The sequence below is a fragment of the Rhipicephalus sanguineus genome, chromosome 9 (genome assembly GCF_013339695.2).
Source record: "Rhipicephalus sanguineus isolate Rsan-2018 chromosome 9, BIME_Rsan_1.4, whole genome shotgun sequence".
Classification (NCBI taxonomy): domain Eukaryota; kingdom Metazoa; phylum Arthropoda; class Arachnida; order Ixodida; family Ixodidae; genus Rhipicephalus; species Rhipicephalus sanguineus.
Genome location: NC_051184.2, coordinates 2,980,869 through 3,051,497, shown reverse-complemented (window position 1 = coordinate 3,051,497; position 70,629 = coordinate 2,980,869). Strand labels below are relative to the sequence as shown.

At 48.3% G+C, this 70,629-nt stretch overlaps 5 protein-coding genes across 5 annotated transcripts; 4 read left to right on the top strand and 1 right to left on the bottom strand.

Annotated features, from left to right (window-relative positions):
• The first annotated feature begins 16,006 nt into the window (after positions 1–16,006).
• On the top strand, positions 16,007–22,526 carry LOC119404296 (acetylcholinesterase). Its single transcript, XM_049419336.1, has 6 exons — positions 16,007–16,294; positions 17,031–17,273; positions 18,969–19,288; positions 20,254–20,340; positions 21,363–21,618; positions 22,247–22,526. The coding sequence occupies exons 1-6, from the start codon at positions 16,007–16,009 to the stop codon at positions 22,490–22,492; spliced, it is 1,440 nt and encodes a 479-aa protein (XP_049275293.1). The 3' UTR covers positions 22,493–22,526.
• An 8,579-nt stretch (positions 22,527–31,105) lies between these two features.
• Positions 31,106–35,094, top strand: LOC119404295 (carboxylesterase 4A-like). Its single transcript, XM_037670851.1, has 4 exons — positions 31,106–31,275; positions 32,714–32,913; positions 33,703–33,903; positions 34,745–35,094. The coding sequence occupies exons 1-4, from the start codon at positions 31,106–31,108 to the stop codon at positions 35,092–35,094; spliced, it is 921 nt and encodes a 306-aa protein (XP_037526779.1).
• A 2,114-nt stretch (positions 35,095–37,208) lies between these two features.
• On the top strand, positions 37,209–39,814 carry LOC119404059 (uncharacterized). Its single transcript, XM_049419335.1, has 3 exons — positions 37,209–37,426; positions 39,546–39,694; positions 39,774–39,814. Exons 1-3 carry the CDS (start codon positions 37,227–37,229, stop codon positions 39,812–39,814), a joined length of 390 nt encoding a protein of 129 aa, XP_049275292.1. The 5' UTR covers positions 37,209–37,226.
• A 1,147-nt stretch (positions 39,815–40,961) lies between these two features.
• Positions 40,962–42,624, top strand: LOC125759778 (uncharacterized). Its single transcript, XM_049418868.1, has 2 exons — positions 40,962–41,197; positions 42,333–42,624. The coding sequence occupies exons 1-2, from the start codon at positions 40,980–40,982 to the stop codon at positions 42,490–42,492; spliced, it is 378 nt and encodes a 125-aa protein (XP_049274825.1). The 5' UTR covers positions 40,962–40,979; the 3' UTR covers positions 42,493–42,624.
• Positions 42,625–48,192: 5,568 nt separating this feature from the next.
• LOC119404293 (zinc finger protein 239) lies at positions 48,193–49,152 on the bottom strand. Its single transcript, XM_037670850.1, has one exon. It carries the CDS (start codon positions 49,150–49,152, stop codon positions 48,193–48,195), a length of 960 nt encoding a protein of 319 aa, XP_037526778.1.
• Between the last annotated feature and the right edge of the window lie 21,477 nt (positions 49,153–70,629).

Sequence of the window (70,629 nt, the reverse complement as noted above, 5' to 3'; positions counted from 1 at the left end):
TTCTCGAAAGACGTAACCAGTAATTGAGAAAGCTTTAAGAAATCGCCGGAAGAAACCCACTGGTAAACACAGTGGCCGCACGTTTCAGCTTCGTTGAAGCATCCATACAGAGTGCATCAGCGGTACGTACAACGAGAGCATACTCGGGAACGGGAAAGGCAACGGCGGCTGCGAGAAGACTCCGAAGCGATGGAAGCCCTACGCAAACGACGACGTGCCCGTAGCTCTATGGGAGGTGCGAACGGTCGGTTTCAGCGCGAGTTTCTGTCTGTCTCTGGAGTTTGGACATCCTTGTCCTGTCTGTGACTGTCTGTGGTTTAACTCGAACCTCTCTACGCTGAGAAGCAACCTAGAAAAAACCTAGCATCACCTATAGCTAAAGCCTTAATTGCAAGAACGTAGGAGCAACCAAAGTAGACTTCAGAATTGTCCAGCTTCGCAGTTTCAAGCCTTGCGCGACGTAATGGTGCTGCGACGTAAAGATTGCCGTTGCGAATGCTCCATGCCGCTTGAGCTACGTCGGCGAAAAGCTGGTGGAGATACAAAATTTCAAAAAAAAATATTTCTCAAGTTAAAAAAATAATACCCTTTTGTAACTTTCCCTATGTTCAGCTATAATACATAGAGCTTTCAAATGAAGTATGGTGCATATTTTTAGTCCGACCACCAAGGCAAGTTTTTTGACGCTGAATACAGAGCTTTTCTAAAAAAAAAGTGATATTCGGAATCTTTTTTTCAGACGATCTGCAACACCAGCGACTAAATTATTTTTCTTTTGTAGTATGTTGAACAGGCCACCAGTGTATAATTCATTTCTACCCTTTGAGTTTGCCTTGTTTCTGGAAAAAAATATTAAACATTCCAACTTTATTCAATTTTGCTCGTGCGAAAAGTTCTCAAAGAATCGATATACATAAATAAGTCATTATTTTTACGGTTACATCACTTCATTAGCTTGCCGGAAATACCATTTTATCGAATGCATCCCATAAATGTCCTTTGAAAAAAATTGTTGTTTGATTCCCTTTAGCTCAGTCGCCGCAAAACTAGACTCTCACAAATAGGCGGGAAAATTTTTGGCAACAGAAATAAACGAGCAGAACGAGTTTCGAACTTCAAGAAAAACGTGAAAATTTTTTCAGCCATATCTGTGATGGTCGGAAAAACACTGGACGATTTGGCATGGAATGACCCCTATGCCCAAAAGCTTATCGGCAGCCTTAACTGGGCGTACTATAGGACTGTTACGCAGTATAGGCAGTATAGGACTGTTTTACAACAGCAGTCCTACACTGCCTACCTGTGATGGTCCCAAAATATGCTTGCAAGATTAACGCAGTTCGTGGCGTGTACCCACCGGCTTCAATGGCGCGAATCAGCTTCTCGATCGCGGCGACCGTGGCTGCCTCGGCCTCAGACACAGCAGCCTGGCCGTGTCTTTCACCACCAGCCGGGGGTAGATTGCTTTGCGCTGTCACGAACGAGTCCTGGTCGTCGGCCTGGTTGATCATGGCTGCGTGGGCGTCTGACAACCAATTCGCCGCCCTCGAGCAATTCGCCGCTTCTTCTGCTTCTTCTTCGATTGGTCGTTTCTGTCTTGCGCGCGTCCACAATGCCGAGTGTAGAGTGGAGTAGAACATTGAAACCGTGGCACACACCCGCGCTCGGGGATTGGCCAAGAACCGGGTTGTTTCAAAAGAAAACTTGAACAGCGATGCTGTTTTCCAGGATGCTGTTTAGCACAATCCATTCCGTTGTTTGAGTCGATCGCAGAAAGAAACTATCATCTTAATGGGTATGTGCCCCTGTGCGGCTTACCTTGCGAACGAGTAGACAGGAAGAAAGAAAGAAAAGAAAGATAAGGAAAGAAAGACGAAGAAAGATAAAGAAAGAAAGCGAAGAAAGAAAACGAAAGAAGGAAAAACAAGCAAACAAACAAATGGAGAGACGGAAAGAAAAATATAAAGAAAAAGAAAACTTCTTGCCGAAAAACATTCTTCACGAGGCGGATTCGAACCGCGTGCCCTCGATCTGAAGGCGAGCGTGCTATCTAGTCGACTATCCGGGGCATGCTAGCAGAGCATAGCATAGCCTCCTTGTAGAGTATAGGGGGTGGGGAAGGGGGTGGAAAAGGGGAGTGAGCGTGAGGAGGCTAGATGTGATGGTGAGAGGAGGGAAAGGAGGAGGGGAGAGAGCAAAGCGTAGCACAGAAAGAATGAAGGGAAATAGAAAGACAAAGAGAGACAGAGAGAACATCGAGGAAAGAGAGAGAAAGAAGTAGAGAGAGGGAAAGATAGTAAGAAAGAGGAAGCGACCATCGCGTCGTCTAGCGACCAGACACTGCACCATCTGGCGAGGCCGCGCATGCGCAGTAGCTAAGCCATGTCCACTGACGGAGACATCGCGCGCAGTAAAGTCCCTCTATCTAACATAGAGGGACCTTTCCTTGGCGTTATTGTCTGTTCTCATTAATATAGGGACCTTATAGTGCATAGCCTGGCTGCACAATCCCGAGGAGGAAGCCGTGCATCTCGAAGCTAGACGTGTCGGTCGACGGGAAGTACGAGCGGCGACGGGTCCGTGCTTCGCTGTGCCAAGATATATATACGTGACTTAGTGCAAACTGCCCGCAATTTTTCCTTAATTATCAGTTTGATTTTATCTATGTAAAGGTGAAAGTGGTAAAAATAGAACAAAAATTGAAAATATTATGAGACGACGCCCAGTTCGGTAATCGAAAGGTTATATTTCAATGTCCCAAAGCGGCGCAGCCCGCGTGACAAACGAAGATGATGATTACAATGGTTTCTGTACAGATGAAGATGAACTATATAGTCAGCGCTCACACTATTTTCCCCCTTCGCGAAAGCGGGCGGCAGGTTAAGGGTAGGAACGCCGAATATATGGTTTCAGGCGAGAGACATGAGCGATCTCGGTACTGCGGCGACGACGATCAGTAGCCGCGCTGGCTGGAAGCGACGCGATAGTTCACGGCAGATGTCCTTTCCAGCACGGTGTATGGACCGAGATATCTATGAAGAAATTTTTTCACAGAGCCCAGGGGTACGAACAGGTGTCCACAGGAGGACTTCGTCGCCTGGACGGAACGAAACAACTCGACGTTTCGCGTCAAAACGGACTTTCCTCTTGTCCTGAATGGTAGCAGTGTTGGCGCGGGCAATTTCACGGCAGCGGGCGACGCGAGCAGCGAACTCTTCTGGAAGGGACGAAGATGGAACAGAGGGCGTGGATAAAAATGTGGTGTCCAGAAGAAAGTCGGTTCACGGCCCAACACGAGGAAAAACGGGCGTAATTCGTCGTGCGTTGTGTGGCAGTATTATATGCAAACGTGAACGAAGGGAGTACAGTGTCCCAGTTTTTTGTGATCTGGCTGAACATACATGGATATCATGTCGGACAAAGTTCGGTGAAAACGCTCTGTAAGACCATTTGGTTGCGGATGATATGCTGATGTGGTCTTATGTACGGTGTTAGAGGCCTGGAGGACTTCAGCAAGAACATGGGAAGAAATGTCTTGCCACGGTCACTAAGGAGAACACGAGGGGCACCGTGGCGCAAAATAATGGCGCGCAGGACACAATCGGCTACTTCCGAGGTAGCACCAGAGGGAAGAGCTGCCGTCTCCGCGTAGGCGGGTAGGTGGTCCCACGGCAGTAACAATCCAGCGGTGACCGGCTGGCGTAAGCGGGAGGGGTCCGTATAAGTCGATGCCCACGAATGTCAAAGGGAGCGGACGGGCACGGCAGAGGTTGTAAAGGGGCTGCGGGAAGAGATGTGGTACGTTTTCGGTGTTGGCATGACGGCAGGAACCGACGTACTTCGCCACACTTGTTGAGAGGCCAGGCCAAAAGCACCGAGTTTTGATGCGCTCGTAAGTCTTGTGAAAACCCAAGTGGCCAGCTGTCGGGTCGTCGTGCAGGGCTTGTAAAACCTGGAGACGAAGTGAACGAGGGACGACTGGAACCCATTGGTTACCGAGAGGGTGGTAAATGTGCCTACATAACGTTCCATCTCGAAGTTTAAAACGTTCAAGCTGTCGTCTTAAGCGGCTGTTGGGGGCACGGGATAAGCCTGTAAGCCGATCGATGATTGTGCGGCAGTATGTATCTGCATGTTGGAGCGAGGTGAGATCTGTGGATGAAAGAATGTCCACTGAGGCAACGGACTCTTTCGGACTACCGGCCGTCTGCTTGGTCACTTGGCTGGTTGGTGATGAACAGATTGAAGGCGACACTTGGGCGCTTGGCGAGAGCGGGCACCGCGACAAAACGTCAGCATCTTGGTGTTGCCGACCCGACCTATATGTGACACTGTAGTCATACTCTTGCAAACGCAGTACCCAACGGCCAAGGCGTCCCGACAAATTCTTGAGAGACGATAACCAACACAGAGCATGATGGTCAGTGACGATTGTGAAATGCCGGTCGTATAAATAAGGGCGAAACTTTTGTACGGACCACACGACGGCGAGGCATTCTTGTTCGGTGATGCTGTAATTTCGCTCAGCAGGAGAAAGAGTGCGGCTCGCGTAGGCCACGACTTGTTCTTCGGAAGCGTGGTTCCGCTGCAGCAGGACGGCACCGATGCCATGTCCACTTGCGTCAGTGTGTAGGACAGTAGACGCTGCAGGGTCGAAATGCCGAAGCACTGGCCGCGATGTGAGGCATCGCTTGAGAGTGTGAAAAGCGGCTGCGCATTCATCCGACCAGACAAAAGGTGCGCTCGCGGTCAAAAGCTTGTGCAAAGGAGCTGCAATAGTGGCGAAATCACGCACAAAGCGGCGGAAGTACGACGCTAAGCCGAGGAAGCTGCGAAGGTCTTTAGGTGTGGTTGGTGTAGGAAAGTGCAGTACTGCAGCAACTTTGTCAGGATCGGGCTCAATGCCATGCCTGCTGACAACGTGACCTAATACCTTGATGCTGCGGCTGGCAAACCGACACTTCTTAGTGTTTAGCTGGAGACCGGCCTTAGCTAGACAGGTCAGAACTTCGTCTAGCCGTTCCAGGTGCTGTGAGAAGCTGGATGAAAAGATGACGATGTCGTCCAGGTAGCAAAGGCAGGTCTTCCATTTTAATCCACGCAGTACCGTATCTATCATTCGTTCGAATGTGGCTGGGGCATTGCAGAGGCCAAAAGGCATTACATTGAATTCAAAGAGTCCATCAGGTGTGGCAAATGCAGTCTTCTCTTTATCGGACTCGTGCATCGGGATCTGCCAATAACCAGAGCGCAAGTCGAGGCTCGAAAAGTACTCGGCACCTTGTAAAGTATCAAGAGCGTCGTCGATCCGAGGCATAGGATAGACGTCCTTACGAGTAATATTGTTCAGCGCTCTATAATCAACGCAAAATCGCACCGAGCCATCCTTTTTTTTAAAGAGCACAACAGGAGAAGACCACGGGCTTGCCGAAGGCCTGATAATGTTGCGTACGAGCATATCGTTGTCAGCAGGCATGGCATTGAGCCCGATCCTGACAAAGTTGCTGCAGTACTGCACTTTCCTACAATATTAAGAATAGATGAATAGGAATGTACGGATATAGGTAATGATGCGGAGAAATTGAACAAACGAAAAAGTAAAGCGATTCGGAAAGTAATAGTAATTGTTGGGGTTTAACGTCCCAAAACCACGATTTGATTATGAGAGACGCCGTAGTGGAGGGCTCCGGAAATTTTGACCCCTCGGGGTTCTTTAACGTGCACCTATATCTAAGTACACGGGCCTCTAGCATTTTGGCCTCCTTCGAAAATGCGGCCGCCGCGGCCAGGATTCGATCCCGCGACCTGGGGGTCAGTAGTCGAGCACCTTAACTAAAAAACCACCCTGTAGAGTGCAATTTGCAAAAGCAGAAAACCAGGGCAAGTCCCACTACTTACCACTGGTCTACTAAAAATGAAGGGAACACACAGGTGGCAAACAGCAATCAATATTTCTGAACAGACATTTCGGGTTTCGTTCCAGGCTGTGTGATCGGCTATGGGGCTTGAAATTCTGTGTCAGCTCTGTGTTGTGGACTAAACAGCTTCGTTGGTCGTCCATCTTTGCAGAGTGGAATGACTCCTGAATTTTTCATTTATTTATTTTTTTGCTTGGCCTGGAATTCGCACCTCTCCATATAATGCTTCAGTATTAGGAGCGTCTGTTGATACCATTCTCACCTCTCCTTACTTTGCCTCCGATACTCGACAATTGCCTCCGATTTAGGCGCACGTGTCTATACGTTTCGACGCATTGTCATCGTCATCGTCCATACACGAGCTCACGGCAGTCCACGGTCCGTTCCAGAGATCGCCGAGCGAAATCGCCGGTGAGCTGCAGCCTGCCATGAAGAAGGGTGACTCTCGAGAGATGTCGACGACGACGAGTTCGTACGAGACCGCGCTCACTACAGTGTCCAGGAACCGCGACAAGGAGTCTACCAAAGGTAATTACCGTCGTGCCGCGCCCGAGCTGGCCAATGGCTAGGCCTAGCGGCCGCGGGTGCTCCCGCCGCCATGGGAATGGAGGCAACTGGAACGGAGTGTTCCTGGAAATTTCTCGTCATGGAGGAAGGCAAAAAAGTTAGGAGGGAGCATTGCGCAGTTGGATTGAAGCCTATATATACTGTGTCTGCCCGACAACCTGAGGAAAATGTCAGGGCACGCGGTAAGGTTTAGTACACCTGGTTATGTTCTGCTGTCGAACATCTTCCTTGAGCCGGCCTAACAGCACCGAACCAGCGGGCTTCGATTAAAAACTGCCGGGCACCATGCCTCGAAGTCTCGGAAGAAATCGACGCAAAAAGTCGCGTATTGCGCCTACGCTGCTGGCTTTATTCACGGAGCGTTCATCTACCATAGCTGGTTGCTTGACGTAACGCTCCGTCCTAGCTTTTCCTTCCTCCAGGTGCTGTCATTTCGGATATCACGCTTAAAATTCGATTGCGAATGCCTCGAAATACGTGCAACTTCCGTCATTTCTAAGTGACAGGTATGCCATAAATTGGCACGCACTACAACTTTCTAATATAAAAGACTGCCCTCAGGGCAATAATTATAAAGTTAATTAACGAGATTTTGTTAATTAGTCGCGTCAATGCCATGTCTGTTGCGATAAAGTATTTCCGACTCGACATAGAGTTCGTGTGTGAAAACGACAGGACTCTGACTGTCATAGATTTTTATTTAAGAAATCTGTGTTGTCTAAAAAAAGGAGACACCCTGCATAGATCTTGTATGGCAGAAGGTGCTTGGGACGTGACGCCAAGCCGTTGGCACCACTATTCGCCTGCGTGCAGAACAAGCCAGTGGCCGCGGGTCCTTTCCTTCGTCAGTATTGGCTCCAGTCACCGAAACTGTGCCCGAAGTACTCGAGTCGTCGGACTCCGGCATTAACCAGTCGGGGAAGGCTAGCGCGTCCATCAACTGCTCGCCTGTCGTCAGAATGCCGAGTGACCAATGGCTACAGCGCCACCTGTCGCAACTGGGAATACCGTACGTCCCGCGAACGGTACAGAATGCGTCCGCGATATCTGCTCATAAATCCTCCAAGGCGATATCTGAAGATTTGAAGGGATCTAACAAACGTTCGCCGAAACCATCTCAGGGACCTTCTGACGAACCTACCGCGGTGATTTCTAAAGAAACTCTTAAGAAACCACATGGCGGGCGTACCAAAGAACCTCCGAGGCAGTCTTCCAGGGAACATTCCAAAGGACCATCTGGAGGACATTCCAACGAAACCACACAAGACTTTCAGACGATTTTCAAAGAACTGTGCGAAGTACCACGAAGGGACATTTGGGAGGGAGCTTCCAAGGAACCTTCCCAAAAACCTTTAGAAGAAGCTTCGACAAGGTCTTCCCAGCAAGCTTCGAAGGAATCTGGCAAAAATTCATACGATGAACTGTTCAAGAGGCCATGCGCGAGACCTACAAAGGCAGCTACCGCGGACTTTCCCAGAAAACTTCCAGAATCATCGACGCGGCCTGCCGCACAGCCCTCCAGAGAACGAACAGGTAATTATGCTAAATTTGTACATTTTGACGCCATCGTTGCCGCCCAGTATGGTACAGTTAGTATGCAGAAACTTGGAGGATGGCTTTCTAATTCGCTTCACTTGTTTCGCTCCTCGATGGAGACCTCAATTGTGCCATGAGGGAAGGAACGTCTGTGCGCGCGACGCATGGCTATTTAATCCTAGGGCGCCTACTGCAGGTACAGTTGCGAAGTACCGACGATGCCTAATTCACCATTTTGCGAATTGGCGAAGTATCCACAACGCGTCTGAAAGTCAATACACGCACCTACGTTATAGGTGCATGCACAATTTGCTGATGATGTGGCTGGGATGATGATGAATTATGCCTGAGCCTTTGCAATGGATGGGCCGCTTTAAAGGGGCCCTGCAACGCTTTTCAAAGTAATCGTCTAATGGATTCATTAAAAGAGCTGATTACCTCGCGAATCGACTGCCGCAAAAATTTTCAGAATCTCTCAAGTACGAGCGGAGTTGCAGGGATTTGCCGTACTCTTTTAGCACTTTCTCTCTCCTTTCGTGCCAGCAAGCGCGCTGAAAGCTACGCAAGGAGGGGGATGACAAGGGGGCAAGAAGATGAGTCCCTTCGTAAGCGCGCCTCATGACTTTGAGCACTTTCTTTCCATCTTCGAAGCGCGGCTTACTTTCAGTGTGATCCCGAGCTCACGCTCGGGCACGTGGCGGCATCCCGCGGCGGCCACGGTAACTATGCAGCTCACGATGCTCAGATCAGCCAACGGCCGTGGACTTTGGGTATATGGCTCAGTAATTTGGGTGTATCGCATCATTTGTAGAAAGAAGAGAGAGCCATTTGTAGGTGACTTTCAGAATTAATTGTAAGTTCCAGGCAGCGTGAGGCGCTTAATGTTTGGCTTGCGCGTTCTCAAGAGCCTCGACTACCGATCGGCAGCGTTTTCTGACCATGCAGAAAAAGTGTTGCAGGGCCCCTTTAAACCACCCGTTCGTTACTGAATTCACGGGTGTGACGTCTGGTGCGATTCTACGATTCTACCGAGCAAACTTGTACAGACGGCCGAGTCCACTGTCTCTTGCGGTACAGTGAGAATGAATTTCATATGAACCTAGAACTCTTGGTGTGTTTTCCAAGAGTAAGTCATTAAAGAGAACACTTGCGTGCAGGGCATGTTTGGATTTCGCTCTCTTGCAAAAACATAGTGGCTTAGATTTGCGTAAGACTTCTGGTGGTTGACAGTTCTGCCTCTTTTTGGCAGACTCGTTCAGTGCATGAACAATGCTTCCCTGTCCATTTGCTGTTAGAGGGCCAGCAAAATAAAAGGTGCTCATTGGAGTGTTCCCTTTAACAATGGACCGTACCAGGGGCGTAGCCAGGGAGGGGGGGTTGGGGGGGTTCAAACCCCCCCCCCCCCCGAAATTTTTCAATTTTGCTTGCGTATATAGGCACGCACACATACAAACGCACGCACGAAGATACATAAAGTATGGTTGAACCCCCCCCCCCCCCCCCGAAAAAATTTCTCGCTACGCCCCTGGACCGTACTGTACATAATCACGTGACTCCTCGCCCGACATGACGCCTGTATGTATCGTTTTAGGAAACGGTTTTAAGCACTAGCTTTTCTTTGTGGTATACTGCTTGTCTGCCACGTGGAATGCTTGGGATCGGTTCCAGCTCACACCCTGATGTTTCAAGCGAAGCTTGTTACGAGTTACAGATTTCAATGGTGGAGAAATCTGTTTCGCGGAAACAGATACCCTAATGCCGCCCTCGAAGATGCGCCGGTGACGTGCATATTTGTGCGCGTCGTTTTCCAATAACTGATGCTCACTCGGTCGTGGGCTCGTCGGCGATCAGCCGTTTCTGATACGGCAGCCTGATCTTTTATTGAGATCACTTGGCATTTCAGGTTGCCGTATTTCATTATTGCCTGGATATGAGTGCGTGACCGTCGTTGTTGCGTGTAGCAACTGAAGTGTTGCGCGGATAAGCGCGTGGATGAAGGTCCAATTCCCGGCATGGAGGAAGAAAACAATTAGGAGGGAGGATTGCGCAATGTGAAACAAAGAGAGTATAGTAGGTCAGGCACGCCAAACCTGGCTTGCCCTTATTTTCTCGACAGGGGAAGGGCTACTAATTTTTTGCTTTCCTTTCAGCCGCTCAGACGGTGGCGTTGACAGAGGGCAGTGAAAGCTCGGACACTCGGGTGGGTCATCCCTCTTCCAAGGAAACAGCGAGCGAACTAAGCGCCTCGGCTTCCAAGCTTAAGGAGCGCGCCGACAAAGGGATCGCCCCGAGTAAGATCACCGAAAAGGACGCCGCGCACAGGTCAGTGTGCTTCGCTCGCCGACACCGATTGATTGATTGATTGATTGATTGATTGATTGATTGATTGATTGATTGATTGATTGATTGATTGATTGATTGATTGATTGATTGATTGATTGATTGATTGATTGATTGATTTTCATATTGCGATGTATTACAGGAGTTATGTGAGACGTTGAGTGGGGGCTCCGAATTATTAAGGCGAAAGCCTTAGTATGCCTCATGAAAAGCGAAAAGTGACTGTCGTTCTATGCGCGTGATCATAGATTACGTCATATCTATGGCGTAATCTATGGCGTAACCGACGACGTCGCATATCATCGAAATTTGTGACGTCTTCTCAATGACATCGTCGCTTGGCTTCGGGGAGAGAAGGGGGTGTGGGGCGACGATACAATCGATTGAGAGTGACGTCAAGGAAATTTGATGCGTGTCTCTTACACTGCGCCTGGTTAGGTTTTGCAAGAAATCTCGTCCTCGATTGTATCGCTTAATGCATTACCAAGCGAGTCGCAGGCTTTTGCCTTCGAGCATCACCGAGACTGTAACATGCTGCCCACTTTTGTTGCCCACCTCAGGCTCATTGACAAGCAGCTTAAACGGACCTGGAAACAGTTTCGACGATTGGTGTACAAACACGCAGAGCCGCTTCGGCTCTGCGTGTAAGACTTTCGCTTCGTAAGACTTTCATATCACTAACTAAAATATTCGTTTTTTTTTTATAATTGATACACTTGTGGCACTATTAGTTTCATATTCGATTCGGCCTCAAAATTCACTGTTCGCACTCTCCGACCTGACGTCGCCATTTTTCCCCAGTTAAATTAGGAAAGAACGAAGTTTTTTTTTTTTTTTAAGCGAAGCTTGTTTCAGTGACGGTGGTGGCGGCAGAGTTCGCAAAAAACCCGCGGCCGGCGAGTGTACAGAAATGCGGGTGCACACAAATGCCGCCTTCGAAGGTGCGCCGTTCACACGTGTACTTGTAAGGGCCGTTTTCCAATAATTGACGCTCCCTCGATCGTGGGCTAGTGGGCCATCATCCGTTTTTGATATGGCTATCTGATCTTTTATGGAGGTCACTTGTCAATTCCCGTGGGCACATTTCATTGTTACCTGGATATAAACGCATGACCGTCGTCGCTTGTAGCAACTGATGTGTCGCGCTGCTAAGAATGTGGAGAAAGGTCCAATTGCCGGCTTGAAAGAGAGAAGCAGTTGGGAGGGAACATTGCGCAATGCGATGGAAAGAAAGAGAGTGAGTGAGTGAAAACTTTATTGAAGATGCCTGGCGGTATTGGGCGGAGTGTGGCCACAAGCACTCCGGCGTATGGGACGGCCTCGAGCCCTTGGACGCCCCGCCACGGTGGTCTAGTGGTTATGGCGCTCGACTGCTGACCATCGAAGGCCGCGGGATCGAATCCCGGCCGCGGCGGCTGCATTTTCGATGGAGGCGAAAATGTTTGAGGCCCGTCTACTTGGATTTAAGCGCACGTCAAAGAACCACAGGTTGTCGAAATTTCCGGAGCCCTCCACTACGGCGTTCCTCATAATCCAATCGTGGTTTTGGGACGTTAAACCCCGGATATTATTATTTTCGAGCTCTTGGCTCGGCACGCTTTACACTTGTCGGAGGGATAAATATCTGGGTAGCAGAGGCGAATGATCGCCGGATTCGGATACGGGTGCCTGTAGCTGTCTTCAGGCAACCTCCTGTTCTTGCTTGTATCCTTTGGCGTGGGTCGGTGGATATTTGCATCTGTTCAATCTGCAGTGTCACGTGACGTCTCTGAAAGTGGCCAGAAAGATAACAAAATAGCAGGTCAGGCAGGCAGACGCCAAGTTTCGTCTGCCCCCATTTTCCCGGTCTGGGAAGGGCTCCTGAATTGTTCTTTTTTTTTTCTTTCACGAACCCGAATGACAGCCAGGCCACTATAAGGCCGCTTCGAGGGACGGAAGCCGTGCGATCTACGAACATGCTGTCAGGAACCACGTCGCCATTCACGGTGAACAGCGCTGTGTCCACGGGGAAGCCGTCATTCGAAGACGCTGCGACCGAGGCTAAGAATAAGGAACGCAAGGTTGAGCCCAAGACACAGCCCGAGTTCGGCGCCGTCGATGTCGGGGACAAGCCGAAGATTCTTGCGCAACCCAGCTTTGAGCGCAGGGTGTTCGCACCGTCGCATCCGCAGCAGTCGCCGCCTGGACGCGGGAACCAGCAACCTCGCATGAAGAGTGGCCGTATGGACAGGCCCAAGGCTAAACGGCAAGCATGCGCTCCTTTTTTTTTTTTATGGCGCTAGCTTACGCATTGTCCCTTGCTCGGCCACTTCCGGTCCGCTTCTTATCAACCCGAAGTTGAGATTTCTAGCTGTGTCCGTAAACCCCGAAACTCATAAAAATGGAGGTAATGGTCCAAGTTAAGATACATATGCCATCAGAGCATAAGTTTACTTGGTGTTAAGGCAATTAACTGTCAGGATAATTAAAGGTAATTAATTGATCAAGTTCAAACAGCCGACGGTTTTCTTGTGAGCACCTGAGATCGTTGCGGTAACTGGCGAAGCAGATCTTAAGCGCGCCCTTCTTTTTACGTTGCCTCTGCGATCCGTGGCCTCTTCGCTTCTCGTGGCCTCTGCAATCGACTCCAACAGCGCGAAGGCGTGCTGCCGGAGTTGATCGCAGAGGCCACGCAGAGGGATCCGTGAAGCACAGCTATAAAGACGTCATTAACAGACAGGAGTATATTGAAGCTTGCGAAGTCGACCGCCAAAAGTTAACGTAAAGTCTACCGGGCCAACTCGACCAAAACTCACCAAAAGCTATGGACTAGCGCCATTAAAGGCTTTTCAGTGGAACATTGAGGTCGCGTAAGCATTCTTTTCAGCATTCGTCCATGGAGTACACGTCGAAAACTGATTATATGACTGGGCTTAGATGTAGATCTTAAAGGATACTTATTGTGGAGATAGGTGGTGTAATAATAATTTATAGGGTTTTACGTGCCGAGACCACAGTACCATTACGAGGCACACAGTAGTCGAAGGCTCCCTAAATTATTACCATGTGGTGTTTTTTTAACGTGCACTGACATCGCACATTACACGCCCCTAATTATGCAGCTACTAGCTGTGATGACCGATGTAGCGCACACTGAACGAGCCGAGCGTTGCTGTCACGTGTGTTACTACCACGTGATAACCTTCTGGGTCGTGACATCACGACAGAGTACAACTCCGCGAAAGAAACTGAGACTGGATTATATAAGCTGTTGGTCATTAAATTATACAGGGCCGTCTGACGCTTGGCAACATTTGTTCTATGAACTTGAGGTCCCGGACCTTCATTGAACGTTGAAAATGAAAAGCCGAAAAAAAGACGTCATATCAGTGGCGTAAATCCAGGTACCACAAGGGGGTCACAAATCTTGCCATGATTGCCATTTTGTTTTTATAAATGTAGTGTAGGCACAAATACTACACATACTATCAGTAGGTTTTATTTTTAATTATAGAAAAGGTAAAATCATGCTTTAAAAAAAAAACAAGTATCGTATTCACACCTCACGTAATTTTATTGTGCTGCTGAGTCTTCTCGGAAACCGGTCGAACGACATTTGCTATTTCAATAGTCTTACACAGCCGAGTGGTATTGGACAACGTTTATGAAGTATCTATAAACGTTGGTATTGGACGCAGTGTTATGATCGGCCTGCCTGGCTTGGCGCCGCTTTGACGCATGAGACGTTGCGGCTAAGACTACCCTGATTTCTTCCGGGTCAGCGGTTCCAGAGATGCACCAAGAGCGGCGACAACACGAAAGTCGTTCGTCTAATTATCTCAGGTGGTCTGCGCCCCTCGTAAAATCCTTTGGGCACGCCTGACCGACTGACAGATTAGGAAGAGTTGTTGGCCGTCGAGGCGGCTTACTTTGTCGTCAAGGTGCCCCGGACAAAGGGCCCAGCGTCTGGGAACCGTCTGCGGATGCATTTCCCACGTTCTCCGTGGCGCCTTGGTGCCGCTGTTTCCACAATTCGTGGTCTGCCTGGCGCCGCATACCCATCACTGCAACAGACTACGAAATTGACTTCCACGTAAGACTCAACGTCTTCGTGCTGTGCCGTGTAGTGCGCGGTGGGCAGTGTTTTTCCGTCGCCATGAGACGAACTGGACGTGCCTCTTTCTCCTTTCGTGGGTTGGGAAGGAGGCGGCGTTTCACCTTCCCCTTTTGGGGGCGGAGGTGAAGATGGAAATTTTCATTGGACTGTCCTGGCCTCCATTGTTTTTTCCCATAGGGAACCCTGGGAAGGCCAGGACATAAAATGCGAGCGCCGATGCGCTCCCGACAAGCTCTCACAAGTTCTCTCAAGCTCTCACAAGCTCCGAGAAGCTCCCAGAAGCTCGAGAGCTTCCATGATGCTAACCCCATCATGTAGCAACACGCTACCTGTAAATAAACGTTGCTGTTAACATCTCCGGGCTCCTCTCCTCGACATCTCCCCGGGACTCTGGCTGGCTCCGGTCCTCTGGGCAGAACCCAGATTACATCAGCAGGTACCGCTACAAAATAAGCAGGCGTCAGAAAATATATGAGTAATGACCACATAGGACTAGCATTCGACTAGCATAGTCATCGGGATACGTTATATGGTGTTTGAAACATTAATTTCAAGGGGGTACACTTGGGAGGGGAATTCCCCTAGCCTGAACGCAATGGGGGTCAGTACCCCCCTGACCCCCTCATGACTTACGCCACTGTCACATACTCCTTGTCAGACATTAGAATCTACCCTAACTTTGAGGAGAGCTATAAGTTGGGCTAGTTGTTGTTGTTTCATATTCAAAAGTGCGCTTTGTTAACGCAGACACAGGGCGAAAAGAAAATACAGGGTATAAGGCAGCGAGCGCAAACTACCAACTGGTTGTTGTCTGTGAAAAAAGCGTGGCCCCGAGAAAGGGGTGTGTCAAACGAGCATGCGCAGATGCTCAAAGACTGACGGGGCATGGCGAGAGTGCGCAGAGAAAAAAAGGAAAAGAAAAGTAGTAGCCCGCTCCGAAGAAAAAACGGTCCGAGTAATTTTAGACATTGAACATTATAGAAGAAGGCGAGGATGCTTGTGTTATATATATAGTGCTCCTTCTGTCGTCCTAACGGCGGCTGATGTAGATTTGCAAAAACTACAAGCTAATTTTGACTCGATATCTTGCTTCTGCGAATCGCGGCCTCTCCTTACCTCACCTTTTTCTTTGTTCCTTTCTTTCTCACTCCCTTCTGTGCATTCTCGCCCTGCATTTATGAGCATCTGCGCATGCAGTCTTTTTTATGAGCATCTGCGCATTCTCGTTTGACAAACCCCTTTCTCGGCGCCACGTTTTTTTTTTTTTTTTTTTTTTTTTTTTTTTTTTTTCACGGATAACAACCAGTTGGTAGTTTTCGCTCGTTGCCTTACGTCCTGTATTTCTTTCGTCCTGTGTCTGTGTTAACAAAGCGCACTTTTTAAAATGAAACTACCCCAACTTGTTGAACTTGCCGTATTTCTGTTATATCACGATCGTTGCGAACAATGGGGCTCTGTTGGGCAGTGGTTTCGATGAGGTCACAAACTTACCTACGCTTACGACTAGTCGACAAGCTTGACAGAGCATACGCTATACGTTTAACCACAAATGACCTCGAATCGTAGGTCTCTCGTCAACAGACTCTTCGCCTTCGGCCTCTTTGTCCTGCTGGCGCTCGCCGTGGCACTGTTCAGTGTAGCTATGCTGGAACACTGGTGGAACCATGGCCGACCCACCGTCAAGGGCTTGTTCGGCACTGTCCGTGGGGAGAAGATCACGGTCGGTGACCATGTACACGAGTGGACCGTACACGCTTTCCTGGGCGTCCCGTTCGCCAAGGCGCCTCGAGGACCTCTGCGCTTCAAGCCTCCACAGCAACTGGACTCTCCACTGGCGGTCGGTGTGCTATGCGGTGCATGCATGTGTTCGTGTATGTGCGATGTGTATGTATATTACGGCGAAACTGCTTAAGAGGACCCTGTGTCGTCGGCATCTTTGGCGTGGTCACGCTAGATAGGGTCACGTGATCAGGGCGGAGAGTAGGAGGTCTAATGTGAGGAGGATAGGAAAATGAGGTCACGTGATGAAGCTTACGTAAGGAGTGTGACTCAAACAGTGGATTGAGAGGTCACGTGATTAAGCTTACGTAAGGCGGGTGATTCAAAGTGTGGTCTGAAATGGGGGTCACGTGAACAAGCTCACCTAAAGCGGGCGATGCAAAGAGTGGTCAGAAATGGGAATCACGTGAACAAGCTTACGTAATGCTGAAGGAGTGTGAGTGTAAAGAAATGGGGATCACGTGTATGATGGATGATGAGTGGTGGCGTGAGTGTGACGTAGGTTAGGTTCAGCCAATCAGGATGCAGCTAGTAGTATACGAGGAGTGCCTTATACTTACGACTTAGAAGTAACAGGGCAAAACGAAAGAAGATACTTGAAGGGACCGAATGAAGGGGGCAACAGCTTCGCCATCACACGGATTTCATGGCGTGGAAGTGGCTAGGTTCTTTTGTTTGTTTGTTTTTTTACGTACAAACTAAACATTTCGGGAGCGGAATTCGAGCAGCCCGAACCCGCTCCCTCTTGCCTGCGCCTATGACAGGCACGCGTGGCGTTTATCATGGTTATGCAGAAGGGCATCAGTGGCGGGACATTGGGAAGTCTTGACAAGCGGCCGCCCTGCCCGCAGCAGGACTACTTCCTCGGTCAGCAGTTGGTCAACACGGCCAACGGTAGCGAAGACTGCCTGCACCTCAACATCTGGGCGCCCGCTAGAAACTGCTCGCCCGATGCGGAGCATGGCTCGTGCCAAGGGAAGACCGTGCTCTTCTTTCTCTACGGGGCGTCCTTCCAAAATGGCGGGAACAGCTTCGAGGTACGCGCTTCCAGAAACAACACGCTAAAATGAAAGAGTTTATTAAGGCGAAAGCCTTACATGCCTCATCAAACGCGAAAATTGACCGGCGCCCCGCGTCGGCGTCTTCATGAGTGATGCAAAAAATCATCACGTGATGACGTCACCAAATTACGTCAACATGACGCCACAGATAGCCAAAACTTGACTAGCTTCCCTTCCTACAGGCGCTATCACCTCCGCCCCACTTATTTCTTCATAAAACACATGGGCAGTGTCAGCACTAAGCGTTGAGGCTATCAGGATTTTGCGCTTTTCTGCTATCGTTATCTATCTCACGTGCCTTTTGCTTGCGTTAATCTCTGCACGCTCGGTACTTCGAGGTCACGAACGGCGGGCGAGCTATCAGCGTGACAGCATTCCTGATAGGAAAATGGCGAGCACTGAATGTTACAGAGATACACAAACCAGCCGGTTGACGATTATTGTTGTGAGACAAATACTGCCCAAAGAGAGCGAAAATCTTTTAGAGTGAAGGTGACCGGTGGCTTTGACACTTTGGTGAAGTTTGCTGGACATCGGACTGTGATACGTTGTGTAGTTTTCTCGGCAGCCCATTTCGCATGCATGGTAACAACGAGAACTGAGAGCTGTGCGAAATGAGGACAGGAATGTAAGTACAGTCCAAACGTCGCCTGCACGACCGAAATTTATATTTATATTTTTTTTATCTACCCAGAATATACCAAATGACTCGAGTGGGGAATCTGCAGGTTAGTGGCACACCACCCACGAGAAGGTGGATACGCTCCGCGGAGCGTCGAGGCAGCCAAAGTAGCAAGCTTGTGCAGATGCAGCGATTCCCGGAGGGTATAGCTTTGTATCAGACGTTACTCCCGCGCGCTTCTATAGACCGCCCATGGCGTCGCCTGCTGATTCGTGCTAGCTTTGGCCGATTCAATTAGGGTAACTTATGTTTGGAATTAAGGCTAAAGAGAACAAACTCTCGACGCATCTTACATTGAGGTTAACAGTTAGGCGCGTCTGTCTGTTAGAACGACTAAAGAGCAAAACTCAGAGTCCCTTATGCATTAGACTAAGGCGCTCGAAGGCGAGTCATCTTTTTCTTTTTTCTTTTTCGTCGACGTATTCATCCTTCCCCGACCCCATCCGAATGTTTCCTGCACCTAACGTGGTTTTCCACTGCCTCCAGGATCGGAGGCATTGCAACCTTTCTGCACCTCGCCTGGTTTTGCACTGACTCCGTTATCGGTTCATCTTTGACCAGGCGACGATGCCATGGGATTACATCATCATGTGCCGTCACAAACTTTGGCTATCTGTGACGACGCCTATTTTCGATGTTCGCGTTTGATGAGACATCTGAGGCTTTCGCCGTAATAAAGTTGCTGGGAATTATAATTAGTCTTCGTGTCCGGGTTAGACCATTTCAGTTGGACGTAGGCCTTTTGCGTTGTCCTTTTTTTTTCCTTCTTGTGTCCGCGTTTGTATACTTTTCTGTTAGCTATAACTAGCGTAGCGAAGGAGACAAGGATTCAAGTAAGGCACAGTTGACGGAAATGGAGATTAGACGGCGCGATGGCGTGAGGACATTCGACTTAGCAAGTAGTGTTTGAACAGCACCAAAAGTAACTCCGATATCTCCGTGAAACTGCCCTTGTCGTGAGAGATATGAGCTGCCGATTCCGCTTGCAGCTCTACGACGGCCGCTACCTGTCCGCCCTCGGTGACCTGGTGGTGGTCGTGCCGAACTACCGTGTCGGAACTATGGGTTTCCTTAGCGGGCCGTCGCCCAACACGTTGTCAGGCAACGTGGGTCTGCACGACCAGCGTCTGGCCCTCTCGTGGACGCTGTCCAACATCGAGTGCTTCGGCGGCAACGCGTCCCGCCTGGTGCTGGCCGGACACGACGCCGGAGCGACGTCCCTGGGTTATCACCTGTTCGGCGAGGACTCCGGCTTCTGGACGCGCAAAGCGGCTCGGTTCATCCTGCAGAGCGGGGGACCCTTCCACAGGTACCCGTAGATGTGGATCAATGGCTGTGGTGACAAGATGTCTGCATCGGTGGTACAGTGGTGTCTCGGCTGCTGACCCGCATAGGTCGCGTGTTCGAGGCCTGCCGCGACGATCGCATTTCGATAGAGGAGGCCTGTGTACTGTGCGATGTCAGTGCACGTTAAAGAACACCAGACGGTTAAAAATTTCCGGGGCCCTCTACTACGGCGTGCCTCATACTCATGTCGTGGTTTTGGCACGTAAAACCCCAGATATTATTTATTTCGCTACAAGATAACAAATCAGGTTGTTTCATTAACGAGCAGGGCTAACTGAAAGGGCGGCGCCAGGATTTTTCTGCCGTAGTAACCAGGCCCTTAGCCAGGAATTTCTTTCGGGGAGGGGGGGGGGGGGGGGGCACTCGCTGAAAGCCTTGACTGTTTGGGAAAAACGCCTACTTTCAAGGAAATAGCTATAAGTTCGGGCTTTCCCTGTAGGGGGAAGGGGGCAGAAGCGTCAGTTAAGGGTGACGGGGTTCCCATCGCCCCCGGGCCGCGTGCCATAGCAGTTCCAATCACAGGATTTAGCTTGTTTCATATACAAGCACTGGTGTGGTGAGCATTGCGTAATTAGACTTCCAAATTTTGGTTACATCAATGCCCTACTTTAATGCATACCTTCAACAAACAGCGCAGGAGCGGACAAAAACAAGCTCTTTGAATTTGTCCGCGGTCCGCTCCTGCGCGGTTTGTTGAAGATGGATTGCCACCTAGCCCAGTCTCAAACCTTGCTCGAATATGCAGTTCGGCTCGCAAACCACCTACCCCCCCCCCCCTCCCCGGCACACGCTAGGGGATGACATCTGGCTCCAACACCTCCCCCCCCCCCCCCCCCCCCAGATAAAACTGCAAACGTATAGGCCTCTAGTACCAGGTGTATCGTCGCTGCACTACATAGGCTGCTGCTCTTTGCTGTTTTATGCCAGGTACGAGGGAGACGGTACCGAAGGCGCCATTCGCCTGGCGACCAGCCTGCAGTGCCCCGCAGACTTGGTGACCGAGGCGTCGCTCCGGTGCCTGCAGAATGCGTCCGCGGACGCTGTGGCCCGCAGCAAGATGGCGCCCAGATTCGTGCCTGTTTTAAAGAGGCCGCCGCTTTCCAGGCCGCAATCCCGACAAGCGCTGGAGACGCCAGCCTCAAATGTACGGATTGGTTATATGTATAACTTGTTGTAGAGCAGTGGTTCTCAAGTGGGGGTCCGCGAAGCCATTTCTAGGGGTCCGCGAAACCCATCCTCGAAAAAAAGAAAAACGCATTTTTTTTTTTTTAAGGCACGCTACGTCAAGCGACAGCGGCCCCTTCTGATTTTTAGTATGCTTCGCCGCGTAACATTTCTGCATTGCAGCGGAGCTTACTTATGTTTCCCTTCTCCATGAGATGGCTGTTGAGCTTTTGTTTCAGTTTTCTACGGCATATGCACGCGAGCATACTTTTCCCAGGTTTGCATAATTGAAGAGTAAACATAGCTAGAAACAGGTTCAATGTGGCTGCAGACCGCGCAACTTGTTGTCAAGCTGTTGAGATCGAATTGGCGCGGCACTTTGGTTTGCCCATTTTTTGCCAGCGAGAAATAAAATGCACCTATTTCACGATTTATGGTGTGTTAATTTATGACACCGCCTTTTCTCTCACTGAGAGGGGTCCCTCATCACTTCCACTGGTCCACAAGGGGTCCCCGAAATATCCATGGCTGAGAAGCACAGTTGTAGAGGTTCAAGAGCGTGGGCAAGGCTTTACCGAACGCGACTGAATAGTTGTGACCTGGGAAATTTCCGTTGTTATTTCCTACGAGAATAAATGTGTGACGAAGGCGGCAGCTGTCGCTTTGGGCGCTCGTAGTGCGACAAAAGCATTAACCGAAAGCGCCCGTGGTGTTCGGCTCTGTGTTTGTTTTTAGTTTCCATTGCAGTCTGGCTTCATTTAAGCGTTAGCTTACCGCCGTGGTAGTTTCAGTTACGCCCGTGCAAGCCACTTATTGTCGAATCACTCTGTTCGGCCGGGCTCGCGACGATCTTGAAAACGCACGACGTCGAGATTAAACGCGCTGTTGCGCGCACGCGCACAGACGCCGGGACCCCAGGGCAAGCAGTTCCTACTGGGCCGAGTGCAGAACGAAGGCGCCTACCCATGGTTCGTGGAGCAGCAACGTACCGGCTCCAGCGATCCCCAACAGCTCGCCGCGCGTCTGATCGGCCACGACAACCTCGATCGCTGGCAGAACGCCACGGGAGTCGTACTCGACCCGACCGCCGACGACGAGTCGTATCAGGAGGCCGTGGGAGACGTCCTGGTGAGAACGATCACGGGCAGCTGCTGTATTGTATTCTCCATTTTGGGTCGCGCACGCTTTGGATATAGCGAATAAAGTTCGCTTAACACTTTTTTAAATAGATTTGCAACGCAAGCGCGCAAGTGCTGAAAGAAGAGCGACGCAGTGAAGTATAAGGAAGCCAAAGAGTAACGCACACGTGGAGTGAAACAGTGACTGTGTCGCGTCACTGTTTAGCTTTCACTGTTTCACTGTGTTGCTTTTCTTTCAGCACTTACGTGCTTGCGTTGCAAGTATCTTTAAAATGTACGTTAAACAACTAGCCCACATCGCCGTTCTTCTTCGAGCCTAATACACAGTGAGGCGTTTGAAGCATGCGGCAGATACCCGTCACGGTGGTCTAGTGATTATGGTGCTTGACTGCGGATCCCGCAGGTCGCGGGATCGAAACCCTACCGCCTCGGCCGAATTTTCGATGGAGGCGAAAATGACTCGTAACATTATGAAACGGAGTATAGAGGTGGAGAGGCAAGCCTCCAAGATCTGGGCATGTGTGGTCAGTCTCGGAGACCTTTGCGGTTAAAGATAGTATACCTGGAAAACTTCTGTCGTAACGCGTGTAGTCCGTGCGTCCGTCTTGCGTGTACAGGAGGCGTGTCCGATGTCCCAACTGGCTGAACAGCTGCACGCGTCGAAGAACCGCGTGTACGCCTACGTGCTGGGCTACCGTCCCATGTACTCCAGCTGGACGGACGAGACTGAAGCCGTCCACTTCGACGACATGGAGCTGGTGTTCGGCGTGCCGCTCAGGCCGGGCTCGCCGTCCAGCCAGCTGGACAAGCAGTGGTCCCGGACTATGATACACGTGTGGTCCACATTCGCGCGCACGGGGTGAGCTACATGCATACGTTGTCCTCTACCTCTGTTAACCCGAAACAATAGGAATTGCGGTTAGCGGCGTCCGGCATTTCGGTCATTCTTCACCCCGCGTCCCCTTCAAGACACATTTTGTCCACGGTAGAACCTCGTTGTAAGGAAGTGGCATGAGGACCATAAGTTAGTTCGTTATATCCGATATTCGTTGTCATAGGCGTGCGTAGCGTTCTGCTTCTCCATTAGGGAGAGGGGCTAAGTTTCACCGCAGCGCTTCCCCCTCTGCTGGTCGAGTCCGAAAGGAAACAAGCTCCGTAATGCATGCAAAAATGAAAATGAAGCGATGGCGTTCTTCTCGCAGCGACCTGTCATTGGTCCCCGGCTTGTCGGGGTTAAAGGTGGTAATAGTTAGAATATACATTAAGGGTCGTCGGTGGCCATTATCGTAAAAAAAAAAAACATGCTTTGCCATAATCCTACAAAAAAAAAAGATGTGAACGGTCCGACTGAGTAAAGGTATATGGGACATAATTGGCGCCCCCATTTAGATGAATAGGGGGGCCCCCTACGACTTTTTTTTTTTTCAATTTTGTACGTGTACATATATGCACGCACACAAACACACGCACGAGCATTCATAAAGAGTAGAAAGGTTGAAAGACGGGATAGTTGGTATAGGTTCATACTGGAATATTGGCAGCGCGAACTAACGGGACACAGAAGGAGCTTGTCTGTGTTCTCTTTCTGTGTCTCGTTAGTCTGCGCTACCAATATTCCAGTATGATCATAAAGAGTAGTTGAACTGCCCCAGCTCTCCCCCGAAAAAAATGTCTGGCTGCGCCCTTGGCTCGCGTGGAGATTTTCCTTTAGTGTAATGGATTTTATTCAATACAAGTCGCCATTGGTCGCGGTGGTCTAGTGGTTATGGTGCTCGCGACTGCTGACCCGAAGGTCGTGGGTTCGAATCCCGGTTGTGGCGGCCGCATTTCGATGAAGGCGAAATGCATGAGGCCCTTATACTGAGCTTGAGGCGCACGTTAAAAAACCGCAGGTGTTCGAACCTCATAATCATATCGTGGTTTTGGGACGTGAAACCCCAACAATTATTATTATTGATGTAACTCGAGTTCGTTCGAAGGCAACGCTACACCGTCGAAAGAAACCGCGCAGAGCGCGTCACTCATCGGGTCGGCCTGGTCTCACAGGAAGCCACCCACCGTGAAGACCTCCAAGTGGCCCGCGTACGACTCGCACCGGCTCACAACCATGAAGCTGGGACCGCGGGGAGTGACCGCGCAACGAGACCCCAAGTGGCAGCGCTGTCGTGCCCTACGCGATTCCGGCGCTGCTCTGTCGACGTCGTCGTCGCCCTCAAGGGCGACGCACGGCCACTACGCCCAGACCAGAGGGCCCTGATGCAGCGCCCACGATTTTCCTTTTTTTTATGCTTTCCTTTATATATAAATATATATGGTACGATTGCGATCGAAAGTGCGTGGGCCGCGTGATGCTCGAAGCTTCCTCTTGGCTGCCAGCTTATACTAAGCTATTTGTTTAATTAATTTATTTAATTAATTTATTTATTTATGGATACTGCTGATTCGATAGACTGTATACATAGCAGGAGTGTGCACATCAGACACTAGGTCAAACAACAAACATACGATGCATTTGAAACGTATTACAAAATGCGGTTGTAAAATGCTCCATGCAATGTGCCGCGATGTGGCGGCGCAGAGCTCATATTAAACGTCGATTTCATTTAATAACCGCCCTTCCGGTGGCATGGTTCGGAAGACCATGAATTATACCGCTGATGATAATTGGGTACTAAGGGCCGCACACGTGAACTAGCTTATGATGATTAAGGTGTGAGAACCTCATCGATTCCATTTGAAATCTTTCTTGCCTATTAATCAATTCTGATTAAATGCATTAGCAGCAAACAATAGCTCCTTCCACGAAATATTAGCGAGTTTTAGTACTGAGTACCAGCGTCCGTAACGGCGTTGCGTAAGAACGCTCCGTTTCGCACAGTGCGCATGAGCAGAAGTTCTGCGCACCTGTTTTACGTGAAACGAGGCGCTGCTACGTACGCAAAGATGTTACAGGCACTGCATAGGGAACCCAAGCTCAAGTTTGGGCGCGACGCTCGCGCGGCCGAGCTATGCGTTACTGGGGATAGACTCTGCCGGAAAAGGCGGTTTGTCGCCGGATTTGGGCACGTGCGCGCATGCGCTCCCCATTCGGCCCGGAGCACTGCTAAATAATTACACTCTGACGCACCACCGATACAATATACCAGAGCTCTGCGCGTACGCGGTAATGGGGGCAGCTGGGTTGGGACGAAAGGAGACGCACCGTGGATACTCCCAGTTCGATAAGAGCAGTGGCTTCGCTCGACGTTGCTTTGGAAGCCTATACGCAGTACTAAACCCGCTATTGTTTCGATAAACCTAGCTGCATAGCAATGCTATTTTCTTTCTTCTGTTACGACGAATGAGGAAGAGAGCTGTCGAGGTCGCTCCTTTAGGGGAGTAATTGATTTGCTACGAGTATTCCTTTTTTTTTTTTTTTGAAGTAACTGCGAACGGACGAACTGTGCCGTGTCCAAGCTTTTGCACACAGTTGGTCCCCTGTGGGAGGAAAGCGCCCTTTTCGGGTTAACTGCGCTGTTACTCCCGAAAACGTTTTACAGTGTTGCATACAGTGTCTCATTTTATTTTCTTTCTTTTTACAATTGCCTTCCAGCGCAACACTTTTGTTGAACCCTCTTTTCATAGCGACCCTTGTTGGCGAATAAAGCGACGGAAGAGCTAAAGGATCTATGACACGCTTAGCCAATGATTTGCGGTTTTCAGCAAAAAATACAGGTAGCGGGTATTTTGTTATACATATACGAAAAATGGACTTCAAAATAATATTTAAGTTTCCAAAAATAGCCCTAGAAGTCGCCGGCTATAAACCCCGGCCACCGCCGCCAGCGTCCGCTATTTTGCATGCTATGACGTGTGTGACGGCATGTGCTGCATGCAGCGGAGCCGTCGTCTGCTAACAAACCAGCCACCTTGCCACACGCAGTAACCGTGTCGCTGCTGCGCCGCGGCGCTGTTGTTTCAGCCGCAGAAAATGCTAGTTTAATTCCAACAGCAAGCTGAACATAGCTGAAATAGCTCGATTGCACGCGCAGCTGACCACGTACGGGACAAAATCGTTCGCCGGAATACAGACGCTCCCACAGTACACACCTTATTATTATTTTGTATCGGGAAACAGCGCGGTAAAAACGAGGACGAAGCGTATAGCAACGAACAACACGCCACATGAAGCGCTGACTATCAACTGAAATTTATTCTGGTGAAAAGCGCATATAAATACATACAACCACAAAAAAATATCTATACAGAAAAAATAAAATGGAAATGGGATGGTCATCATCATATGATGCTGCGTGTGCATGGCGTAAGCGGATCAATCATCACAAGTGTTGAACCAACTAGCCAACAAGTTCACCTTATTAGATTTATTATTATATAAGTCACGGCTCGCGAGCACGCCAGTGTTGCCCGACTCTCGGGCCGTTCGCGTGTTTTTTGAAAACATGCAATCATAAAATAAGAGCACGGCCGAATGCTCTCAAATTTCGCCATCTTGTTTGTGAACACACAAGGATTAACCCACATAACACAGATTACGATCGAAAATTGCGAGTCTTGGCCACTTTAAGGTAAGGGCTAGTTGGAATACAGCTATTGCTTGCAGGTGGGCAGTCTAGCCTTTCTCACGCTCTGTCCATGGCTAACGCTAAGGAGAGAACAGGGCGTAAGCCTATGCTTTCACGAGACGCTCATTAGACTACATAAATGAAACAAAAAAATTATCGTGTTAGTATATATTTATTTATTCATATTATTGGTTCCGAAACCGTCAGTATGTACGTCATAAATCCCATCTGGTAGTCTGACCAATTGCTCGTTTAGCATTTTCATTTATTAAATGGTTTATTTTTAGTCTAAACGTTCAGTGTTTGTTTTTAGCTTCATAGGTCTTTACCTTTAAAAATCATGCCGCCCGGTTCTTGGCCCATCCCCCTTTGTGGGTGAGCGCCATCAGAGGGAGGATATCATTATCATCATCATGAAATTAATTCGACGTTCGCAGTCAATTGCAGAGTGGTGCTTTCGGCATTGTGAAATTGTAATTTACTTATATGAGAAAAATCGTGTTTCTCTTTAGTGCCCCTTTAACGCGTTGTATATCGGTCAATTCATAACCGATGCCGTGAGGCGGGTTGCGTAATTTCACTAACGTACAACACCAGCAAGAATCTTACACGGGAACCAGAAGAAGAGGAAAGAAGCAGCTGAATTGAGGTGCGAGAAGCCACCCGACTTCACTGCGCATTCTGAGACCACGTTAAGCTTTTCCGGCGGCGTTCACGTCGACCTGTTTAGCTGTCCAGACGTACACGGCGTCAGCCCAGCCTCGGCTGACGCGACAGCTGAAGGTCCGCGCTGTAAACTGTGTCGCCGTGGAGTCATAGACGCTGTGCTAAGACTATGTCTGACGAGGCGCCGAAGGAAGTCTCCCAGAGCAAGCACGTGACCGGCGGAGAACAGGATGATACCGGCACCTCAAGGCAAGATCGCGGTACGTGTTTATCTGTCGAGATTCATTTGATACGAATTTTGCGATTTTCGGCTTCGGTGGTGCATCGGCACGAAGACGATCAGGGTATAAATAGCTTGCGCGTGACGTCGTGTACGCTGCTTCACGACGTACTGGTACTCCAGCATGGCGGCTTTGATGACGTAAAGACAGCATAAGCACGTTGCGGTTAACCTGCTTTAATAACGACAACGTGGCCGCAAAGTTGTTGGTCGCTGTGCTTCAATAAAGAAAGAACCTGCATGTGATATACTGATAACTGATGTACTCATAACGCGACTTCACAAGCCTTGTATCCTACCACATGTGGTCCTCCAACATGGTGGTTTCAGTGACATCCGTTGATAGTGAATATGACACATACGCAGGACTTAGTGTTTTCTGGGCATTGTCTGAATATGTGCCAACACATATTTACCCATGATCACATTCGTACTTTGATGGATTAGGAGCTTTTAGCTTGTACGTATACCTTTTTGCCTTACCGTATTACCGTAATACCGGATTGCGTTTACCGTGTTACCGGAACGCATGTTTTAGAAAAGGTTTAGCTTCCCATACGTAAACGTTTACGTACGTACGTAAATGTATACATTTACGTTTGCGCAAACCACTAAATGATGATAACTGCATTCAAACTAAATTTAGATAAGATTCAATCGCCGCTGCGGCAAAATTTCAATAGATGTTTTTAACGTGTACGGCATCCCGGTATAGCTAGGGGGTGTAGGAATACCGGGTTACCGAATGAGGGTGCCGACATCTAGTGACGCTTCGTGAAACCACAATCATGGACACGTTTGTTTTCGCCTAGTGTTTTTGAGGGAAAAACGGATTAAAAAGGCAACTCATTCGTAATTACGCCGCTGCAAGGCATTTACACTAGAAGTAGAATGCACCACGTTTCTACAAGAACAATTTTATGCTTGCTTGGTACATCTCGGGCCCGCTAGATTGGCATCACCTATCCGCCCTCTTAGGGGCTTTCGGGCCTGTCACGTTTACGGCTTCGGTATTCTAGGTCACTCTAGCTTCGGTAATCTTTATCAAACAACGTGGTCGTAATTGGCGTTCGCACGCCGGCTTATTTTGACTCGGCAGCTGGAGTCTCCGAAAAGCGGATATTGCGAGTAGCCACGAACGAATATGAATTCGCGAGCAATGGCCGCAAACGTAAAACGTATCTGGCGAGTAGTTTACGTTCCGTGAAAGCAAATCTACGTTCCGTAAAGGCCATCTCCGTAAAGGATACCGGATTCCATCCGGTATCCGGTAACACGGTAACGTAAAAAAGTATACGTACAAGCTAAAAGCCCCTATTGATTAGGAAGTTTTAGCATAGCATAAGCAAAGCTTTGCGTTAGCGTTTCTCGCCACTGCACATGCGTCGTGCGCTATCCTCTTGCGGGCCCCCGTTAAGTGACAGAAATATCGGGCGTACGCAACAAACGCTATCTTTGCGTACGCTATTCTAAAACTGCATATTTTCTGAAGTGAGTGGAGCAGCGTAACAGACGGGATGTAGTGAAGACAGAATTAAGTCAGCTTCTCGTCGTGCTAGTACCCAAATATGGCGGCCACGGCGACGTCGGTACACGGTATCGTGACGGGTGTGCATCACGTCACGCCCATGCAGTGGTGGTTCTTCGGTGGATTACGTGTATCGCTGCGGTTTATCTGTTTTAGGTGCGAAATCGGTTTTTCTGTATTTTTTTTCTTGATGTGGGAAGGTGCAAGTGCGTTTGTATATCTACCAGTCGTTTGCATTAGGTCAACAGTTGATCGACAGCGCGCATGTTTGTGTCTGTTTTCTTGTATTTAATCGTCGCGCTGATCGAGGATGAACGTTTTCCAACTCGCCCAGATTTCACCACTTCTGTAGCGTGCACTTCGCTTTAAACACTTTTTGAGCATGGTCAGAAAACGCTGCTGATCTGTACTCGAAGCTCCTGAGAACATGCGAGCCAAACATAGCTCAACACGCAGCCTGCAATTTACAATTAATTGCCAAAGTCAGCTGGAAATCTCGCTATTCTCTCGACAAATGATGCCATAAACCCAAAGTCCACGGCCGTTGGCTGATTTGAGCATCGTGAGCTTCATAGTTACAGCAGCCGCCGCAGGATGTCGCGACGTGTCCGCGCGTTCGCTCGTGATTACACTGAATGTAAGCTTCAAGTTCGAAGAAGAAAAAAGAACAGAAAGCGCTCAAGGTTCGACGTAGCTTCTTGCCCCTTGTCACCCCCCTCCCCCCCACCGCACCCTGCGTACCTTTCAGCGCGCTCGCTAGTACGAAAGGAGAGATGAAACGCTTAAAGCGTGCGGCAAAATCCCTGTAACTCCTCTCGTACTTGACGTACTCTAAAAAAATTGCGGCAGTCGATTTGTGAAGCAATAAACTCCTTTAATGAAGTCATTCGATTATTACATGTAAAATCGTTGCAGGGCCCCTATAATGTCGTTATTTTTCCTTCCATGTGCTTATCAGGAGCAGTGAGCGAATCTTCCAACACGAAGCGTCGACGTCGCGAAGCGTCAAAGCATGGAAGCTCTCGGAGGTCGCAGTCAGGTCGCAAGTCTTCGAGGCGTCGTTCCTCCTCGCCCCTAGCGATGTCTACGACCTCCGACAATGAGCTGAAGTCGCCTCGCGAAGCCGCGCCAGCTGACGCATCGTCCTCCAGCTTCGCGACGTTAGCTGAGGAATCTTCGACCTCAACGAGCGAAGAATCGCTCCTAAAGTCGAGCACTAAGCGACGCGGCGTCGACACATCCAAGACCGAGACGTCTAAGAAGACAACGTCACGGAAGACGTCATCCGACGCTTGCGACGTCAATGCCGACACGGGTGTACCGTCAGCGGGAAAAGCTGCCCAGGGCCTCTCCAGGAGGGATAGCACATCGGCCGATATGTCGGGAGCTGTCGGGGACGACTCGCCGCGGAAGCAGCTGACGGGGTTTAACTCAGCACAAGACTGGGCGAGCAAGTTGGTTGTGACCGGCGTGGAATCGAACCCGAAGCCTGTTGAAATACCAGATGCGGGTTATTCCGAGGCCTCGCCTCGAAAGCTGGCCGAAAGGTCGGCCTTTTCTAGCGACTGCTCGTCACCGACGACCGAGGCAAGAATCGACAGTTCTCGTGAAGCGTCGCTCGAGAAGTCCGAGCGACGCTTCACGAGAACTGTGTCAAGCGAACCTGAGTCAAGTCCGAGATCAGCCGAAAAAACGTCAGAATGGAAGTCGGACCTGACGGGCCTCAAGTCGACTGCGGAGCCCGTTGATAATGAAGTCGTGATATCCGGTACATCTTGGAAGACGGCCGAGAAGTCGCCCACGTCTTGCGACGAGAGAGACTCCGTGGCGGTTGGAGCGCTGTCCGTGGCGTCGACTGGGATGACGTCTCAGATTTTGACGGATGGGTTACCCGAGGAAAACGAAAAGCCAACTCCGCAGCCTGTTGAGAAGCGAGACGTGTGGTCGACCACGACTTCGCCTTGGAAATCGGCGGAGAACTCAATTGCACCACACGACGTATCAATCTCGAAGACCTCGAAGGAGCTAATTGCACCTCCGAAGTCGATCTTCAAGTCGGGCAGGGCGAGCAAAGCGCCCTCCCCTGAGCCCGCCGCGAAGCACGACACCGTGTCGATCGGTACGTCGCCCCAGTGGTCGCCCTCGAGGTCGCCTATGTTTAGCGATCATTCAGACTACAAGAGCGCCGAAGATCGTCCCACGAGGTCGATCTCGACGTCGCTTATGATGTCGGTCGAAGCGACGTCGATGCCAAGCGCTGTGCCCGTCTCTCAAGCCGGTGCAGCAGCAGCGTGAGAGGTCGGGGACGGCGTGGTCCCGCGAGTCAGCCGACAGCGCTGTTGGAATTGACGGCGGGAGCGCAGTCAGGTCGCCAATAAGCGCGAAAGGCGAAAACATTACGGCGGGCAAGCACTGCGAGACTCGCAAGAAGCCTCCCATGACGTCCGTCGGGACGGATCCCATAGACTGGCACGAGGTGGAGTCTGCGAAATCTCCCGGGAGGGCCGCAGCGAATGGCGTCATCGCTACGCGCATCGACGCGCTTGGAGACCGCAGAGGGGACTCGTTGGCAGCCCGAGAACGCGATTCTCAGGAAGAAACTGTCAGGTACGTTTCTCTCTTTATTGGGAAGCACATACCTGTAACTAAGAGTTCGCTACAGAGCCTGTGTTTATTTTATTTTTATTTTCTTCTGTTTTAAACGAAAGTGGGCGATGCATGGAAAGCCATATACCATGCCGTAGTGTATTATAAGTACTTCCCAGGATGAGCAATATAGGCAAGGGCGTAGTCAGAATTTTTTCGGGGTGGGGTCCGACACCCCCGCCCCCGCTTATTGTATGTTAGTGCATGTGTTTAGTGCATCCTTATCCAGTACTAGGTATCTCTTAACCCTTAATAGACAACGCTACAATGGAGCCGTCGATAGCCAATACTAGGCGATATTGGCCGTCGTGTAGGTGGGAGATTCCATTGTGCACGGCAACAGCTCGGGGGTCACGTGACCTCAGCAGAAACATCGCGTGTGACGCAACAGCTAGAGCGACGCACGTCGCTGCCGACCTTGGCTCTGGCGGTAGTGATGCTGGCAGAATAGAACCGCAAAGGGGCACGCGGCGTAGGCTGCTGGACCCACAGTGAACCACCGACACTGGCAGTACTATAGCGATACGTATGCAACGCTGAGCAGAAGCCTTCCTTTTCATTCAAATTGTGCGGCGGTAGTATGACGTCGTTCATGCTGTGGTCAGGCGACCCCGATCAGTTATGGTAGAGTTACTCTCTCCGTATAGGCAACACTACCCGGTGTAAACCAGTGCAACCCTTGCCGGTACTGTGCAAGTAAGTGCGCTAAGCCATGTGCTGGCAGCATGCGGGCAAATACAGCAGGCCAGGAAATGCGCCACCGTTCACTTTTTGGCACCTCCCTCGATGATCGGCCCACTCATTAACAGCGACCCGCCTATTAATGACATTACCGCGCGTTGTCTAGCAACCGGTTGCACAGCTGTGTGCCATCTTCGCTGGCCCACACACTGCTCCGCCACCAGCCCGCCTGCCTGGACACCGCGCGAAACCGCTCGGTCGCGCCAGACGTAACGTCACGACGAAATGCACATGCGCTCCTTCGTTTTATATAACGTAGGCGCGTGGCTACAGTGAACTAGAAGCGTGGCGCCGGCGCGCAGCTCTAGACGCAGACATGGGGAGACCGAAGGTTCGCACTGTCGATGAGGAAACCGCTCACCGAGAATAGTGGAGCGCTTCCAAGCGAGACTGCTGTACTCGACTCGTTTGAAGCAGTCCACGACTTAGTATATACGGCCGAAATGGCGAGAGGCGACTGTGCTGGACTCGGCTGGAACTTGGCATCACTTGGCATCACACCGTATGGCCAGCCACTAATGCAAGCTACGCCCAGCTTTTTTTGCAACGCGTCTCGTTACGGACAGACGGACAGTACAGCCCCAGCTCATGACGCAACATGCTTACATGCACATTCAAAGTGTTCACTTTCACTGCGCATATGATGGCGCGTGCGCAGGATGATGGTGGCGGACCGCGTGGTGGTGGCCGGAGTGTTGTCCGCTCTGGCGTTCGTGCTCAGCGTGCGCATGCTGAAGGTGGCGCGCTACACCGACGTGGTGACCATGGAGGGCACCCTGGTGGGCCTGCTCGTGCGCAGCAGTCAGGGTGTCCCCGTCAGGCGCTTCCTGGGCGTGCCGTACGCCCAGAGCACCGCCGGTGAGCACAACTTTAGACGAGAACACGAAAGAGGCCGAGAGGAATCTTGTTGGGAGCTCTTTGGTATGTCATATGTACTTCAGTAAAAAAAAAAGGAGTAAAACTGACGAAGAACGTGAAAGGGTATGTGATAAGGCCATCTTGACATCCTCCCTGGATCAACGCACGTGTTTTGCAGCACCAGCGTTTCCCTCTAGAGTCGGATACAGCTCAAGAAGTCCGGAGAGGTCCCGTCCAGACGACCGAAAGAGGCGATCGGTAATGTAAATAAGCAGTGATCTCCGAAGGCGGGTTCACCGGCCACCGGCTCATGACGTCAATCTAAAGTGCGCGCCCATTGGTGCAGGCTTCTGTGCATCCGCCTTTGAGGGAGAAATGCCGCAGACTTTTAAAGAAGACCAACCGTTTGTCCCATGACCCACTGGTCAGGTCATGTCGCGCGTAGGCAAGATAACCGTTGGTCATTAAGAGTAACAGACTGGATTCCTAGAGAAGGCAAGTGTACGAGGGGGAGGCAGAAAGTTAGGCGGGCAGATGAGATTAAGAAGTTTGTGGGGATAACGTGGACACAGCAAGCACAGGACGGGGTTGATTGGGAAAACATGGGAGAGGCTTTTGCCCTGCGGTGAGCGTTGTCGGGCTGATGATGATGATCATGATGATGATGATTTCGAAGACCAGGCCTGTAGGTTCCCGACACCATGGCGACCATGTGATTGGGTCGTCGCGTCATTTGAGTGGCGTGCGTGTAGTATATGTCTTTCTTTTTGATGCCCGACACGCGTGCAGGCATCCATCGGTTCGGTATGCCCATACCGCTGTACAAGTTTCCGGGCCTGCGTTACGAGGCCCTGGAACACGGTCCCCCGTGCACCCAGTGGCTTAACGACAGCGTGGTCGGCTCCGAAAACTGCCTCAGCCTGGCCATCTGGGCGCCCACCGTAACCGAGTCGACGGCGCCGAAGAAGCCCGTCGTCGTCGTACTGACAGGCAAGCCTCGCACGCACTCCCCCACGTCATCCGCTCACCATAATAAAAACAGCTCACGGGGTTCTTATGAATTCGCCCAAGTCGACTCGAAGTCGAAAGCCATTTTCTTTTTCTTCTCAGTCGACGTATTGATCCTACCCCGCCGCCCTCCGAAAACTTTCTGCACCGAAGGTGGATTGGCACTGCGTCCAGGATCCGAGACATTGCAAGCTTTATATACACCTCATCTGGTTTTGCACAGCCTCCGTGGTCGGCCCACCTTTGACAAGCGACTACGCCATGTGCACCGCTTGCGGGCAGGCCGCTACGTTAGCACACATGCTTTTGGAGTGCGGGCCGCTCGGCTCGACTTACAGCAAGGCCGAGTGGGATGCGCTTGTGCGCAGCCCAAACCTTCAAGACCAAGTACTGGCCGTCCAGTGCGCCCGCGACAGGGCCATTAGTCTAGACCTGCCGGTCCCCACGTAGGAGTAGCCGGGTGGCGCCCGGCTACTCCTACGTGGGGAAGTTTTTTCGCTGGAGTTACTATTTCAAAAGTTCATTAACCAATCTTTGTTAATTATCGAGCTTGGCGGATTGGAAAAAAGTATTCTGACGTGTTCTATATGGCTCAGAACAATACTGCGCTAATTGAGACGTGTAGCGCCTTTCTATTTTTTTTTAATACTTGGTGCTATAGTTAGCTGAAACACCCTGTATATCGCAAGTATGACTGCACTGGAGCAATCCCTGCGTGTGCTTTCGGAAAGTATACGCTGGGCGCGAGGAATACGAGGCTTTAGTTCCCGGTTCAATATTAACAGGAACACCATTGAAAAGTACGGCACGTGCCACTGCGCAGGCGAGTGGTTTGAAACCGGCTCCAACAGCGACCACGACTGGACCGAGCTGGCGGCGCTGGCCGACTCCGTGGTCGTGTCCGTGAACCACCGGCTCGGTGTGATGGGCTTCTTCAAGCCGGACACGTCGGACGCCGCGCACGACGTGGCCTTCGAGGACGTGCAGGTCGCCGTCGACTGGACGCGCCGCAACGCCGCAGCCCTGGATGGAGACCCCGACGCCCTGATGGCCCTGGGCCGCGGTTCGGGCGCCTTCATGCTCGCCGTGACGATGATCTCTCGCGAGTACTACCTGGACTTCAGGCGGATGCTCCTACAGGTCTCCGGCGCGCCTTTGCTTTGTTTCGCCTAACTTGCGTCAAGTGTATACATTCTGCTGTGAAGCAGTTTAAGGGACCACCCTGTCGTGGTCTCATGTTTCTCGTTGGTGTCGCGCAGTCTCATGTCTCAGGCTGGCGTCGCGCAGGTCCCAAGTTTGACACACATAAGCCGAGCATGCTGGACGTTTGGAACGCCAGCGCGCGCTTGCCCATGAAAGCAAGCGTCGCCGAAGGGCTAATTCGTCTGTCCGATCCAGCGAAGCGACAGCGAAACGCCAGCTTTTCGTTAGACACGGCGTTAGACACAGATCTACGGAAGGTAGTCGGGGAGGCGAAACGCCAGCGCCAGGCGAAACGCCGCGCTCGGAGCAGCAAACAGTAGAAAAACAGTAGAAATGAGACCATACATAGAACAGAAAAATTTTTAAAAAGATAATCCGCAAAGAAGTATTGACATAATCACAAGAAAAGAGAGAGGATTATATTACATATCACATAATTACACGAAAAGAACACAAAAGAACAGAAAAAAGCAGATGAACTTACACCGTGAGGTAAACACAAGGCACTTCGTACAGCTTTTTCGTACAGCAAGTCCAGCGCTTGTCCATCCAGTCACTGGATGATCAACTTTCCTAAATTTTCGTCCGAAAGAAAAAAACCAGCGAAAATAAAAAGAAGACAGTGATGAACATACAGGACAAGCGCTGGACTTTGTATTCTACTGTATACTAGAAACGCAAATATTTTCATATTTCTTTGCGATAGGAAGCATAAAGGTTACTTGGGATTTGTGTATAATGAAAGAAGAGAGCCGAATTTCCCTAAGGGCAGCAGTCGTGTATGCGGACAATTAGCTGCTCGTGACATGCACCGACGCACGGATAGCTCCCCCTCCCCCCACCCCGGCCCTAAAATGCTCGCTATGACACTGCCATTATGAATAATGAGAGGCAAAAATTTGCGTTATTTGCGGCGGGTGGCCGCGCTCCGCGGAGCATCACGACGGGCGCCGCTCGAAGTATTGCGGCGCAAGCGCAATCAGTGCCAGAAGTGGAGTAAGCTGCGCGTCGTCTGCTACGCAGTGTTGAAATCTGGGCTTGTTGGTACATGCAGACGACGAAAAATATAGCGCTGAATGAACGAGGACACAAGAGGAGGACACACAACTCAGGCGCTAACTTTCAACATAATGTTTAATTCCACACTCGCTTACTTATATCGCCCGTGGAAAATATCACATGACATATGATGTGCAGAAAATTAATTTCTTAGAAAAGACAGTTCTTTATCACTTATGATAAGCGACGGAGTGCTGATGCAAACGGAACCAAGGGATGAGATAGGCTCGGCCTCAACAATCTCTCTGGTAAGCTTGTCATGTATTCTTTTGATTACTGTACATGCGTTGAAGAGCGGTGCGCAGCCGCAGGATTTACAATGAATGGCTAGCCATCCACCCTGCCCATTTTTTACGTTTTACGTATCATTAAGGCAACGGCCCGTCTGTCCGATATATAGTTTGCCACAGGAAAGCGAGATGCTGTATACAACGGCTGTTGTACAAGAAACATTCAGTTTATGCTTCTTTTCGCAACCTTTGGGTTTGCCGTTGCGGTAATGAAGCCGACAAAGGCTAGCCAACTTTTTGGGAGCCGTAAAAGCTACCCAAATTCGGAACGCTTAGCTATTTTTTTTTTAGATTGTGCGAAATCTTGTGATGATAGGGTATGACAACTAGGTGCTTTGGTTTCTCGACACAGTGCTGCACCGCACTGTTAAATTAATTAAACATTATGCTGGAAGTTGACACCTGCGAAGTGGGGGGAAGTATGTATGTATGTATGTATGTATGTATGTATGTATGTATGTATGTATGTATGTATGTATGTATGTATGTATGTATGTATGTATGTATGTATGTATGTATGTATGTATGTGTGTGTGTGTGTGTATGTGCTGCTCATGGACAGCGCAAATGACATGGGACAGGTTCTGTCTTTCTTTGTTTTTGGTGCCACCGTATATTTTTTTTCCCGATCGTATGTGATTAAACTTGGTCCCGTCAGTGCCTGTCCTGTTTTCCTTCTCAACCTGTTCCTCGTTATTGAATCCGTACCCACGTGCCCAACTGTCCACCTTAACGCAGGGTCTGTACCCGACAATGCCTCTCATCCTCAACACTCCTTCTATGGGCCGAGGATACTTGTACAAAATTGCGACGTTCCTCGGCTGCCAACCCGGCGATCCCAGCGCGATGCTCTCTTGCCTCAGGCAGGAGGCCTCCCAGGAGCAGCTGCTCAGGGCGGTGCGTCACGTCAGCATCCCGCTGCGATTCGTTCCCAGCCGCCTCGAAGGGTACAGGTACGTCGTGGCAGTTGTTAGAGGGACACAAGAGTGAAACACCAAATCAGCTTGTACTGATGAATTTTACTCTGGAAACTCAAGTGTCATTAGTTTCACCACCATACGTTTATTAGCAGAAGAGAAAATCGCACGTTCAAGGACCCCAGGTGGTCGAAATTTCCGGAGCCCTCCACTACGGCGTCCCTCATAATCATATCGTGGTTTTGGGACTTTAACCCCCAGATATTATTATTATAGAAGAGAAAATCAGTGAAAAGTCTCACTTTTAAATTTACCGCCTATATCTCCGGTGGTGGCGTCATAGATTTCAATGTTCTTTTTCGTATTTTGGCTGTATTGATCCATCAAAATTTCCTGAGACTTGGTATGTTAAGTCTCTGGCTCTCCCAGAAGACAATTTACTTCATTTTTACCGAACTACGTAGGCCCTAGTAGACGCCGTCAAAATCTATGACGTCACGGCGACTGGGGCGGGAACTTCACGTTGGCGTCGCCACCCGAATTTTCTTGCGCATTTTCTCGCTTACCAAGCGTTTTCTCGCGGCAAGAGGGCTGATTTTGGTATCGTGAATGAACAAGTTTACTATAGAGAGAAATCGTTTTGTTTTTATTGAGCGTCCCATTAAGGCGAAGATCTTACATATCTTATGGGTGAAGGGAATTTTGCGAGACCTGACGATACGTCGCGAGACCTTGGCAAAATGTCTCATGACGTCATGTAACAAGATGGCGTCATCAGTGGCGTTGTGTTATGACGTCACATCGCTGCAATTCGGTATACATCGTAATGACGTCATGGTGATGACATCACACGATGACCTCCTCACATGTCATCGTCGCTTCGTCAAAGGTAGACCGATTCCAGAGGTACAGTGCAGTAACGGGTGACGTGTAGGGGGAAAGGGGAAGAATTCAGTTGACTGAAAGCATCAAAGTAAGTGCCTCGAGAGAGCTACCATGTATACGCTTTCGCCTGTTCTCTCCTTAGAGTTAGCGAAAGGGACCGCAAATTTTTTGTGGTCGAGGAGCCGTAGTCTGAGACGGCCACTTTCGGCGACAGTTTCGCTTTGCGTGGCGTAGGATGTCGCGTGCCCAATGACTGGATCGACCACTTGCCCATCTTTACTCAACCAGCGAATCAGCGCCCCCTGACAGCGATGTCGTGGCGATGTATCCAATACAGAATACGATTTTGCCGAGGACAATGGGTCTTCACAGCACACTGCATGTGATAACGCCGCCCCCTGCCGTTGATATCGATGGATTGCGTAGCTGCACTATACGAATCGTACTCATTTCTTGCCCCCCCCCCCTCCTCCAATCGCTCGTGCAGGGTATTAACCAGAACAATCTTTATAACCTATAGCCGCCATTTTAAGCCTAATAGGAACTTAAAGCAGGGCATCCCAAAGAGGACCTGAGGAAAGCGTATACAGTGACACATCCCTAGCAAACGCCAGCGCTGTGTTTGTGTCAGGTTTTCACGGATTCTCATGTTTTCAAACGTCATCGGGACCAGCGCTTTAGAAATGGTTTTAAAAAGAAGGGGAAGGATGACTGGCTGACGACAATCTGTTTTTTTTTTTTTCTGTGCACTTTCCTCTTGTATTGGTAGGGGGCGGAGCTTTGCGGGGAGATCCGGGACAACAGGAATCACCAGAACGGGAGCCGCCAAGATCGAAAGGCCTGCTGAGATCCACAGCGTTTCCCGCTAGGGGAAGGGCGCATGCGCCGTAACACCGTGAATAAAAAAAAGGGCGGATTGTGTCAGCAGGCCTCTCACTGCTCTGTCGAACAAAAGACGCAGATTTTTCTGTTTTTTTATCGTTGCTCTTTTTTATGTTTTTGCGCACGGTATGAACATCGTAACGGCCACCTGTTTATTTTTTTTTTAACGGTTCGCTATCTTTTATCATTTTTCTTTCGTTTGTTATGGACCGTGAAAAAATACATTGGGCGCGGTTGCGATGAATAAATTCTGCATAGCTGTGAATCGGGGCTGTATCTCTGGCTTAAATCTGAAATATATAAACTCGCCCAACTAAGCATGATCACTTTGGAAGTGTTTCTGCATACATATTTTCTGTTTCACTTGACCATCATGCTGGTGCTGCAGGGTAGACGAAATGCCGGAACAAGACGTCTGGAAGTTCGACGGTGACGTCGACATCGTCCTGGGCAGCGACCTTTCCCTGGGCGAGACATTCAATCGCCAATACCTGCTGCCGTACGCCGCGAGTCTCAACGACGCCTCCGACCCGGCGGGTACCCTCCGGGGCGTCTGTTTGTTCCTCAAGGTTCTCGCTTCTTTGTCCGCGTCTTGTGATATGTGGCCATGTGACAGTTCGGACCAACATTTCCACAAACGTTGGTCCCAACGGCTAAGTCTTACGCAGCCTTAGTCAAATTATGTTGGCTATTATGACACGAACATTATTAAGGCAATTCGATGCCTCATCAAAAGCGAAAATGTAACTGTCGGCGTCAACACGAGTGATGCAAAAAGTCATCATCATGACGTCACAGGTCGCCAGAATTGTGACGTCATCACGACATCAAGATGACGTAATGACATGACGTTATCAGATTACGTCGATGTTTAGTCAAAGGTGGGCCAATTAATCCCGGAGGCAATGCAAAACCACGTTAGATGCAGAAAGATTTTGGGGTGGGGGTGGGGTCAATACATTCTACTGAGAAGAAAAAGATGTTTTTCGCACTTGAGCCGTTTTAGGCTAATGCACAAGGAACAGCGTGAGTTTTTCATTCAATATCAATCGAACGACTATACTCGCTTTCTTTTCTTTTATAATGCCTTTAGTAGCGCGCTTTGCTGCTATAGGTAATGCTATCTCCTAACGTTGTCTAGACGTGGTTATAATGTTTGCTTCAGCAAGCATACGTGCGACGTCGATGCCACGTCCTTACAGTTCTGCTTGGAAGTTCCTACAACATTTAGGTGACCTTCAAATAACTTGCTACACATACAGAAACGTTGATACAACGTTAGTGCTGCTTGAAAGTTCTTACAACGTCAACTCGTAAAGGCTTGTTCACATCTGCGACTATAGAACCGGTTGAGCGACCAAGTTAGTCGCAAAGCGACTCGTAAATGTTTTCTTCAGAAGCCCAGCGCGAATAAAACTGGACAAAGAAGGAATACGCAACGACATCACAAGCGCTGACTAAATGGCAGCTTTGGTCGCATAGCGACCGCTTGGCTCAGTCGCTCGCTGCTTGTTTTTTTCAGTTGTGCGACTGTAGTCGCAAAGATGTAACCAGTGGCGTAGCCAAGGGGTGACACCGGGCCCATGCCCCCCCCCCCCCCCTTCGATGTTTTTCTGGCAGAGTATCGATGGCACAAAATGACACTCGACCACACTTACCTGCTTGAACCCCACGTCCGATCAAGGGCGTTTTCTCGTCTTCTTCATTTTGTCGTCATTTAGCGTGCGCATATTGATCAAGAATTAATTCAAACCAACTAGCCCGCCTTTCCGTCTTACATCCGTGTACCCTGCAGGAGCGGGAGTGCACCATCCGGGGCGGCATGAACCGCACTGAGTCGGCGGAGTTGCTGAGAGGTATGACGGAGCAGCAACTGGAAGACGACATGGCGCACCTGTGGACGACGTGCGCCTCGCGCGCCATGGCCGACGTGGCGGTGCTGAAGAACGCCACCGTGCACCACTACGTGACAGCCGACGCCGGTGCCCTCTTCGACCCTCCACTCACGCTCGACGATGTCGCCACATTCTTCAAGACAGGGTACTATGACACGCAACTGTTATGACAGTAACTTATCACAATATATAGCCAGCAGTTGCGTATAGTTACATATGCAGTTAGATACTGTAGAATCGCGTGTACACCCGAGCAAAAGTATGCTTATGTGGTCAGCAATTAATTAAACGCTTTTTTGCTCATCTCTTCAGTATGAAGCGTGCAGTCTTTTTGCTCGTTATTTATATTCCTGTTGACTCTTTCCATATGTGGCCTCGGGACGATTAAGTTATTTTCGGTCTGTCACTTTATTGATTTGTGAAGCTATAATTCCCTCTTTTTTAGTGTGAATGGGGCCTCATGCTGAGGCAAGGTCTGGTCGATGCTCAAATATACAGGGTCTAGGGCCTTTCCGTGAAGTAATGAGACTTGGTTTAGCAAGACGAACTTCTTCATCCCACGTGAACGCACTACTTAAGTTCTTCAAAATAGTTTCTTTAATTGGGCGTCAATACACAGGGTACAACGCAATTCCCGAGCTGCAAAGGCTCCCTGAAAGTCGGCTGACGTGACCCCTCTCAAAGACTCTGCGACAGCCCATTGGGTGGCGCGAACGGCCGTCGAAACGGTCACCTTTCTGGCTTCTATTCAGATTTGTGAACAGGAAGAAGTATGCCCGGCTCACATCAGGGCTGTACCAGGACTGCATCAGCCCTCATGTCAGGCCGGCATGTTGAACCCCTCCCCTGTCTGAGGGGACGGGAGAAGTGGTCAGCTTACGGGTAGTCTAATACCTAATGCTGAGTATGGGGCCTCCACACGCGTACTCAGCTTATACATTTAAAAAAATAGGGGGGGGGGGGGAGAGTAGGAAGTACTCAGGACATCCGGACCACCCCTCTGGATCCGCCAGTGATCTCTACGCACATGGACCTTGCATGGAAGACCACACCAATGTCCAGTGTCAACGGCATATTTTTGCTTAGTGTGTGACCTGTAGTGTATATATCGCTATCGCAATCAAAGAGAACTGTCTTACTAGGGTAAAACGCGTAAATTCACGGTGTTCTGCGTCTTCCACCTGGGTGCGCAGCACTTTCTGTATTAATTGTATTTGTCCTCCTTGTAAGGAATACTAATGCCAGCGGGTTTTAACCCTGCTTCTTTTTTTTTTTTTCAGTGCAGTGCCACCGCTGAGAAGCGGCTTGCCGTGGCCGGTGTACGAGCGAGGTGGTGTGTCACGAAGCGCTCTCTCGCTCAACTCCAGCGAGGATACCATCGCCGAGGCGGCCAATGAGATCTGCAACAGGACACGGCCGTTTGTCCACTATTTATACTGAACTTCATCACGCTACAGTACCGAGGGAGGCAGCCGCGTTTGTACAACAGACGCTGTCGTCATATGTACAGTTGGCACGCACGCTCGAACGACGAGGAAAAAACGTTTTACTGATACGCACAATAGATCTGCAGAGACGCTGCCTATAGTTTTCAAGCGAGAATGTGATATCTGGCATTCTCGCTCTGTTATTGTCTTGCTGATAACGTAATTTTGTGTTGCTCTAGTACGTAGTAGTACGTATATAAGCACTCTCACTTTTAGCACCGCAGTTTTTTCATGCTTTTGATGATGACAAAAAGCGACACGTAGCAGTCAACATAGTTGTCGGGGTTTGAAGCCAGTGATAAACAGAAGTTGCACACCACCCCACCCATGATAATTGAACGAGGCTGGAGTTTTAGAGAGTTGGGCCAGGGAGACGTAGCCAACAGGAACGTACTTGCAACGACGTTTTACAGCATCTGTAGTACGGGTAAGTGTCTGAATTCCAATTCCTCGTAGGTCGGAGGGCCCCGTTGGTTTTCGCCACTCTTTGTGCCCGCCGAGTCAACTGCACCTCTGACCATAGGTCGGCAAACAAATTGGAGCTCACTCACAGTCACTCAAGAAATATATTTCGCTCTGTGGGCTCACTTGGATTCAGACTCACCAAAATTTTCCTCAACCGGACTCACTTGGACTCACACTCACTGAACATTTTCTCAACTGGACTCACTCGGACTCAAACTCACGGCTTCACCTGAGTCTGAGTGAGCCTGAGTGAGTCGACTGATGAGTCCGTTGGCGTAAAATGAACTTTTTCGATCATGGTGCCAATGTTCTTTAACGCCAATATCTCACATAATCAGATGCTCTACGATATGCCTTTTGATCTTGTACCGTCAAATACGCGTTACCAGTAGTTTCAATCCAGTAAGGACATTTTTATGAAACACGCGACTCACACAACATATCTTTATCGAGAATATTTCCCGCGAAAAAGTTTGCAGGGGACGGGTCATAGCACCTCTTCCCCTACGTGACGCGCATGATCACAAAATATTGAGGTGGTGCATGAACGCTAGTGCGCTGAGACATGTGTGAATACACTTGACTACAAACGTAAGCAGATATAAGGCTGATGGTAATGCTGAAGATGAGTAGATAGGACCATAGGTCGGCAAGAAACGGTGGAACTCACTCAGACTCACCCAAGAAATATATTTTGCGCTCAAGACTCACTCGGACTCAGACTCAATAATATTTTTCACATCAGGACTCAGTCGGACTCAGACTCACGAAAATATTACTCATGTGGACTCACTCAGGCTCAGACTCACGGCCCGATATGAGTCTGAGTGAGTCGACTCATGAGCTGAGTTTGCCGACCTATGCCTCTGACACAGCCCGTGTCATGACCTCAATTGACCGCTTTTTCTTTAATCTACCCTGTGCTGTCGTCGTCGTCGCAGTAGTAGTACTACTGCTACTGCTACTAAGTAGTAGCAGTATATATAGTACAATCGACTGGGGAGAAAAACTAGATGGCTTTAAAAATAATAATTGTTGGGGTTTTACGTCCCAAAATCACGATATGATAATGAGGGATGCCGTAGTGGAGTTCTTCGGAAATTTTGTCTTCACGCGCATCCTAAATATAGGCACACGGGCCTCGAGCATTTCGCCTCCATCGAAATGCGGCCGCCGGCGTTTCAGAGGGAGAGTGGAGAGAAGAGGGGAAAGGGGGAGTGAAGAGGAGGTGTGTGGAGAGGGTTTGCGCATGCGCAGTAAGGGTGGTCACGCCGCACACCACCACCGGTTTGAACTCCGCCATAAGGTGCTTCGCATCTAAAAGAAAAGCGGTTCTCGTGTGACTCGGCCTAAAATCACATGACCACCCGGGAATGTTCCAGAACGTTCATCCTGTCGCTCTGCAATGATTTGTGGCCTTAGGCCCATCTATTTCTGTGGTCTCACTTCCTCCTCCGAGACAGCCGTTACCACGATGGCAGGGCCACGAGCTGAACAAAAAATTCCCAGGTTTCATTATGCATTCGCCTAAGACGACTCGAAGGCGAAAGCCACCTTCTTTTTTTTTCTGATCATTAGATGTGCTGATCCTTCTCCGCAGCACTACGAAAGCTTTCTGCACCTAACGTGGTTTTGCACTGCCTCCGTGGTCGGCCCACCTTTGACCACGCGACAATGTAATGTGATGACGTCATCAGGAGGCGTCACGAACTGTGGCATATGTGGCGTGATGACGTCATATGGCGACGTCATCGCGCGACTTTTTTCATCACTCGCGCTTACGCCGACGGTAAGCCTACGCGTTTGATGAGGCATCTAAGGCTTTCGCCTTAATATGACGCAGACGATGACAAGGATATATCAGAGAGGATGACGGGTGAAGACTGCCGCGGCTGTTTGATACAAAAAAAGAAAGCAGAATATCAAGAACCTGCGTTTCCTCCCTAACCAATACTAACTCAGTGTTGTTAACGTTCGGCTTATCTTTTCCGTTCCATATGCTTTCGCGCAGTCTATCGTTACCTTCCAATTCGTCCTGAACGTTTGCTCGCTGCAGGGTAGTACATTACATAGTGTCGCGTAAACGTTGATGTAGCTATTTTCTTCTAACTTTTGGCTCGTTCCAATGTCGCGGGTTTGCCCAAGAGCAGGGTTGCGGCGATGTCCTTGAGTGGCTCACCGGCTCTGTTGTACGACCGCGTTATCTTTCTTCCTACGAGGGGATGTTTCCCATTTAGGGGATTGTCGGCGGCTCTGCATCCGCGGTGCCTGAAGGTATGCGGGGTGAACTGTACGGTGGAAGCCTAACGGATGTCGCCGTAGCTTCTTGTGTGTTTTTACTTTAGTTTAGGTCATTATTCTTTAGGCTGACGGCGGTCATCGAGTTCAAACTCGGTGGAGAGCGCTGCGCGATTGGGTGTACCTGTTTGAATCCGTGACACTCGATTGGGTGTTGTCAATGGGGACTTCTGAGTGGAGCACGTGTCATCTCTCCGGCGGCGACCAAGTAGCGACCAGCACACTACGCTACAGCAGTGCAGCGTGAATATTGGCAATGCCCACGAACTATAGGTGGCGCGCCGTGCTTTTCAAGATGGCGCCAGGAGGAGGGTCAACCCGTTTGTTAGCATATGAACAGATAGGACGTGCGGACGTACGACCCGTGCTGCTTTCACCGAATGAAGTCATTAGCTGCGCTGAAATGGATATGAGACTAAAATGCTTTCCCAAACCATGGAAAGTGCTAAGTACTCGCCACCTAATTATTTGCTGTGGTGTGAAAGGTTATATTTCAGCTCCGTTACCGTGCATAACGATGCTTTGCGAAATCCTGTGCGTGCTACATAAAACTGCATGAACTAGAACTGACGTATGAGCTGAACGGCACTCCGAGGTAGTACGTACCAGGGGCGTAGCCAAGGGGGGGGTTGGGGGGGTTCAAACCCCCCCAGAAATTGTTCAGTTTTGCTTGCGTGTATAGGCACGCACACATACAAACGCACGCACGAACACACATAAAGTATGGTTGAACCCCCCCCCCCCCCCCCCCCCGAAAAAAATTTCTGGCTACGCCCCTGGTACGTACCGAGCCTGCCTTACGGATATGCCGCAGTAGTAGGCCGCCAGCGAGTAGCGCCATCGCTGCTGCACGGGACCGCACGTTTAACGTGGTGATGGTTTGCAAACATAATACGCCGTCGTCATTACTTGCGCAGTCGGAAACGCGGAGTTACGTCTTCAACGGAACACAAGCATTTCACATCCCATTCAGTAACGCTTGTGTCACCGCAATGCTGAGACTCTAGCCGTGTGCATGCAATTCACTCCACTCGCATGTTGCAGGTTCGATCAGCACGATCGAAACATGAATATCGAAAAGAATGCACACGTATGCTTTCGCAACGGCGAAGTTAGTCGAGAGGCGTGCATTGCGGCCGTGACTGCACGTTCTATATATATCGTTATAACCATGTCGCTTCGCTGGTCGAGCTCGAGCGTGTTGGCGGCATGCGGCGCTCCATAATATCCACAATAATTGATACATGCAACGCACAAGAGGAACTATGCTTTTATTTTGATCTCGCTCTAGGACATTATACATTAAATACAATCAAAGTGACTTACTAGCGTGAAAGAATATTAACGCACGAGGGCACGTGAAGTGCAACTCGCTCCTCGTAACTCGCTCCTCGTGAGTTAGCAGCTGATCGGTCATCGTCGCTGTCACTCTCGGTGCTTTCACAGTCTTCAACGTCCAGTGAAAAATCCTAGTCCTCACGATGGTTTCTTTCAACATCACTGCTGAAAGCAATCTGAAGAATTTCCTCCGCCGAATGACTTCGACCACTCCGCGTCACTGGCGTCGCCACGTTTACAATTAGAGAGGCGTCTGAGCGCGAAGAACACTCTGCTCTCAGACCGGTCAACAAGCAAATCGCTTGCAGTGTGCTGCCACCTACCAACAAACGTACAAAAACAAGCGGCGCAGCGCTGGCTATGAAATATGAAACCAACACACTGGCGAAGGACGGCGTGGAAAGCGTTCGCTCCACGAAAGGCGTCGAGCAGACGCGTTCTCGAATGATTGAAACGACGCTCGCACGATTCGTAACAGCGCTTTGCTGACAAAGGGTGGTATCGCCAGCTTGAGATCGCTCAGTTATACAAACGCACATCGCGTGCCCTCGGGACCTCCCGCGTACAGTGTTATGGGATTCATGCACTACAAGAAACACTGACCAATGCTATATGCAAGTAAAACAGGGTGAGCTTCAACTGATTATGTCAGACGATAACATTTAACTAACCTACGTGGCTACAGAAAGCCTCGCGAAGCTGATAGTATGTGTACGCTGTGGGCTATAGCATTGAAAGTGTGAGTTACCACGTATTTTCACGAAAACTTCGCGTCTCGCAAGAACGAATCAGATTTCCTGTGTCACGGAGGGCCCGGTTTGTTCACTGATGCAGGGAACATGCAAAGTCGTAGTGTTCTTTTCTTGCCAACGCGTTAACACTGAGGCTAGCACAGCCGAACAAAGGAGCGCTGCGTAGTGCTGCCATTTTGTCGTCTACTAACCCTCCTCGAGAGGACGCTCCTGAATTCCGCTTGGCGGCGCGACAGTCTATGGGCATTGCGAATAGTGAATGTGCACTGACAGATGTTTAGGCATATTTACGATGCTATTGTTGAGCGATTCCAGCCTTTTGAACCAGAATAGTCCTGTACTGACACGCATTAGGCTATAACGGGAAGGCTCAGTTGTGAGCAAGGAGATTTCAGTGTAATTTTTCCAAGCAAAATGGGCTAACATGTATCGCAGTCGAACATAACCAAAGCAGGAAAGAAGTGGAAATTTTAAGGGCTCGTTTTTCTTTGTTATACACAATATTATTGAGCACTAACAGACAATAATGCCAAGGAAAGTATAGGGGATGTTATTAGTAGTAAATGTAATGTAAGTAACATTACATTTACTACTAATAACATCCCCTATACTTTCCTTGGCATTATTGTCTGTTAGTGCTCATTAATAACCAGAGCAAGTGATTTGGTACGTACTTCTTTAATGCTTCATTCAAAACACAATGAATACTAATAAAAACCAAGACTGTGCTTTCATATCTTGAAAGGGTTCATCTTGCAACCACACCATAGCGTCACTGCGAAGCGCGTGTCGGCATCCGACTAAGACACTGTCATGTCAGAATCAACGTCACACACGAATGTATCGCCGACATCGGACGTTCCTCGGCTCGCGTCTTCAGACTGTTTCTTGGGCTTTGTTGCTTGCAGCTTTCCCACAACGCATTGCAGGTTGTTGCGCTGTACAATGGGAGGGTCCCAGTCGCCGACGTCGCTCTCACCAGCGCTCGGGGCGGCGTGGAATGTGCGCATATGTCTGTTGAAGGAACCAATCTGCGTGAATCTGCTGCCGCACACGCAGCATTTGAAGGGCTTTTCGCAGGTGTGCGTCCACTTGTGATTATGAAGGGTAGTCAGCTGTTTGAAGGTGGCTGGACACAGGTCGCACCGAAACGGTCGTTCGCCAGTGTGAACCCGCAAGTGGACCTTCAGGTTGGACGTCTGCGAGAACGTCTTGTCACACAGTGCGCACTTCCACGGCTTCTCCTCGGTGTGCACCCGCAAGTGGACCTTCAGGTTGAACTTGAGCGCGAATGTCTTGTCGCACAGTCCGCACTTCCACGGCTTCTCCTTGGTGTGCGTAAGGTAGTGTCTGATCAGAGTACCCTTATGAGAGAATTCGGCCGGACATCTGTCGCAGTCGTAAGGCTTCTCGCGGGTGTGCACATAGTTGTGGTGAACTAGGTTCACCCGTTGCGCGAACCTTCTGCCACACTCTTCACATCTGTACGGCTTTTCGTCTGTATGGGTCAACAAGTGGCGCTGCAACCTCGACTGCAGCGCGAACTCCGCCGGGCAGAGGTGGCACATAAACGGCTTTTCGCCCGTGTGGTGGCGAAGGTGTTTCGCGAGGTACGCCTTGCGGCTGAACATTCTACCGCACGTGGGACAGCCGTGTTTTTTTTCGCCCGTGTGCGTCAGCACGTGGCTGCCGAGGCTCCATTTCCGTGCGAAAGTCGCCGGGCAGCAGTGGCAAGCGAACGGCTTCTTGCCAGTGTGCATTGCGCCATGGCGTTTGAGGCTTGTGTTCGTGCTTAAAGTCTTCCCGCACACTCCGCACTTGTGGTTCTTGACCATGGCACGCTTCGGTGTCGGCTTCGCCTGGGACGTGCTTCCATCGGCATGACATCTGCGAATAGGACATGCAGCGTGATGATAACAGCGTGAGGTAGGCAAGCAATGCTGCAATGTTGCACTTAATTTGCACTGTCTTCTCGTACTTTATATTTGTTCTAACGCTGCTTTTCACATCACCATGAAACCAAACCAACTCGCCCACCTATATGTTATTCTGCAATGTTTGCTTTCACTGTGATGCCAAGAATTTATTAACACCTGGCATATCAGCCATTGTGCAGAGCCAATGCTCATTAAGTTTTGTAAAGTAATATAATATAATATTTGGAGTTTAACGTCCCAAAACCACGATATGGTTATGAGAGACGCCGTAGTGGAGGGCTCCGGAAATTTCGAACACCTGGGGTTCTTTAACGTGCACCTAACTCTAAGTACACGGGCCTCCAACATTTTCGCCTCCATCGAAAATGCAGTCGCCACGGCCGGGATGCGATCCCGCGACTTTCGGGTCAGCAGTCGAGCTCCATAACCACTAGACCACCGTGGCGGGGCAGTTTTGTAAAGTGAGGAAGGACCAACAGTTCATCTTTGTGGATCAAACATCTTACCGAGCCCGAGAAGGCAATGCCACCATGGCTAGGCGAAGCAGCAACTTCAAAACGGCGGCGCCAATTGACTTTCGTTTTTGGTTGCTTGAATGGCTTTAATAAGGTCCTACTCAAGATCGTGCTTGGTATGGTAGAAGCTTGATTGACGCCCACAAGTAAACTTAATTTGCACTTTACCCTACCTAACTTATGAGCTCTGGGCACCAAGCTAAGGCATTTGGTGTTCCTTTTTAGCCTTTCCTATCAGCAGCAGAATTGGTTCAGTACGTGCGCTTTTTGAGACGAAAGCGCTCACCGTGTGATGTCACCGCCCGACGCTCCACTTCTTCCAGCGTGACTTGTGTTTGCTTGCTCTTGTCCGGTGCTTGAAGTATTCCGCTTTCGTGCCATCTCTCGCTGCATAGCCACCGGTAAAGAACACAATGTAAAAGTTTTCACTTAATCAGCAACACTGTATTTCAGGTTTACAGACCATAAAGTATTATGTGTAAGTGTAAATTCCGCATACTGCCCATTCTGTATTGAAGTGCGCGCACGGTTTCAGTTTCATAAGGTACCGGCCAAAACCATTAACAATAACTACTCAAAACAGCGTCAGCATCAGTGACATTCATGCGTCAGCGGTGTGGCGACAAGTACGCGAAATTTGGGCGCTTGTCAATGAAGAACCGAAGTCGCGTGCCATAATCAGGATATTACGCGGCCTGTCTGGACACGCGCTCGCGGCCGACTCCAGATTAGAGCACTGCACGGGCCTTGATTCTCGGCCCGGGCCTGGCCCGGGCCCGGGCCGAGAATCAAAAAACAAAGGGGACTGAGAACAGAACGCTCTCTTCACTTTAATTTTATTGCGCTCTCTACTGAAGTTTAAGTGGACACGAAAGTGAAACAATCAATCGGCTTAGATTGATAAACTGTACTCTGAGAAATCTAATGTCGTTAGTTTCACCAACACAGATGCATTAATAAAGGGGAAAATCCAGGATCAAGGTTGGATTTCTAAATTTCGGGCCAAAATCCCCACGCGTGACAACAGGGATTTCAAAGCGTATTTTTTGTATTTTGGCAACTTTGGCTAGTCGAAATTTCCTGAAGCTTCGTATGTTAAGTCTATGGCCCCCTCGGAAGACAATGCACTTCATTTTTACCGATTAGGAAATGCGTGGGACTTAGCAGGCGCCGTCAAAATCTATGACGCGTTTGATGCTGGAAATTCAAGGTGGCGTCACCAGCCGTGATTTCCTTTTGCACGTTTTCTCTCTTCCCATGCGTCTTCTCGCGGCAGGCGGGGTGATTTTGGAATTTTTGTGAAAGAGTAATTTACTAATACGACACAAATCGTTTCTCTCTTTAGTGTCCCATTAAAGCGTGCCATAACGACAAAGCCAACCGTGCACCCTTCTGGATATGTATAGCACATATATCTTCATCGTAGTAGCACTTTGCCGCATCAACAGAAATAGAGGAAGAAAGGCAAATTTATTACATTTGTTGTAAATACACTAACCTAGATAAAAATTATACCGAACCGGACGCACCACGTGCACTTTGCAAATACGTGTAATAAGCCGAATGGAAAAAAAAAGAAACTATTTGTCATAGCATTCTTTTCACATATCACACCACTGCTATTACATACAGTCTAAGTTTTTGTGGCATAGTTTATAGTTTGTCTGTTCGCATGTTATTGTAAAAAAAATAAAATGATAAAGAGATTCCATTATAAGCACACATCACATGTCATACCGCGCTAAAGTTTCTTGCACTGCTTGCGCTAGCCACAGGGGCGCACATCTGCCTTGCTAAATGTGAAGGCGTCGGTAGACGTTCTAAACTTCGACCACTGGAGCAAATTTGGGATGTATTTTTGGACCTCTTCAGAATGAAAATAGCTGTCAAGCTGATCCCTTCATTTCTCTCGTTCCCGAAAATTGTGCCACTATTCAATATAATCTAAAAATGCCTCTGATGGCTTCTCCTTGCAGTTTTGAGCAGTGTTTGATATGCACGGCTTGCAAAGGGCGCTTTTTTTAAATATTATAATGGTGTATACCTTCCTAACGATGTTGCACCGGTAGAAGGTGATCTACGCTGGTATAAGACTACACTGGTAGGACTGGCAGTAGGGGGACGAAGTGATTGCGATCTATTTTCGGGGTTCATTCCAGTTTGCTAATAAAGGTGGGAATAACATTCTCGACCATTGGCGTAGCCACAGGGTGGCATCACACCGGGCCCGTGCCCCCCCCCCCCTCTCCTCCTTTTTTTTTTTTTTTTTTTGCCATAGCATAGACACCACAAAATGACACTCGACCGCGTCTGCCTGCCCAGCCCCCACTTCATATCAAGGAGGTGCTACCCCCCCCCCCCCTCCCCGCAACAAATTATTGGCTACGCCCCTGTTCTCGAAGCTTACTCATGGGGTGCATATTATTCGAGGTAAGGAGACGTCACCCGGTATGAAATTCGTGATTCTTATTCCAAGCCAGATATTTCGGAAAGCTAATATATCTTGCCCATATATACATGTTTAACGCCCTTATGCTATTCCTGCACATTCCAACGCTGTTGTGGCAGTATCATGTAGCTCTCGCACTATATAGTGCAAGGGTCTCAAACACGCGGCCCGCGAACCTCTCGCTAGCGGCCTGCGGCCCGCACATAATAATATCTGGGGTTTAACGTCCCAAAACCACGATATGATTATGAGAGATGCCGTAGTGGAGGGCTCCGGAAATTTCGTCCACCTGGGGTTCTTTAACATGCAAGTACACGGGCCTCAAACATTTTCGCCCCCACTGAAAATATAGCCGCCGCGGCAGGGATTCGATCCCGCGACCTTCGGGTCAGCAGTCGAGCGCCATAACCACTATAGACCACCGTGGCGGGGCCCGCACATGATTGTCTTTGTCTCATTTTTCTTTATTAAGTACTTTCTTGAGCTACACAGGAATGACAGGTCTAAAATATTTTTTTCGAGAGGCATCGCCTACATCTAACATGCGGTGATATGCATAACCGTGAAACAAAACTCGGTATTGCAGAATTGGCGTCCAGATTTTAGTCATTTTGGAGATAGGTATCGATATGTTGGTGGAAACGTGGCGCCAAATACCCTTCAGAAATGACCCATATATGAAATATTAAAAATGTTTTTAAAATGGCAACGTTAGCTCACATCTGGTACAACCTATTCCTCCCTCGCCTTCCACTCCTACCTTCGTCACAGTTCCTGGCCCTTGCGGAAGTAAATTGTCGTGAATGCGGCCCGTTAGATGAGGCGAGTTTGAGACCCCTGATATAGCGGCACAAGACGAACGCTCAGACGATAACAATATGGGCACACAAAGCAGGCTGTGCATGTCCATCTCGCGTCACCTGACCTCTGGGAGCCTAGACGGAGCCACGGAAAGAGAATGTCGTTATAGGGTTTTTTTACAACGAGATTCCGCGCAGTCTTTTCGTTTTAGTGGAGGGCTGGAACTTGCAAGAACATTTCCCCGCCTTGGAGCTCCGTGACCGCACTTGCGATGATAAGTTATAGGTATAAATTTATTATACTACATTTATTACTGCGATTAGAGAATAATATTTAGGATATAAAATAATATAACGAATGCAAATAAAGCACGGAATAGCAAGATGTTAACTATATAGATGCCTGGTCTATTTTCCTTTAGCTCGCCCGTTTCAGATAAATCAAGTAGCCCCATATGCAAGAAGCAAAATAAGATCAGTGCTTGCCGCTCATAAAACTTCTCCAAATAGCTTGCCCCACATAAAAAAAAAATGTTTTATCGAGATAAAATGTGAAACGTATATGTACGCGCGAAGTATGAGGAACACACCTCAAGGGACACTAAAGAAAAAAACGATTCTTCTATTATCAGTAAATTACTCTTAAAATTCCATAATCACCATGCTCGCTGCGACAAGAGTCTTTGTAAGCGAGAAAACGCGCAAAAAGAAAATGCGGGTATACCGACGCCGCCTTAAAACCCGTGCAACCAACACGGCGTCTACTGGGATCTACGTAGTTTCTAATCGGTAAAAAATGAAGTATACATTGACCTCTAAGAGGGCCATAGACTTAACATACCAAGATTCAAGAAATTTCGTTGATTCAATGTCGCCGAGATACGAGAAATACAGTTTGAAATCCATTACGTGACGCGCGGAGATTTAGGCGCGAAATTAAAAAATGGAACCTTGCTCTTGATTTTCTCGTTATGATGGTGAAATTAACTACATTCGAGTTCTCAGAGTACACTTTATCAGTCTTAACCGATTCATTGTATCACTTTAGTGTCCCTTTAAAAACTGAGGAATGTCCGAGCCCGGCCCGACCCGAGCCCGCCACCTCAAACCCGGGCCCGGCCCTAAGCCCGGAGCTTCAGACCCGAGCTCGGCCCGGGCCCGCCGTGAAAGCTACTTTACCCGGCCCGGCCCACGGGCCGGGCCGCGCCCGGGTTTTCGGGTGGGCCCGAGCCCGTGCAGTGCTCTACTCCAGATGCACCGCGGACATTCCGAGAAACGCCTGTGACGTCGGCATACGTCCGCCTAACCCAACGTAACCAGACCACGTTAGTAACGTTGTCTAGTTAAAAACCTAGTCTAGTAACGTCGGCCTAACCTGCCCCCATCCACTCTCTCTGTCTCTATCACGAAGCGCAGCTCCCGCAAACGGAAGGGGGCGCCTCGTGCTCTTATCGAATTCGACCATTCTCGCACTCAGTAAGCGTTTCCAGTTGGCAGAAATCGCGTGCCATTGTCACAGGGCCGAAGCCACGGGGAGGAGTGGGGGGTGGCGGCCGCCTCCGAAAACATTTCACCTTTCAAGGTTTAGTCAGCGCTTAAAACGGTGTTAAAATCTGGACGACCGCGATAGCAAGTACACGGACAGTGTCGGTGTCGCCATCATGTTCCGTATAAAGTCCGAATCGCTAACAACGTGCTGCGCGTCGTATGTTCTGTGCGCGAGTGAGGGCAGCCGCTGCACAAGCAGAGATGAAACGCGCCGGTCCTGTCCGTCGCGCGAAGGCGCATGGAGGGATGCCGGAGGGGGACCTGTGTCGCTCCCGCAGGCGAACTTCGATCATACGGGCGTGGTCGCGCGCCGCCGCGCACGCATCTCGACCGAGATTAGGAGACGGCATGAAGATCGCTTCGCTCGCTGGAGTGGGCGTGTTCCCTTAACCCAGCGAAAGGGAGCACGGCCTTACGCCATGCTATGGAACTTAAACTTTGTTTTTTATGAGGACACATCCCAGTACACTAGCTTGTCATGTAATGCAAATTACCCTTTAGTGGTTAGTACTATATAGAGGCTAGCGAGACTTTCTTGTAGTAGCGGCGTTCGCAAGAAATAGTACGTTGATTTTACCACCAAGCACGCGAAACGTTATTCTTTCATTCGGCCGATTAAGAAGCAAGAATGAAAAACGTTTGCAACACTTCAAAGAAAGAAAAAGTGTTGTGTACAAAACATTTCCCGACTTTTTTTGTGTGTGTTTTTCGTCCGTAGGCCACACGCGGTGGCCTATGCCCGGGCCCACGCTCGGGTGCACGACGTTGCACATTTTCCTTGCCGATGTCTCCTTCCTGCGTAGCTTCCACTACTTCCACGCTGCTGCGCGCCAAGTACGAAACGCAGTGTTGTTTCTTAAAGTCGAGAGATGGCTCCAAAGCGCGCACAGACACAATACATGTGGCTCTACTGCTTAATCCCACAAGGAGTCAGACTCTCGTCCAGACTGCTCTTCTCATTCCATCGACCATCGTAAAAGTACAATCGCTGTAACATACAGCGTTACATAAACGAATACGATATGCTATGGATCGCGAACTAGCATGCTATGAACCCACCGCACTTTTTTTTTTTTTTGTATCAATGAAACTCAAATACCTGGTGTGATTCTCGATTACGGGTACGTGTCCGAAGCATTTCTTCTGTCTGTTGCCTGTTCACAGAAATTATGTCTTAATTTACTGTGCAGGTGTGGTCAGTAACGTTGTCGGTTTTTCGGTATTGATAAAACAGATTCAACATACCTAACTCAATCAGTCCGTAAACTAAATTAAACAGAAACATCGTGCGAAGGAGCATAGGAAACGAAGAAAGTAAGTCGGACTAACAGATGGGAAAGTATGGAAGCGGTAATCAGCAGCCTAAAGTTACGAAAAAGCACCGCTGGGTTCCACAAACCATACGGGCTCGTGAGGTAATGGCCCACCAGGTAACACGCGCGCAAAACATGGGCAAGTACAGCATGAGAGAGTAAGTATCACAATTTACAACTTCTGAATGGCCTCCCTTCATGCGCAGTTCAAGCGCGAACGCGCGATTGACTCGGCCAGTTTTCATCCATGCGCGACACACACACAAGGTTTGCTTTGTATACGTACCGGCCGTGTTGCATCAATCGACAATCTACCGGCAGCGGTAAATGGTGTCCACCGAACACATTTATAGCACTGGGACTACATAATCGCCCGTAGTTGAAACTGCAGATGTTCGAGACGAACAACAATTAGGGGTGTGCGAATATTCGAAAGTTTCGAATATTCGTCGAATATTACATTCGAAATATTCGTATTCGATTCGAAAATCGTGTATTCGAAAAGTTTCGAATATTCGATAACTTCGAATAATCGAAAAATTCGAATATGCAATTCGATTATCATGCATAAAATAACTCGTCTTCCACATTTCTGATGCGTTCGTATAGCTAAAAACGTTGCCGAGAGGAGCGATAAACATCGTAAGTACACGGAGGCACGATATCTGCCTGCGACGAGCGCCCCAATACGTATGATTTATTGCTGGTGCATCTCCGACGTGCAGCGCTGTTGGCAATCATGTCACTGTACATTTTCAACATTATGCGGCCGTAACGTGCCGCACTACCACTCGTTCACCATGCGGTACCACTCCTGAAGAAAGACAGTGACCCATGTGACTGGTGGCGGACTGTAGGCACCTTCAGATACCCCAGTCTGGCAAAGCTTTGCCCCATGTACCTCCCTATACCAACCACTTCTGTTCCAAGCGTGCGTGCCTTTTCAGTGGCAGGGGGGGGGGGTGTCTCTGTTACAAGGGAGCGCCTGCTGCCTGATCATGTGGAGCAACTCATGTTTCTTCATGATAACATCTAGTCATTACTTTCATTATGCCGTGATATTTGCTTGTGTTGTGATGTGCATTGTGCTAGCCTGGACATTGTGTTCTGGAGATAGCAGTGTATGTTGTGTTGCCAGTCAGGCTGTTAATGTTTTTTTTTTTTCAAATAGCTACATGTTAAATAAAATATTGTTACCGTGGAGGCATTTTTCCTTTGATATTCGATATTCGATTCGATATTCGAAGGTGGATATTCGTATTCGATTCGTATTCGAAAAATTTGATATTCGCACACCCCTAACAACAATACAATTGTCTCACCTCTGCACAGTGCGATGAAGAACCGACCAGGCGAATGATGAACGATGAAGCCTTGCCTGGCCGTGCGCGGTGCGCCTTGCCTCTAAATCCTCTAAAAACGTGAGTTGAACCGCGGGAACCAATGTTTCGGGCGTCAAATGCTGTCAAAGGTTCTAGCGACAATCGTTTTATTTTCCGTTCACAGATAGCAGCACTTGCTTGGATCCCCCAACGTTTTTAGACTACTTCAGTTGGCAAAGAGCGCAGTACAGCGCTTGTGTTTGCGTCTTTTTTTTGTGTGTGTACGTGTTCGTTGAAGCAAAGAGCGCGGCCTTCCAGTGGCGCGGAGCGGCTCGCCGCGATCTCCAACCAGGCGGGGCCGCTGCAGTCGCGTTAGGATTAAAGGGACTTTAGTTAGGATTAGTTAGGATTGGTCTCGGCGCGTCGTCTGCTACTGCGCTACTGGTTGAAAGGGGCCGACAAGCGACTACCACAACGATTAACTCGATGTGGTTGTCGCTCTCATTTCACTTCGCTTAAGTGAAACGGGCGTTTGGTTGTATCTCAGCATTATAACAAGAAACAAGCAGCATGTAAGACAGAGCATGAAAAAAAGAGATATATAAGTTAAAGATAAGGCGAACACTGCCCAGTGCGCTTACCTTCATTCCGCTTCCCTTTGTAACCAGCATTAATTTTTCGCCAGTATGCGCAAATCATCTTTGGCTCCCGTAATGCTCAATCATATCCCAAAATCACCTGCACGCGTATTACGCCTGCTGCTGAAAACCCTACCAAATCAAAAACCAACAAGAAAGCCAGAAAAACACGTCTTGCCATTCTCGTTCGATTTCGTGAAACAGAATGTAACAGGTGCATTATTTGCAGCGACGTATTTACGGGTAGTGTGCGAGTATTCGAAAATTTCGATATTCAAATGGAACAGTGCCTTCTTCGATTTTCTCATCGAATCGAATAGCAGTCATTTGTAAGTCCGAATTATTTGGTGAATAATTCGAAATGTCAATGCAATGAAATAAGGCCAAAATTGGCGCAAAAGTATATGATAACTGTCATCCCTGTAACTGCCATCCCGATACTGTCATTCCAGTGCGTTCGTCCCGCCATAGGCCTACAAATGCTGTGTACCTATAGCATGCGCCTATTCTAATACGTATCAACTATCTTTTACAGCAAAGCTGTATATGAGTATGGGCGAAACCTAAATCTTCAGCATGAATTTTCGACAATGTATACACTTTCATGTAATCATGTACCCACTCGCACGGCCCGCGAAGGGCCTGCAGTATACTTAAAAAGAAAAAAAGAAAGAAAACAAAACATATGGAATACCCTTCTATCTGACATCGTCCTAACCGACCTTTCTTTCTGGCATTACTTCTCATGTAATGTCTAGTTTTGAGATCTTTGAGTAAAATAAATAAATAAATAAATACGAGGACGTGAACATCAATTTACATTCGTTCTAAGAACGGCTGTTTCAGATTCATGGCTTATTCAAAAATTATACCATGTTCAATGCTATTCGCTTCTGTCACTATTCCATTCGGCCTCAAAAATCCCTTTTCGCGCACCCCGCGGCCGCTACGTCGGTTCAAACTGGTTACGATGACGCGCAACTGTACGGGAAGCCTTCACATTAGCTTTAATTTCTTTTTTGCGGATGCGACCTTTTCTGAAGATTTTAGTCTATTTGCAAGCGTCTTTGGCAGCAATTAAAATTCATTCTTAACACCACGTATGAGTGAAGAAGCTCTGCAACAGTGGTGTTCCGCCTCGGTGGTGCAGTGGTTATGGTGCTCGACTGCTGACCCGAAGGTCGCGGGTTCGATCCTAGCCTCGGCAGTCGCATTTCGATGGATGTACGTGCTAGAAGACCGTGTACGGTGGGATGTCAGTGCACTTTAAACACCCGATGGTCTAAATTTCCGGAGGCAGTGCGTGCTTCATAATCATATCGATCGTGGTTTTGGCACGTAAATACCCCAGATATTATTGTATCAGTCGTGTACTTGTGAACGGGACAACCGACACTTGTCACACCACAATACCGAAGTGTGCCAAGAAGGGTTCAGGAAGTGTCTAAACAGACCTGGTTTCTTTGCAGCTAAACTGAAAACAACTTCGTTTCAATGCCTCTAAACATACAAAAAGCTCCCATGAAGAAATGTCGCGGTACGGCATTCGGCATGTAGAGAATCCGCGCTGACACTTCCCGGTGTCTACTCAAATACGTATGCACGATCACTGCAAAGAGCTCATGCCTTGGCGGAACGCGTAAAACCTCAGAATACATGAGTGATTAACGCGCAAGCACAAACCAACAACGCAGCAAAAGCACGCGGCTGAAGCAAGCGTCGCCCTTCGTACTGTCAACCGATCTACGCCAGCGCCATGCACCTCTCGCGACGGCGACAAAACCTGGCCGCCTCTCTGAAAATAATCTAGAAACGTTGGATCCACCTCGTTGCCAGCACAGGAAACACCAAGGAGGATGCATAGAGCTTCGTTTTGACTTCGGGCAATGCGCGCGCGATGTCGCGCAACTCGAACATAGTGGAAGCTGTTGAAGGTGAAGATATTCAGCCGCAGTGCGCATGCTGGTATAAAATTCAGTTGCGACATTACGATGAAGGAGCGATCATTTGTCGATCATTATTCCGGCGCAAAAGTTTTGTTCCCAAATCTTCGTTTTCTCCATATTCACGACCGCTCCAGACACGTGGTAAAACTGCTTAGTCTTCCTTTACACTACTTTTGTCAGCATAAAAATACGCTATGTCGTCATTTTAGCATTAACACATTTTAAGCTTAAACAATATTAAAACATCACTATTCGTTCAAAAGTACTGACCATGCAAATACTATAGGTAGCGGGAGAACTGCCCCGGGTGGTTGTACCAGTTGTACTGCACGAGATATGTCACGAAGCTACTCTCTCGACCTTGGTAACGCGCTTTGCGTACTTTTGCAGTTCTTATATAATGCATGCGATGACATCGGCTTTATGGCGCGTTCATTCTTAACTCGATAAAAGTATCAAGGTGCCTTTCCTACGTTGAGGAATTACAGGAATGGAATTGAACTTCTCGGCCATTCCCGGAGTGGGAATGGGGTAAGTTTTTTAATTCCCAGGAATTGAAAGGAATGTAATCGCGGCAAGTTCTAATTCCCCGGAATGGAATGGAGGCGCCCATTGCGCAACACTGTTGGGAGTACAGACAGAAGGGGCGTAAACAGTTCAGTTAAGGACATTTGGCTGCAATTATTGTCAAAAACCTTTTCTGACTGAGTCACGGTACGGGGACCATCCCTTCCCCCTAAAGCCCCTGAAACTTCCCCCTTCTTAGGTGATTAGGGGAGGGGGGGGGGGGTGGCGTGCATACGCCTATGTGGTTTAAAGTCCCTTTATATGTGGTTGTGATCAACCTGCATGCTTTTTTTCTCAAATGACAACATACTCGAAGAGTAGCACATCGTAACACGTCATTGCTTTGCAGCAAATTAAATTTCCCGCAAATATTTTTTCATTCGAGGTCTAAAACTGCTATCGCCACCTCTTGAGCAAAATCAAAGGTAAAAAAATAAAAATAAAGACGATCTTCGTGAACCAGTTAATATATATTTATAAATACCAGAAATAGCCGACAGTTATCCTGGTTTTAATTGTATATTCATTGTTTATAACAGTAAGCTTGGCACAAAACGCCGTGGTATCGCAAAGTACGCGACGTATCGGGTTTTCCTTCGGCTCGTTCACCTTTTTCCGCCATGAGCACTGACTGACGTATTCGCGAGGTTTGTCTCATTTCTTGCAAAAATAAGAACATACCGCTTGAAGTGCATCACACGACTCGTAATTATGTTCTCGACGATGCGTCTATGCGTTACGCTTGCTTTTCTAAGATAATGAGTGAGCCTAGTGCGGTACATTTTGCGCCGCAGTAGTAGAAAGCGGCGCCCGTGCCAGTGTTTCTCGCCGTGCATTTTTATTTTTTTAACCCCGTCTTCTCTCTCACCCTTCTCTCTTTTCTTCTCTCCCTTGTCCGCATCAAATTTTTTAGCCGGTTGCGTGAAAGATGCGAGGCAGCATGTCGTTATCGTGGCAACCACAAGAAGATGGACTCCGGCAAATCCTGCAGCTACTGAAGGAATCCCAGTCACCGGACACCGCGACCCAGCGTGCCGTACAGCAGGTACTTGTGATGCTTTGTGCCGGCACTCGGTCAAAGCGGCCTTCGGTGGTGTTCTCGCGCATGCATCCGCATGAGTTAGGCCTAGTCGACCGCTCCGTCGTAACCCATCCTGCCGGCCAGCACCGATCAATGGGCAGTTTTGAAATGCTCGCCGCACGAGCGTCTAGAACGTTCCGATCTCGTAGGAGTGTCCCCGAACAAACGCTTGCGAGAAGAAAAAAGCTGGTCGACGCTTTCATATATTGTAGAATTGCGAAGCTAATCTAACAGAATTTTTTTTTTTTTCGTTTCTGCGTGCTAGGCAATAATCTAATCTTCGCAGGATTGATCGTGTTTGCGCGTCGTCTTTTTCGCTACCGGCTGCAGTGCGTGGCGGGTTCGAATAATTTCCTGTTAAGAAAAGATAGTTCGGCTTAGTTAAGCCGATTAAGGAAGTCGCTACCGCGTTTGGTACGAGGTGTTTCGAATCTCTCCGCCGCCGCCGGCTTCGATCAGTCATGAGTGGCCGAAAAGGCCGGGGAAAAAACACTGAAGGCCGTACTGTGACGTGAAGCCGGTTCCAAACGACCGCTAATGACCGCAGTGGTCTCTCCTCGGTAGATGAGGTTCGGTTCTAACGCTCCGCGAAGCTTCGATGGGAGCATATTCATTCAGCACGTTTGTCGCGCTCGCGACGGATGCCGTTACCTCATTTTTCGCCGTGTTACGTTAGCGTTTGTCGGGATGCGTGTTAAAACTTCGTGTAACCTTGCCCACTCTCAGGGCTGCGGGTTAAGTGGTGCAGCCGAGAAGCCTAGTTCGCAGTAATAGTTTGGTGCGACGCCGGCGGGAACATTTCGAACATTCTGGAAAATGTAGTCGACGCCCAGCGATGAACAAATGTCACCGCTTTCTCACGCGTCGCATGGAATTTGAACTTTGATTTAAAAAATTAGGTAACAGCGCACGACGAGGCTTACGAAATTCATTGTCGCAGCCGTAGGTTTATCGGGAATAAACGAGTACGCGTTTGGACTGCTGCGTAAAGTATAATCTTAGAGCGCCAGTTTTAAACGGGTTAAAGATCCCACACCAAAAAAGGCTAACTGCTTCGCTTGAGATGTTGCACAGTAAATTGAATTGAATTGAATTTTTTGCAACTGGGTTGTGAGGACGAGCAGGCGATAAAAGCTGCAAGTAGCTGCTTGAGGTGGACCTGACCACCTCATACACGGGGCAGCTACATAGCGCATGAACAAGACTCTGTAGCGTATTTGGATGTAGTAAATGCAAGCAGAGGTCATTGCTTACGAGCATAACAAAGAAGGTTCATGAAGTGAACAGCTTCATGAACCAAAGAAACATGATTGCTGAGTTTTGAGTGTGTTCCTGGTGGAACAGCCAGCTACAGTGAGTTCAGAAGGCACAAGGGCAAAGTCGTATTTTGATTCTACGTTCACGGGCTAATGTATTGGTCTGATCCTGAGGTAAACGTGAGGTTGTTGTGGAAAGTAAGGAAATGGCAGTGTGTTAATGCAGGGTCATTTCACTTCATTTCTTGACTAAAATGCGCTCAAACGTTGCTTGATCTGAAGCCCTCGATACCCACATTAAATTGGCACAGGCTGGTTAGTGCTTAAATTTAAATTTAATGAACCTACTTAAAGGAGTACAGACATGATTTTAAGACATTGCAAAAGGGACATTTTTCGTTTCTTTGGTATGCAGTGTCAATGCTGTCCACACACTGGAGTTCGGGAACACGTATAAAATATTTCAATTTGACTTTGAAGTTTTCGTCGCTGTGCCTCTGCAAGCCAGCCCCACTGCAATGGACATTATACCGACGAGTCAACACAGTCCCCCCGAGTTAGCGAGTTCTGCGTCCTGCATGCAGCCTAAATCTTAGAAATAACTTTCAGGCTCACTGGATGACAATTCACATATCATTGTTTATGTGCACCATGAGCAGATGACCGATTTTCCATTAGTACGTCGCGAGTTTCTGTATCCCCGTGACGTCGCACTGCTATGAAACGTCACTGAGAAGCCGCCCCCTCAGTATCAAAACCGAAAGTGTCTTTTTAAAGTAGCGGTAATTAAAATATATACGATGCATTCCCAGGCACCACAATACTCATCCTGGGTTTCTCGGGACCAGGATTTTTATTTAGTGCAACAATCCACAAATTTTTAAAATTCGTTTCTGTACTCCTTTAAAGGGGTTGTGAAAAGAAAATCAAGTGGCCCGGTTGTAATTTTTACTGCTTCAGTAAGCATCGGGCATGCCGACTCCTAAATATTTCGGTGCAATATTGAGTCTATATTTAATAACGCCCGTTTGAAACCCTAACAGTCTTGCACTCCTAAAACGACAATGCGACACTGCCGGCAGCCATAGGCACTAACATGGTGACGTCACCTCAAGACATTTCAAACCGTAAACGTGTTGTTAACCTTAGCTTGCTCTAAAATAATATATGAAAGCTAGGAAGTAATAAAATAATACTGCAATTTTTTAGCTCACAGTAGTGCTCGAAGTTCAAAAGCCAACTGTGTTCTAACCCCGGGGGAGGAATATGGGAGGTGTCTAAATTGCGCCTGCCCCAGCTTCTAGCAGTTTCCGACAGATGGCATGCTCTTCTAGGCCACTTTGGTTCAGGGCGATACATGTGGGTAAACACCGTGAATGCTCGTTTTGTATGGGGCTGCAGCTCGCAAAGGTCGGATGGTGGGCACGGTCTGTGCGCGTGACCTCTTTATGGCGCCGCAGTTAAAGCGGTATTACGCTCCGAGCCTCATTCAACTATGGTTCAGCAGGCCTTGCTGCGTCGTCATGTTTTGTTGACTACATAGACTTTTGATTTGCCGACTAAGACGGCGTGAGCTTTATAAAGTTGAGGGTAATGCGGGCTGGGAAATTGAAATTGTGCTTTTAAAGCTATTAAATGAACCCGGACGATGAAATGAGTCAAGGTATATCACTGCATGGACGGCCAGGACTCCGAATACACACGTAGTTGAAAATTGACCCCTTTAATGACACTAAACTTGAAGCCACTTGTTACTGACCTATTCCTGTAATGCGTTTGGTCATTTAGTGCATACCGTGGGTACTCTCATTACGGGTGTTCTCATTTGCAGCTGTAGACGAAAACTATTCTAAAGGAACTAAAGTTCATGTTGCACAAATTCCTAATAATGTTGTTAGTGGTCTCTGTCGTGAGTCGCTCAATTTTACTTTGCGCTACGGTGATAGCGAATGGAGTTTTCTACGTTCCTTGTATCTGTGATCACTGTGGGTCTTGGCGTAGTTGAAAAACTTCTACGCATAGGACAGTGTCATTGCAAAAATTGAGGTTCAAGAAACTTGTGTGGCATAATTGATTTTCGAATGTATGAAACAAATAACTAACGAATGCAGATCACTCAGAGAACAAGACCTTAAAGGGGCCCTGCAGCACTTTTTCAGCGTGGTTAGAAAATGCCGGTAGTCGAGGGCTCCTGAGAGCACATAAGCCAGACATAGCGCAGCACGCGGCCTGGAATTTACAATTAATTCTCAGTCAGCTAATGATCGCTCGCTCTTCTCTCTACAAATTATTGCATATACTCAAATGACCGCGCCATATACCCAGGTTCACAGCCATTGGCTAATTTGAGCATCGTTGGCTGCATAGTTACTGCACCCGCCACGGCAGGTCGCCACGTGCTTGCTCGCGATCTTATTGAAGGTTAGCCGCATGTTCAAAGAAAAAAAAAAAAAAAGAAAAAGTGCTCAAGATCATGACGCGCACGTGACGCGACTTCTTTCCCCTGTGCCATCCCTCCCTGCTTAGCTTCCAGCATGCTCATTGGGACGAGAGGAGAGAGAAAGCAGTTACAGCGTGCAACAAATCGCTCTAACTCCGCTCGTACCACACAGATTATAAAAATTTTTGCAGCAGTCGATTCTTGAGGCAATAAACTCCTTTAATGAATGAAGCCATTCGATGATTACTAAAAAAATGTTTTGCAGGGCCCCTCTAAGAAAGAAAAGCTGCATGGAAAAACTGTGCAGATTTCTTTAGGATAAAATTGAGTAAATTGTCAGACTTGGAGTATAGTTCTATGCATTTGGAGCATTTTGCAGCTCAAATGGCTGTTAAATACCGTTCATTAGCAATTTGATCTTTCTCTCTGCGCAGTTAGGAGACCTCATTTATGGCCAGCTTGTTTGCTTTGGCAACGACCTTCTTGCTGTTGTTATAAGAAACCTGCATGTGTTGCGTAATAGGATGTTTTACGCGAAAAGCCATGTGTAGATGGCTTACAGAAAAGCACATGTTGCAACTGCGATCTATATAAAGGGTCGTGGGAGGGTTCTGAAAATAAACTTGACCCGATGGCCTGCCCTTCCGTTTGTTTATATATAAAGTCATTGTGGAGCTTGCAATAGGAAGAGCTGTCGAGAATGGCTTGCATTGTTTTCTAAACATTCACGTGAATATACTGGAAGGAATGCGCACTTTTTATACCATTGTTACATGGGCGGTTAACGGCGGTTTAACTTGACGGTGATTGCATTTAGCGCCAATTGAAATCCCATGGTAAATGCTGTCCTGTCCACAGTTCAGGTATGTTACCACCATCGAAAAAAAAAACTTCTGAGTTTTAGTCTGAAAGTTACAGTTCTATTTTTGTTTGTTACAGATTGTCTATTTAAAATGTATAAGATCAGCAAATCCTTTAATCATACAAAAATATTCTGTATTATTAAAATTCACTGAAACTTGAATGTTACGCTAGTTGTCGTAACCATACTTCTTGTATGTTCGTGCGTGCATTTGTATGTGTGCGTGTATATACATGCAAGCAAAATTGAAAATTTTCGGGGGGGGGGGGGTTGAACCCCCTAACACCCCCCCCCCCCCTTGGCTACGCCCCTGTGTAGCACCCCACAGCCCTATAGCGGAAACATGTATTCCTTTCAAGAGCCCAGATGTTATAAAATGCTTTTCTCAGATATTACAACGTACCACAACAAAGTGTAATGAGATATTCGTTCGTAGTGACATTTCTGCTGAGTTTACACTCAATATTGAATTGGAAGCATTCTGTTTCATATGCGTGCTGGAGGGGCCTGAAAGATGCTCACAATTTTTGAGCAGGTTAAGATAAACATATAATTCTTGCTAAATGTTCTTGAATAAAGTGCGCCTTAACATGTAGGAAAAGATAAAACAATTTTTTTTTTTTTTTTTGAGGGTGGTGACATACCTTAATAAAATAATGATTTGTCACCAGATCACTCGTGTACGGGTGTTTTGATCTTTTTTTTTAAGTTTCGTTATAGCGTCAGAAAAATGCTTTTTATGAGTGATATAAAAATAATAATTATCAGTTTGAGGGTTCTCTGATGTACTGTGCACCATTTTGCCCATCCCTAAACCGATGCTGGTGACCTCAGTTAGTGGTCAATCACGGTTAGCCGTCCAGTTGCTATTTGGCTTTTCGTGTAACAGTGGTTATACTGCGCTAACCGCAGTTACGTCACCTGCAGTTAAGGTGGCCCTTGTGACAGCAGCGCTTGTCTTTAAATGTTATTAACTGTTCACTGTAGACAAGAACATTGCTAAGTTACCTTGGTAACCTAGTAAATGCGGCGTTGTACTGTCTGTTACGACGCCATGGGTTTGATTCCCATAGCAATGAACGCTGAATGCAAAAACAATCACCTCCTGTGTATTGGGTGGACACTAATGGGACACTAAAGAAAATTTTTCACTTGAGCCAGTTTGAACAAAGAATTCATTTTTTCCTGCTGACAGCAAAACTTTAGCGAGAAAATAACGATGGCGAAACCAAGAGTAGTGTTACCTGTATTGGAATGTGCTATCTCTCAAGTGACATCACCATTGTCTATTTCATTTATTAGATGCGAAGCATCTTATGGCGGAGTTAAAACCGGTGGTGGTAGTGGTGGTGGTGGTGTGCGGCGTGACCACCCTTACTGCGCATGCACAATCCCTTTCTGCTCTCCCCTCCTCTTTCATTTCCCCTCCCCTCTCCCCCTTTCCCACTCTCCACTCCCCCTCTAAAACGCGGGCTCGACAATGCGAAACACTGCTTCGCATCGCCTCATGGTCCCCTTTAGCGGGAGATGGTGTGATTTTTACATACACTTTTGTGAAACGCAAGTTGCAGAAATTGTGACCAAAAAAACAAACAAAAAAAAAACGAACATGGGCTTATAAAGTTTACATAACACACCGCAACGGCGCAGTGTTTATGCCGTTGCTATGCCAGCTTTGGAAGTTGCAAGTTCGATCCCAGTCATGTGACTACGTCTCAGTGAGGGGGGGGAATGAAAAATATCTCGATGCATCAAATGCAATATTGCTGATGAAAACTATATTTAAAACACTGCACACACCTTGACTCCAGATTGGGTGTATGCTGGAATGGGCATGAAGTGTTTTGGTAAAGCAAGTTGGAAGTTAGGTGGCTGGGTGGTTTCTCTTAGTGTCAGTATATCGTCACATAGGGGGTCCATTTCTGCCATTTTTCACGTAATGTTACATCGTATGTGTTTCCAAGTCATGGAATGAGCGTTTTGTGAGGTTGCTAGGTGGCGAAAAGGTTCCTTTCATGCTTGAGTTCCTTTTAGGGAATTTTTTAGGGAAATTGGAAAATTAACCGTCCATTCTGCAGTTGTACGCTTTTCATGATTCTAGATGTACAACAAATGTAGTGAAATTATATTTTGGATGAAAATTTGCATCTGAAAAGTTCAATCTCGAGCCACCTTTACCATGTGGTTCTGCAATCAAGTTTAAGCTTCAGAATTTAATTTCATAGCTCTAGTGAAGTGAAAATCTTTGGCTAGTGTTGAGAAATAACCAATATGTCTGCCACTTGCCGAAAACAAACCTTTCGTAGGTGAAGAAACGATGTGTAAATATTAACTGAGCCCTGCTGCTTGTAAATGCATAACTTGCCTTATCTAGTGAACGTTAAAGCAAGAAGAATTCGTTAAAATAAAGTGAAATTAAAATTCGTCAATTCAGTTCTTTCCTTTGAAAAGGACGATGCCATTCCATTGGTAGCTGTTCTGCTGTCTGGCTTAGCCAGACAGCATCCACCCAAAGAAACAGTATTGCCTTGTATGATCACTTATGCGTACGTTGAGGGAGGGAAACATTCCAAAGCAGCAATTCACCTTATTGCCAGGAAACTAAAATGCTCGGAGCTCCTCCCGCAATTTTTTTCTTTAGTTCTTTGTCCTTAATTGGGGGAGGCAGGCTTCCTTGAAAGCAGTCTCCTTGTGACAGCTGACAAACGTACGAAAAAAGCATCATTGGAGTATGGTGAATGAGAACTTGATAAAATCATGGGAGAAAAGCATTGCAACATAGCCTTGTTAGCAGCTGTCAGGAATGCCGGTGGCATTTTTCTTTTCTCTCTCTCTCTTTTTTTTTTTTCTTGTATCCTGACTCAACGTCAGCTTGTGTATTGTTGCTGCAAAACATGCGATGCCTTCGTGGCTTTCTCTCCGCGTCCCCAGCATAAGTATTTAGAGTTCGTATTCTGAAGTAAATTTTATTATTACAGAGGTGTTCTGAACTGTTGTTTCATTTGTAAGAGAAAAAAAAAATTAACTGCTGTGGAGTTGTAGACGTCCACTGAGCATATTTTAGATGGGGATTTATGCTGGAATAAATTTTAGTTGATTACAACAAAGGTGGTCTGAACTTTTGCTGCTGTTGGGCAGAATAAGGTAATTAGTAAAAAAGAAGTAGATAACAGAACAGTTTCAGTAGAAACACGACAACCTTAGCGAATGATGGGAGGCTTGGGGAGACATGAAATCGTTAGAAGTGATGTCACTGAAACCAACTTTTTGGCAGTGGGATTTCTCTTTATTGTGGTTGCAGTTGCTGCCGTTATTAAGATAAGTTCATTTGTCGAAATGTCTGCTCCAGTGACATGCTTTGTCAAATGATTTCTCATCACTACAGTTGTATGTGTGTCGTGATGCTTTGTTGATCCTCCTTTGTGACAGTTATGCTGCTTTTCCTATGATGTGGCCTTTGTTATCATATTACCCCTTGCCCTTCCAATCTTGCAACATGTGAATTCTGTGTCGATTTCTGTCTCCCTTTGCTGCAGAAACTTGAGGAGTTGAACAAGTACCCCGACTTCAACAACTACCTCATATTTGTCCTCACAAAGTTGAAATCTGAGGGTGAGTTTGCAGTTTTCTCATCTCTTGCATTTCTTTGTTTGGTGTGATGTCTATATTAACCCTTTGCGGTCTGAAACCTTTTCCCATCTTCCGTCCGTTCTGGTCCGAAACTAAAAGACTCAAAGCTCAAGTAAAAGAAGTTTACCTACTCTTTTACTGATGGTGCATAATGTAGTGAGAAAACGCGTGTGAATTAACCGCAAAAAAAAACTTGTCCAGCACTGCCCTACCTCGGACTGCTGTGACCATGTTGCGTTGTCTGGCCCCGCCCAACAACAGACCACAGAGGTTTAATGGTTTATTAAGTGAACACTTACCTTCGTGGGATTGAGGCTCTTCACGAATTCAAGTGAAGTCAACAAGCTCCTATGAAAGAGATGTTTATGTGGCATTGCCCTTTGGAATGGGCGGGTACTAATGCTCTGCTTCAGCCATGATAACAATGAAATGTTTAATAGAGCCCCCTGGTGAAACTCTCTACAGCTTGCGTGGTTTAATTGGGATATCTTCATAGGAAGATCTGTTTTGAACTAGAGGTGCTTGAATAGTGAAGTTTCTTGATTAGATGCTAAATATTCTTCCTGCTTTAAAAGCTTGACCTAAACAGGAGAGGTAATAAGAACGTCTTAACTTTGCAGTAGTGCTTAGACGCCATTCCTTCTTGGCAGCTTGTAAATAAAGAAATCATGGTAGCCCACTGCCTTACTAAGTAATTGGCGTACAAACTGCGCTTCGATTTGATTAGATTCTCTCATTCAATGTATCAGCCAGTGCTTGCATGTTCAATTGTGGACGTAATGTTGAGTCATTAAGAAGCAGTTTTAGAGAGGAAGGGGTGGTCTTGAAAAGGTCATTGTTGGGGTTTTATGTCCCAAGATCACGATATGATAATGAGGGACGCTCTAGTGGAGGGTTCCAGAAATTTCGACCACCTTGGGTTCTTTAGCGTTC

Bases quoted from the DNA above. Each gene is read 5' to 3' on its own strand.
- LOC119404059 (XM_049419335.1), top strand. From the start codon at position 37,227: ATGCCTCTCATCCTCAACACTCCTTCTATGGGCCGAGGATACTTGTAC. The intron at 37,427-39,545 runs GTACGTCGTGGC...CTGGTGCTGCAG, and splicing joins AGCCGCCTCGAAGGGTACAG to GGTAGACGAAATGCCGGAAC. The intron at 39,695-39,773 runs GTACCCTCCGGG...GCCATGTGACAG, and splicing joins CGACGCCTCCGACCCGGCGG to TTCGGACCAACATTTCCACA.
- LOC119404296 (XM_049419336.1), top strand. From the start codon at position 16,007: ATGACCTCGAATCGTAGGTCTCTCGTCAACAGACTCTTCGCCTTCGGC. The intron at 16,295-17,030 runs GTCGGTGTGCTA...ATGGTTATGCAG, and splicing joins AACTGGACTCTCCACTGGCG to AAGGGCATCAGTGGCGGGAC. The intron at 17,274-18,968 runs GTACGCGCTTCC...TTCCGCTTGCAG, and splicing joins ATGGCGGGAACAGCTTCGAG to CTCTACGACGGCCGCTACCT.
- LOC119404293 (XM_037670850.1), bottom strand. From the start codon at position 49,152: ATGCACACTGGCAAGAAGCCGTTCGCTTGCCACTGCTGCCCGGCGACT.
- LOC119404295 (XM_037670851.1), top strand. From the start codon at position 31,106: ATGACGTCCGTCGGGACGGATCCCATAGACTGGCACGAGGTGGAGTCT. The intron at 31,276-32,713 runs GTACGTTTCTCT...GCGCGTGCGCAG, and splicing joins TCTCAGGAAGAAACTGTCAG to GATGATGGTGGCGGACCGCG. The intron at 32,914-33,702 runs GTGAGCACAACT...ACACGCGTGCAG, and splicing joins GTACGCCCAGAGCACCGCCG to GCATCCATCGGTTCGGTATG.
- LOC125759778 (XM_049418868.1), top strand. From the start codon at position 40,980: ATGAACCGCACTGAGTCGGCGGAGTTGCTGAGAGGTATGACGGAGCAG. The intron at 41,198-42,332 runs GTACTATGACAC...TTTTTTTTTCAG, and splicing joins GCCACATTCTTCAAGACAGG to TGCAGTGCCACCGCTGAGAA.